The 72089-nt window shown below is 37.0% G+C and overlaps 1 protein-coding gene across 1 annotated transcript; it reads left to right on the top strand.

Annotated features, from left to right (window-relative positions):
- Nucleotides 1–33947: 33947 nt before the first annotated feature.
- LOC124369845 lies at nt 33948–54947 on the top strand. Its single transcript, XM_046827977.1, has 5 exons — nt 33948–34079; nt 49700–49807; nt 49971–50078; nt 50243–50361; nt 53729–54947. Exons 2-5 carry the CDS (start codon nt 49702–49704, stop codon nt 53729–53731), a joined length of 336 nt encoding a protein of 111 aa, XP_046683933.1. The 5' UTR covers nt 33948–34079; nt 49700–49701; the 3' UTR covers nt 53732–54947.
- Nucleotides 54948–72089: the final 17142 nt, after the last annotated feature.

Raw genomic sequence — 72089 nt, 5'->3', positions numbered from 1 at the left:
AACTGATAGAGGACAGAATTTCAGGTCGAGACTTGTGAGCGACCTTCTAAATGGACTAGGTGTGCGAACGTGCTATACTACCGCCTATCATGCTGCGTGTAATGGACTAGTGGAACATTTCAACGGAACTTTAGCACAAATGCTGTCGCATTACGTATCGACCAATCAGAAAGATTGGGATTTGTATGTGAGTCTGACATGCTTCAGGTACAATACCGCAAGACAGGAAACTGTGAAGCATTCGCCGTTCTACTTGATGTTTGGCAGGGAGGCACGACTACCTGTGGACATCAGCCTAGGCCAGGACCACGGTGGAGACGTAGAAGCGGAAGTGGTGCTGAGGCGAGTACAACAGTGTCGGCGAGATGTGGTCAAGACAATCGCTCAGAGTCAGCGGCGACAAAAGGAGCGCTACAAGACGCATCGTTTTGTGGAGTATGAGGTGAGAGACCTGGTCATGGTGTGGACTCCGACCATAAAACGGGGTAAATCAGAAAAGCTACTACACCGTTGGCATGGACCATACCAAGTAGTGGCTAAGTTATCGGAGGTTAATTATGAAGTAGAAATTAAGAGTAAAAGGAATAAATTGTATATAGACACTATTCTTGTAAAAAGGCTAAAACGTTATTATGCACGTTAGATATATGTACTATCTAAAAATGTAAATGTAATTAGGTTACCGAGGACATTAGTATTTTAATATCTTATTCTAGATTTCCTAACGTAAAAGATGAAAGGTCAAATATTATAAATAGTCTAATAATACTAGAGTAGTTCGGTTGTGTAAGACTCCCTGTGCGACTAATTTATGGACATTGACCGCAGTGACCGATGACCGCACCAGTCAGCAGAAATGCAGCGAATATTCAACTTATGTCGCAATATGGACAGTTGTTCAGCGGAAGTGTAGTCAGTGTGCGCGTGGTTGGATATCAGACTGTCACTAACAGTGCTAGGTCGTGTGCAGGTCAGAGATAAAAAAAACTATAAGGTATTTAATAGCTAATTATTTAAAAGTTAACACATTCAGCGCCATGTGTATCATAAATGATACACACCAGCACTAACGTTGTGGGCCATGTGTATCATTTATGATGCACAAAGCTGTTTAGGCAGGGGTCGAGTTAAAATTTTCATTTTTACCGTCAGGGGCCAAGTGCGATTTAAGATCAATAGTGCTTTTAGAAACACAGTACTATAATTATTTTTGAAATCAGACGAACAGTGTTGGCAGTACGTTAATTATTCATGTCTGTGCAAAAATGATACACGTGGCCCCGACTGTGACAATCAACTAAATTTTGTTGGTAGGGGCCATGTGTATCATTTTTGCACACTTGATAATTTTTGTATTACCTTCAATTACAGCCAGAGAGGATGTGAGTAGTGAAGATAGTGAATATGAAAAACTACTAAAAAATAAAAACTAGCGAAAAAGAAAGAAAGCTGTAAAAGGGGCAACTGAAAAAAAAAGAAAAATTCAAGCAAGAAGTATGAAGAAACATAAAGTTGACCACAACAATAAAAAAGAAAATTTACATGACATAAAAAAAATAATAACAGGAAAGTTACTGAGAACGAAACTGAACAAGACAAAGATGAAATAGACAAAACGGGTGACACTAGCGAGGAAGAAAATAAAGAGGATGAGAATTATTGTGAAAAAGATGAAGATAATAATGGCGATGATGATTTTGATGAAGGTGACATTGACGAAGAAGAAAATTATGAAGAGTCTCAAACAGAAGGAAAGGGAAAAAAATAAAGAGAAGAAAAGGAAGAGGACTGCAAGGGAGCATGAACATAAATTGACAGTTTTTGGAACAGAAAGGGACATCAAATTGGAAGATTGGCAAGGAAGACAAAAAACATTCGCTTTTACTGGGCGGGCAGGAATAAATCCAGAAGTTAGTGCACAATTAGCAAATAAAAATCCAGTTGATTATTTTTTGTATTTTCTTGACGATGAAATAATCAATTTGATGGTTGATCAAACGAATCTTTATGCTATGCAAACTATTGTAAATGAATGTGATGTTTTACCTCAATCAAGACTCCATGACTGGGAGCCGACAGACGCCGTAGAATTGAAGAAATTTATAGGTCTTCTTGGCTGGATGGGCTTAGTCAAATTTCAAAATTTACATTACAAAATTTCAAAAAAGACAGTGAAACAAGTTTACACGGTATGTGACACTTGCGAAGGAAATCCCTACATGTGCCGTACGTGTTTCAACAACAAACACTAGTTTTCTAATTCACGAAAACTTACAGTTTTTATTTTAGCAGCTCAACTAAATGATCTTTTATTTTATAGGTACCCATTTTATATTCATTTTATATTTTACCAGTCGTATATAGACATTTGTATAATAAAACATGTTTAGAAATAGAGTGTATGTACTTCATTAGAAACCTGTGATCTAAACAGTAATCTGACGTCCTGGGCCGGAACTGGCCGGGTTCTGTGGTAGGCCTGGGCCATGAGATTCAGTCTATTGTGTTAAAAACATTGTAGAAGAGCTCAGTTTTGATACATAAGGCTCAAACTAGAAACTGACGTATGTATCAGAAATGATACACGCGGCCCACTTGGTAACATGGAGCGTGTATCATTTTTGATACACATGGCCCTGACCGTTAATATATGGAAAAACCTAATGGCCCGTGCTAAATGGATTGTGTCATACGCCCTGGCGCTGAATGTGTTAAGTCTATTTATAATAATAGTGTATAGGAACGGCTCTTTTATTTGTTTCCAATTCGTAAGAAATATGTACCTTTGTAGGATGTTACTACGACGGGATCCAGAATTGTATCATATAAGTGTTGTGTTTATGTTAATTTTTGTGAGCACAGCAGTAAGAGGAGATGAAGTGCCGATCTCTGTAGTGTCGGGGGTATATTGGAAACCGATCCCCCACGCGTTTGTGTATGAGTCAAACGTGCCATTGTTTTATAGAAATTTTTGGCCGGCGGTTGAGTCCATATATTACAGAAAGAATTAAAGTAGAATTAGTTTTTGTAAAATGTTGAACAGTCCAGAGTGTATAATTTTTGGTTGGATAAAGCAAGCTGACAAGAGAATCGGCCTGCAGATGAGTTGGTTGAACACTAGTATCGGAGAAGATGCTTTTAGTTTGAATAGTATTTCTGTACGAAATAAACATTCTTTGCATTTTATAGGTCGCTTCATGAATTGGTGTTGTGGAGTTGCGACTACGAGGGATTTGAGACCTCTGTTTGCTAATGGTAAACAATTAAAGAATATGATTTACAGTTACAGCAGGGACTGAAAGGAGCGTTCTCGGAGATAGCGTTGGGAAATTTTAGCGATTATGGAGCTGAGATGGAGAAAATGTTTTCCAAGATTGTAAATGTAGGTGTTAAAATTTCAAGGGTGATTGACAGAATGCAAATGCAGCTTTCACGAGAGAGAGATGACGTTAAGAGTAAAGTTATGAATTTGTTACAGTTATTAGTCTAGCAGGAAACTCGCCAGCTTCAAACTGTACAACTAGTGACGAAGTTGGAGATAATTATCCAGTGTAGAGAAAATAAAATACCGACGGCCGTGGTTAAACCTAAAATATTTTTACAGGATCTGCAAGAACTAAATGCGCGAATTAATAAACAAGGGTATCAGTTAGTTGTACCTATTAAACATGTAAGTGAGTATTTAAAATTAGAAATAGCCGATTGTGTAATATCTGACGATGTAATTTTGGTAAATATTAAAGTTCCCATAGTGAGACTCCAGACAGATTGGAAGTTGTACGAGATGATAGCGGCCCCATTTGCTTGGCATAACACGACATGTGTGTTGCAGCACGAGACCACATACGTGGCGGCGAGTGATAAGCGTATCGCGAGCATCAGCGGCAGCGCGCTGCACGACTGCCAGGTGTTTGAGCGCCCGCTCTGCTTTGTGCCGCGGTATCCAGGGGACTCCCTCACCAGCTCCCTCTGTCATAGGAAACTGTTTGAAGGAGCCACGATTCAAGATTTAACTAATTATTGTGTGTATTCTTGTACTCCAGGCAGTAGACCACTTGTAAGCATGGTAGACGATCAGATACCACTTGTAATCACGCACGCTCAGGGACCTCTGAGAATACAATAAAGAACTTCTGGTGTCGATAAATATTTCAGCACACCACACGCTGCGATCCCTGGAGCATTGGAAATTAAAGTACTGTGCGATTGCAAATTGTTAATTGGAGAAAACCTTTTAATTTCAGAACTGTATCCTTGTATAAATGAAACCTATGTTACAGATATGACCCACATTATTCCAGCCTCATGGTCAAAACTAAAATCACTTAAGTTGCCACCTCTAAGGACACACGCATCAACAAACTTTGAAAACTTTACAGAATGCTTAGATTTCGATTGGCCGACCAAAGTTTCCTCAATTAAATGTTTCTTTTTCAGGTAACCGTAACGAAAGATTTTCAGAAATAAGAATTAACCCGAGTCCCGAGGGCCATTTCCCATCGTTGTCAGCTGTTTTAAATGGAATTGTTTTATTTTTAGTTATCGTAATAATTGTGAGAAATCCTTATTTATTAGGCATTGGGTGTGTAAGACCTGTGATAGCACTAAACGAAAATAGTGAGGAGTCTATTGAACCAATTTATGTATTGTGTCTAACCTGGTGTATTACTCTGTTTATGTACGTAATGTGGCGAAGCGTTGTCTGGCTGTGGCGTAGGTGGAGCAGTCGGCGGCATGTTGTTACTAAGGGGAACAAAGAACCAGGAGGCGTGGGTGAGAGACCGCTTGTGATTCCTCTAGCCACACTTCATGGCAAGGAATTGAGGATTACTATCGAGGAGAATTGTGCAGCCGATGTTACCGATACGTTTAGTACAGGTGACTAAGTAAACAATACAGGAATAACGTTACTCAGATGGGTAAGAATGAAAAGGTGGATGTAAGTTTATATTTTAGTATAATCAAGGTTATTAAATTAGTTTTGCAATTTCTGACTTGAAAAAGTAAATTCAGGTCATAATGAGAGAGTAATAATGTTGAGTGTGAAAGGTAGAGTGAATCTAAAATGAGTGGCCACTCAATCCCAGTATTAATGTGTGTGCATGTGTTAGTGCTAAGATGTAAAATAGTATGTGAAGTAGTATATCAAATGTTGGTTTGTTGCTGTGTAATGAATTACCTTGTCAAATGAACCGATAGTATATATTTGCATGCAAAGAAGGTAAATTTAATGTTACATTGTATTGTAAAGTATATGAAAATAATGAAAATTAAATGTATAGGTTATTTGGGTCTGGTTCGATTACTCCACCGATCGTTGGCCCAACGACCCAAACATTAGTTTAGTTTTAAATAAGAGGGTCGTTGGCCCAACGATCAGTGGTGTAATCGGACTGATTTGTTTCATAAAGTAAAACATAACTAAAATGGGTCGTTGGCCCAACGAACCGTATTTACAATTTAAACAGTAAATTTACAATCAAGGTTCGTTGGCCCAACGATCCAAAATAACTTACAAATACTAATAGCGTATATGGTTCGTTGGGCCAACAACCCTATTGCAGTAACAAGTTAAATTGTAGAATGCAGGTTCGATTACACCACTGTTCGTTGGGCCAACGGCCCGTTTTATAATTTATTGAGGTTCGATTGGTCCACTGGGTCGTTGGCCCAACGACCCGATCAAATAAAACATTGCATTTCAAATGAAAAGGATCGATTACTCCACTGACCGATTAGTCCACTATGGACAAGGGCAGGCGGTACGGCAGCCGCTCCTCCTGCACTGTAGTAATTTTATCTTCATTATGAGCGTGAATACATTTGATGAAAATATAAATATATATAACTATAAATATTATTATAAATTATATATTATTTAAATGCAGGTATGAGATAACTTGTACATTATTATTTTCTTGTCGGTAAAGAAAAATTTACATTGGTTAATATAAACGTAATATATTTTTAGTTCTAATTTCTTCTACATCATTGACGTGACTAAACATATATATGTTTATATAAAATTTGTATAAACGGCAAAAGCGTGATTTAATCTTTATTGAAACTACATTAGTATCGATATTTTATCATATACACATACATGTACAAGTAAAAGAACTGGCCAATTCTCTTCAAAAAGCCAATTTATAATGTTCTGAAGCATTTACACATTTTCGTGTATCTCGTACATTTCTTCAGATGGATATAAACTACATTTACAGTACATATTAAATATAATTATCAATCATTAAAGCTTAATTGAGAATATGTTGCCAACTTTAAAATAGAAGCCTCTGAATGTTGATTGTTAATGGGATGTGAGAGAAGGCATTATCTTATACCGGGTATTCTATATGAGGTAATCTATAAACGTAATGCAGCTGTTAGACTCTTAGTTATAAGTAAAATAGTGTAATTTGTGGTAATATATTAGAAGTACAATGTTATTAGTGATGTCGCAAAAAGAATTCAAATTTCGCATGCAGCTGTGAAAGTACAGTACTTCTAGAGCTTTAATTTTCCATAAGTTCAACCTCATTCTTTAGATGGGGTCTTCCTCAGTTTCTTTCCAAGTTGAAACATGCAAACTTGAATTGATGTCTCCGTGACAAACCTTGTTATAATTATTAATAGTTTTAATGTGAAGTAAACGTTTTCTTTGGCGTCTTCATTGTAGCTTTGTACGCTGTGATGGCTGATGAGAATAGTGATAACTGTCGACCGTAACATGATGTCGCAGTCATTTACATGATTTTATTCAGTTTTCATTGAGCCCGGTGGTTTACTTTTACAGTTAATTTACGTCATACGGATTAGGTCTTCTGTTTACACAGCCGGTGTCTTAACCAACAGTTTCGGCCTAACCGTGGAAAGCTACCCTCCGTCACAATATTGTTCCGGTTTAAGATCTGTTTTTTAAGATAGTTCCCTACATAAAAACCGATACATTGTAAGAATTTAATTGGGTGAGCATCGTTTCGACGGTTTCGTGGTGTAAACTGCACAACACATCAAATATTATCAAATCACATAGCTCGTGTTTTAGTATTTAAGGTTATTTAACAACTATCGAGAAGTGTTCTATGACATTTTTAAAACCTTCAAATTTGTGTACATTATTTACATTTACTCTATATCGTTGTCCAGTATGACTTAGACAGTGAAGCAGTGGACCTGTACAGAAGGAGAATCAATCGTGGCCATTAGGCAAACTAAGCAGCCACCGAGGGCGGCAGCTTTAAGGGGCGGCTAAAAGAAGAAAAATTACAAGCATGTGTATAAATTACTTTACAGAAACCGAGCCAAAAAATACATGAAACAGGCTTGTGTCACTTTAAAATTCAACCTTTATCATATTGTGACGATGGGTACCCCCCTCCCATCGTCAGGGCCACGAGAGGAGGGATGGAGTGCGGAGAACGAGTGGACAGCAGCGTCAGCGTGGAGTGTGGTGCGAGGTGCGGATGTAGACGACAGCGAGAGCCACACCAAGGGTCCTATGTGAGCCGCCTTCCCCGGTCGGGTCATTAGGTCGGGCTCGCGCTTCTTGTACGTCACAAATGTGTCGGTTAGGGTTGATCTGCGAGTTAGATAGGAGTGTGGTCGCGTCTGGAGCCAGTGAGCGGCTATATTAATTGTATTAAACATCGATTATACAGCAGTTGAAGTGTTTGTTCCTTCCACAACACCCCTCCTCCCTTCGGTCATCACCCGCCGTGTTGAGGTGGACCTCAGCACACCAGCCAAGTGAGTCAAACTTTCACCCCCCTGTGGCGGTCTACGTCACAAATTTGGTGGAGGCGCCGGGTAGTCTAGACCCACGTAAGGACCGAGGACATGGATGGTAAGAGGTGCTGTACGTATATTTGTTTTTCCTTTTCTGTAGACCAACCTTAGTTTAAATTAGTAAGATCGGATCAGTAAGGACGCCTAGGCCAGATGGAGAAGAGTTAGACTATAGTAATGAGGTAAGGAAGAGTGTATAAAAAGAAAGAAAATATTTCAACCCGACAAGACCTAAAATTAGATTAATAACAATTTTGAATTTCCATGTTTTTCTTAGTAATTTAAGTAGTTTTAGTGTGTATAAGTGAAATTTTTGAGACTATCTCTAATTAAGAAATTTTTAGTATTTATGGTATTCATGATTTATTATGCGAAGAGGGAGATATGAGTATGTAATATTTTCAGAGATATTGTTGTTAATATTTGAAAACAATTTGTTTGACAAGTTGTATGCTCGGGAAAGGAAAAGAAGAAAACGTGTAAACGGAGGTGGCGATATTTTAAAGAGAAGTTTTAGTGGTTATAGGCTAGTGCAAGGAATTTATTGGTGTAAAAAAAATTGTGTTTTATTTTTTTTCTCCTTCTTAATATCGTGGAACAACTTAAAGTTATTGAAAATAGTGGTAGAAATTGTAATGCTGGTAGTGAGAAAAGTGTACCCAGTTAAGTGAAATTGTTGAAAATTTCTGTGTTGATATTGGAAGTGTAAAGAGTGCGTGGATGTTTCCTGCTGTGAGGTTGACGGTCAAGACGAGGAGCCAAAGTAGAAACGAGGCGCGTCCTGAAGAGGAGTTTCGGAGCTTAGACACGGTAGAGGAAGAACCGCCCATCGTTGAGGAATGCTGGACAGCACAAAGTAGCCCAGAGTACGGCTGCGCGCAAAGACCAAGGACCGGTAGTGAAGCCTATACATCAATTCAGGAGGAGTCGTCGGAAGAAATATTTATTGAAGAAGCTGCTATTAGACCAGGTTCGGCTGCATCGGAGGCTCAGGCAGAAGAAGAAAGTGACGGCACCATGGGAGAAGCAAGAGGATTCACCATAACTCCAGGGAGGTTCAGAGGAGGTATTGAAGAGAACGTTGAAGAGTATCTGACACAATTTGATCGAGTTGCCAAAGCCAATGGATGGGATGAGAACAAGAAGAAGGTTATCTTGCCTTGTTACCTAGAAGCTGCTGCACTGAAATGGTATGAGAACATGGAGGGAACGATGAGAGACGGCCTAACGTGGGCACAAATCAGGGACGGCCTTAAAGAGACTTTCCAAGGAATAGCCTGGGAGGAGCAGGTAGAATATCGACTACGCATGAGAATGCAAGGTGAGATGGAGCCGGTCGAAGCCTATGTGCAAGATGTGCTAAACCTGTGCCATAAAGTAGATAGCGATATGTTGGAAAGAAGCAAGATAAAATATGTATTGCGCGGGTTGAAGCCATCCTTGCTAGAGAAAGTTATGGTGATGACAAACGACTCGTTGGCAGATTTGATGACCAACATCAGAAAAATAGAGACCGCTAGATTTATGGCCGGGCAGAGAGTGGATCATTTAATGACTGAACCGCAACGAGCCAACAGTTTAGGACCAGCCGTTACCAATATCGATGGAGAAGGGACTACAGTGAGAACTCTGGAAAACAAAATAGAGAACCTTGCATCCGAATTTGCGAAGCTAGGCATGCAGCTAATGGAGCAGCGAGGGAACCAACAGCGGTCGAGGGCGAACGAGAAGACCGGACACGTGACTAGAGGGAGAGAGCAGTCAACTGGGACAGCGCTGAGGAGAGAACCACTGGATGGATGGAACCAAGGAAGAGGTAGAGGTGGTTACCGCCAACCCGGAAGAGGAAGGACAGCCGACGGAAGAGTTATCTGCTATCAGTGTAACCGTCCAGGTCACTATGCTGTGGCTTGCCGTTCAGGGAATCAGGGAAACGAGAAAGGGAATCGCTAAACCAGGGAGCGAGTGATTCCGTCAGAAGAGGCTCCCAACCAATTAGAGGAAGGCTTAACAATCAAAACACTCTCTGTCCTTTGTCAGGAGCATGAGCGCCAAGAATGGCATGAGACATGGAAACGATATAACCGATTTTCAAGGCCTAGGTATGCTCGTGAGGCCTATGCAACAAGGCATCCTGTACCAAAATCAATTACTCAAGCTGAGACTAGCACGGTGAAAACGGTGGGAGTGTTAGAGATAAATGGAAACTAAATCAGAAGATCATGTCGATAATAATAGACACTGGTGCATGTGTAAGCTGTGTCTGACGAGAATTTGATACCTCAATTACGAGAGAAGATTAGGCCTGTCCAGGGGGTCAATGTAAAGACTGCAACAGACGAACCAGTACAAATTGTGGGCCGTGTGGAAATTCTTCTGGAAATCAGTCATTGTGTAATGGCGTTCCCTGTGTTTGTGACTAGAGGAGTAGGGGATTGCTGCATTATGGGCAACGATTTCCACCTGAAGTTTGGTACAATGATTGACTTTGCAACAAAGAAGGTATATTTCACACTAACCAACGGGAGAAGGATTTCGGCTGATTTCCGAAGTGAAGAGAGAAATGCCAAGTATTTGCGTCCCCCTCCAGACCCATCATGGCTGAATCATATCCAGTTGGGAGATGGACAAGAAAAACAAGCCAAAGTGGTATGTGAAGATTGGTAGCTGAACTGCCGCCTCGAAGTCAAAAGCTTTTGCGAATTAAGTACGAGGGGTCTCTGCCTAGTATAGGAGTGATAGAGCCGAGGTTAGAAGTTTTCAAAGAGAAGTCGGTACTGGTACCATATGGCCTAACTCATGACAGTGGCGTAGCGACAGAGGAGCGAGTGGAGCCACCGCTCCAGGGCGGGGGCGACAGGGGGGGCGGCGGGCGGGACGATAAAATGGCGGGAAGCAGCCCCTTCCACGCACATCACGGCCGTGCAGTGTCTTTGTGTCAGTCAGTCTGTCATTGACCTTGGCTGAGACAAAAGGCGTCCGTACAGACCCACCGAGTGATTGACTTACTTCAATTTAACCTTTGCGTAGTGATTGCAGATTTAGCGTTAGTGCAAAGTATTGATTATATTATTTATTTTGTTGTGATGTGATTTGTGTGGTGTTGATTTATTACCTTTGGTATATAATGTCAAAAAAACTAAGTGGTGCTGAGTATCGGAAACGAAGGTTAGAGAAAAAAAGTCACGCAGAAAATCTTGAACTTAAGAAAGTAAAGAAGTTATCTACCTACTTTTCGAGGGACCCTTCAGTAGTTGCGCAGTTTCTCAAGAACCCACTTGTAGCTCACAAGTACCTACAAGCGATGAGGACTTGGAGCAAACACCTGTAGGCTTACCTGAAGATGCAGAAGACCACGCCCTTCTTCAGGAACCTTTTAGAAAATGTAACAGCTGTTATAAGTTCTTCTGATAAGGGTAATTTTGAAAACACTCTTACAGCCGAAACAAAAACGGCAAATAATAAAATTAGGCCCTCATCAGCCTAAAGGGGCCATTTCCAAAAGAATCAGAAGGGAGAAATAAAAATAGGGGATTTGACGAGAAATGGTATTTTCAAAAGAATAAAGAAAACCACAATTGAGTATAAAACGTAATTGGTTATGCTATTCAAACATCCTCAATGTTTGCTATTGTCAGCCATGCTGGCTTTTCAATATGGCCTAAACTGATGTGGGATTTTCGAAAGGTACGTCTGATTGGGTACATTTAGGTCGAAACATAAAAGACCATGAAGAAGATTCGCAAAGTCATGCAATTGCGTGTGAAATATACTATCGCTGGCAGTTAGGCCTAACAGTTGATAGTGAGAATCTGTAGGAGATTAAAAAAAGCCACTGATTACTGGAGACAAGTTTTAAGGCGAGTGGTGGACGTCATTATTACGTTAGCTACAAACGACTTACCACTGAGAGAGCACAGATTGTGTAATGACGATGAAGATGCAACTAAATCGAAAGGAAATTTCCTTGAGATAATACATATGCTAGCAAGATATGACCAGGTCCCTGCAGATTTAATTAAGTTACCAAAACGTAGTGTTAACTACCTTAGTCCTCAGATTCAAAATGAGCTGATCAACCTGATTTCCAAAGAGATAAAAAAAGAAATCAAGGAAGAAATGAAAAAAAAGCCCCTATGTGTCTATTATCTTTGATACAACTCAAGATATAGCGAAAAAACCGACCAGCTGAGTACAGTGTTTCGTTATATAAAGATAAAAACTGACGAAGGCGACAGGCCAGTACAACTAGTCATAGAAGAAGCGTCCGGGGGATTTTTGGAAGTGGAAAGCCAGAAATCAGAATACTTATCAAATGTTGTTTTTAATATCATAGAAAAGTATTCAGATTATATCTAAAGTTCGAGGGCAAGGCTACGATGGAGCCGCTAATATGAGTGGTATATATTCAGGCCTTCAAGCAAGAATAAAACAACAAAATCCTGCAGCTAAGTATATTCACTGTTGTGCTCATGCCCTTAACTTGGTAATCAACGATTCAGTATCAAAACATTCCTGAAATCAGAACCTTTTTTGATAATGTTCAAAGTCTTTATGTATTTTTTAAAAACTATGTCAAGATGGGCACTGTTGACTAAGTCGGCTATGTTACAAAAAACCTTAAAGAAAGTGTGTCCAACAAGGTGGACTTCAAGAAATCAAGCCGTCGATGCTCTTCGATGTGGTTATTTTGACATAATGAAAGTACTGACTTTCCTAACGTTAGAAGGTAAAGACCAAGAAGAAGTACACCAAGCTAAATCACTTTTGAAATATTTTTGAGCAGTTTCCTACAGTAATATTGATAGTTATTGAAAGTGTGTTGCTTGAAACTATGGACATCATTTCTAAAAAACTTCAAAGTACCGAAGAAGACTTGGAACACGCAACAAAAATGCTCTTAAATCTCAAAACAAAAATTAACAAACTTAGGAATGAGTGGCAAACCGTTAAAGCAGATGCAACTAAGCTTTGTTTGCAATGGGAAAGTTTTACCACATTTCATTGACTCAAGAACAAAAAAGAAGACAAGAATGTTTGATGAAGTGCAACGTTGATGACCCTATTAAAGACAATGAGAAACGTTTCCGGGTTGAGGTGTTCAACCGTAGCCTTGACATAATCACAACACAGCTGACAGAGCGTTTTGAGGCTGTTACTCACATGAGTAGTTTCCAATGTCTGAAGCCTTCTTTTTTAGTTGGAGCAAGTGATGAAGAAAATCTTAGAATCAAGCAAAATTTTGATATTAAACTACCAAGATGACGTCTCTCTTAACTTAGGTCCCACAGCTTGTAAGGCTAAAAACTTGTTTTTTTAAGTCACGTGGAAAAACTCAAAAGTATAAGGATCTTGCAGATACTTTAATAGTGCTTGCTCAAATTGGTTCCAGCTTTCCAGATGTTGTGAATGCTTGTTTGATTTTTTTTACACTACCTGTTACAACTGCAAGTGCAGAGAGATCATTTTCAAAACTTAAAACTGATAAAGAACTATCTTCGCAGCACCATGTCCCAAGAACGTCTGAGTGCCTTAGCAACCATTATCTATAGAGCGCAGCAGAGCCAGGCACATCAAACTTGGACGACACAATAACACAGTTTGCTAGCATGAAGTCACGAAAGAAGATTAGTTAAGATAGTAATATGCGAGTTGGTTTTGTAACTACTTAACTACTATGTTCACGTTTTAGATAATGTACTCAAATTTAAACTAGGGTTTTCAATACATATTTATTAAGTATATTGAAATTTGTACTTTCATTCCAAACCCTATGGAATTGAATTGAGATTTAAATACATATTGCTATACACGTAAACTCTTACAATGAACAAAAACTTTATAAAGAATAGTAGACTGTAAGTTATTATAAAAAATGATGTTTGGTCAAAGACGCCTTACATTGCTGATGAAATGATGGGCAAAGAAAACGTTTGTTACGGTAGTGAGGTGAACTGTCGGCACTGATTGATCATGTAGGTAAAAAAGTCGGGGAAGGGGCGCTAGGGACTGAGTCGCTCCATGGCGCCAAAATCCTCACTACGCGACTGAACCACCTAATCAGGTGCTTGTAATGAACCTAGCGGATGACAAAAAGTGCCTACAGAAAGGAAAGATACTAGCTGAAGTATATGAAGTTTGTGAAATACGAGAAGAACCAACGATGGAAGTCAATGGGACAGAGCGAGACGAAGATGGGTTTGAAGAGCACAACATTGATATTAATCCCCAGTTATCTGAGGACAAACGAATAACCTTGCTTAAGCTGCTTAGGGAGTTTCGAGATCGTTTTGCCTGGAATAAATCTCAGTTAGGGCGGACGAATGTGTGTGAGTTAGATATTCCACTTACAGATGAGACTCCAATCCACCAACCTCCTTACAGGGTGTCACATCGTGAGAGAGAAATTATCAGAGAACAGGTGAATGAAATGCTAAACAAAGGAGTTATTCGAGAAAGTAACAGTGCCTATGCATCTCCTGTTTTTCCTTGTGAGAAAGAAAGATGATACTTGGCGTTTTTGTGTAGACTACCGCCGCTTGAATCTTCAAATAAAGGATATAGCGTACGCCTTGCCCTTGATCGGAGATTTACATACTTAAATGGATGCCAATGGTTCTGCACCTTAGACATGAATTCTGGTTACTGGCAAATCCCCATTAAGGAAGAAGACAAACACAAAACTGCTTTATAACGGCAGATGGCCTATGGGAATGGGAATGCACCCCTTTCGGACTTAAAACGAGCCCAGCAGTATTCCAAAGGTGTATGGACCAAATATTAGCCGGTTTGAAGTGGGGAAGCTGCCTAGTATATTTGGATGATGTACTAGTCATGGCACCTGAGTACGATCTCATGCTGGACCGATTGAGGAAGGTGTTCGAGAGGCTAAGGTCAGCATCCATGACTCTCAATCCAACCAAATGCTCGTTTGGATATAAAGAAGTTAAGATTCTCGGTCACACGGTGAATGCTATGGGCATTAGTCCAAATCCTGACAAGATTCAATCAGTACGGAGTTTTGAACCTCCAAGACGCCTGCGAGCTCTAAGATCGTTTTTAGGAATGTGTAACTACTACAGATCTTTTGTCCCGGACTTCTCAAAAATAGTGGGACCTTTGGTTAATCTCACCAAAAAGAATGAACGGTTTCATTGGGGACCAGAGCAGGAATGGGCTTTTAACGAGTTGAAGAAGCGATTGACGTCACCCCCAATTTTAAGGCATTTCGACCCGGCGTTACCTATTGAGTTGCATACGGACGCAAGTGATCAAGGAGTTGGTGCAGCACTTATGCAGAAGGACGGAGAAACTGTACTACCCGTAGCCTATGGTTCCAGGAGGTTATCTGAGGCTGAGAAAAAATATACCACAACAGAGAAGGAGTGTATCGCAGTAGTCTGGGCGACACAACATTTTAGGCAATTCTTGTGGGGTCAGAAGTTTACTGTTGTAGTAGACCACCATGCCTTGTGTTGGCTAGACAAGAACAGGGACTTATCAGGTAGATTGGGTCGTTGGGCTCTTAAACTGATGGAATTCGATTACAAGATTAGACATAAACAGGGAAGACTCCACGTTGTACCCGACTGTTTGTCAGGAAATCATGAGAGGAACGAAAACCCTGAGGACGAGGAGAAGACTAACGATATCCCTATGTTAGCTCTGGAATTGAAGGACCTAACTAAGCTACATAGTGAGGATGCCGAATGTAAACGGATATTAGAGGCGGTCAAGAACCCGGAAGGAGCAGCAAGTGCAGACCGACGGCTGGCAAGGAGTTTCGAAATTGAAGACGGGTTGCTGTATAAGAAGAACGTTGCCCACTTGGGGCATAAGAAGCTGCTAGTTGTTCCAGAAAGCATAAGAAAGGAAGTACTCTTCGAGTGCCACGACAGTCCGTTAGCAGGAGGACATCTAGGGTTTAGTAAGACGTTTTTCAAAAATGTCGATATTATTGGCCTAAAATGCTTAAAGAAGTAGAAAAATACGTGAAAACTTGCCCAGACTGCCAAAGTCGCAAGACTCCTAAACAAGCAACTGCGGAATTATTACAACCAATTCCAGTAGGACAACCATTGGATACCTTAGGAGTGGATTTCTTGGGACCCTTTACGAGGTCGGCCAAGGTGAATATGTATATCATAGTGGCAATGGACTATGCTACTAAGTGGGCAGAGGCGGAAGCGACAAGAACGGCTAGTGCAGAGACTACAGCAAGATTTCTTATTAACAAAATAATATGTAAGTTTGGTTGCCCAAGGAGAATTTTATCAGACAGGGGAAGAAACTTTACTTCGACTATGGTGAATGAACTACTGAAAGGATTGGGAACACGTCCAGTCTTTACGACTGCCTACCACCCAATGTGTAACGGGTTGACAGAACACTTTAATGGGACATTAGCTCAAATGTTATCAAACTATGTTAGCACTAACCAGAAGGATTGGGACTTATATGTAAACCTGACCTGCTTTAGTTACAATACTTCCATACAAGAGACAACCAGACATACACCATTTTACCTAATGTATGGGCGTGAAGAACGACTTCCTATAGATGTGTCCCTTCGTCCAGACACTAATGAAGACACAGAGGCGGAGAAGATACTGCAGAGAGTCCAAAAGTGTCGTGAGGACGTACAGAGGATAATCAGTCAGGCACAGACGAAACAGAAACAGAGGTTTGACCAGACACATCGACATGTGGAGTATGAAAAGGGAGATCTGGTTATGATCTGGACGCCTATCCGGAAGAGAGGAAGGTCAACGAAATTGTTACATCGTTGGTATGGCCCGTATCAGGTTGATGCCAAGCTGTCCGATGTTAATTACCAGATAAATGTCAACAATAAGCAGAATAAGCTACCCTACTTGGACACAGTCCATGTCAGCAGGATGAAGCGCTACTACCCAAGGACATAGTTAGATCATAGTAACCTAGAGACTAAGTACATATGGTCGTTATAAAAGAAGTTTAATACATGCATAGTGTACATATAAATTGATATCAGTGTAAAATTTAATCAAGTCTCATGTTTATATTTAAAATGTTCTAAAAATAATGTATGGGAGTGGTCAGGAACAATGGAGCACGACGTGTTGGCACGAGGCTGAGGCTAATGAACTATAAACGCTTGGTCAGCGAGTACAATGTCCGTGTTGAGCGGAGAGTGCCTATTTTGGGTATAATGAACGTTCAGTGTTGACGAGTGTCGGTGATGCGTGAACACGAGCTAGGTTAACGATAAAACATTATAGGTGTTGTATTAGCTATTAGTTGATTTTTGCCTCTTATAGCAATTTATTACTTTTATAGTTATATCCTTTGTTTGCCAGTGTTTCAAAAGAATTCTTGTGTTCATATTATTTGTGTTGTGGAGTAGAGGTGACCAGGGTTATAGTGAAAACACCCATAAAGATGGAAAACTTACCAGAGGTAACTTATCTAATGTTGTTAGTTTTAGCTGTGGCAGCAGGACTGGACGGGGGTACACGGGTTCCCAAATCCGTGACTACAGGGGTTTACTGGAAGGAGTTGGAGCAGGAAATAGTGTATGAGGCAGCGGTACCGTTGAAGTATAAAGGTAAGCTGCCAGGAGTGGACATGGCGTACCTGCCACGCCCCGAAACGAATGGTTTTTGTGGAAAACAACTGAATGACGCAAAATGCATATTGTTTTCCTGGATATTACATGTAGATAAGCAGATTGGTAGGAGGTTGGCCTGGCTTAATTCCAGTCTGGCTGCTGATACTATGATGCAGAGTGATGTACGGCGAAAGAGAAGTGTGAATTTTGTAGGTAAATTCGCTCATTGGTGCTGTGGCATAGGAACGAATCATCAATTAAAGCCACTTATCACTAATGAAATGTCTATGTCTAAGTTTGAACGGGGTCTGGATGAGCGGATTACCGAGGCGTTTTCAGAATTAAATAATTTTAGTCTTAATATGAAAAATTACAGCGAACAAGTAGAAGTGACATTTGCACAATTAGTGGACGTGGGAGTCAATATCACTCAAGTTATTAAACGTTTTCAGAAACAGGTTGCCACAGTAAACCAGAACAACGATAATAAGAGTTTTAGTCTTTTACAGCTTAGTACACATCATGCGATCCGGCAGTTGCAGATTCTTCAAATTATGTCTAGGTTGGAGATTTTGAGCCAGTGCAGAGAAAAGAAATTACCTACTTTTATTGTGATTTTGGATAAGCTAAATTCTGATTTAAGCCAGTTGTCCAGGGCCCTAGCAGAGGACGGCTACGAGTTGTCAGTTCCGGTAGAGGAGATCAGCAAATATTTAAAGTTAGAAATTGTTGAATGTATGATTTCAGGAGATGCTCTTTTAATACAATTAATGATACCCATAAGGAAGCTGGGATCCGATTGGAAATTATTTGAACTACTGTCTGATCCGTTTGCATGGGAAAATCGAGTATGCTCAATTCAAAGTGAGGCGGAATTGGTAGCTGTGGATCGCAACCAATTAATACCCATCAGAGGTGCTATGCAAAGGGACTGTAAACCATATGAAAATTCTTTGTGCTTTGTACCTAGGTATGGAGTTTGGTGCTGTGTCGGGTTCTATGTGTCCGAGTCGGGTGTTTGAAGGGGCCACCATCGATGACCTGAGTTCGGCCTGTGTTTTTAAATGTATTACCGGAGACAGACCGTTGGTTAATAAAATACATGACTATAAGTATGTACTAACGCACGTTACAGGACCGTTAGATTTAGTTTGCAGGCTCAACGCCAACCGGACTCTAAACATAGCGGAACCGAGGAGACTGGGGGCACTCGAGGTTGAGGTCCCATGTGATTGTAAACTCACCGCAGGATCTGTAGTTTTGGTCTCAGAGGCTTATCCGTGTCCGAGAGTGTCAGTTGTACCGACTTTGACTCATACCATACCAGCGGCGTGGTCTAAACTGAAGACGTTAAAAATTGCAGCCTTACAGTTGCAGGCTACGAGTTCTTTTGATGCTTTTTCAGAGTGTTTGGATGAAAATTGGCACGTGTCGGTGGAATGTGACTGTGTCAGTGCCTAAAGTGATTCAGCCGCCGATCTTGACAGTCCCAAGGGAGAAGAAAGCTGTATATACAGTCGTCTCATCGGTATTACATGTTGTGTATGTGTTTTTATTAACTGTGATAGTAATTACGTAGAAATCCCCATTTATTAGGATTTGGTATGGTAGGGCAATTTGCAAGAGCCGAAATGGAAGGTTTTGGCGAACGATACGACCGAATTACTGTGGATTTTATGCTTTGTTTGGTAATGATTTTCTGTTCTGTTTTGGGCTGGCGAGTCATTAAGAAAACCGTAGGATATATGAGGAGGAGGCGAGGCGACGCCGGTGTCGAGATGACCGCACAGCGGCAGAACACTGAGGGTGACGGGCTGCCCCGAGACCTGCCTTTACTACAAATTGGAGACAGAGAGTTGTGGATTTCTCTCGAGTGGTGGGAATTAAATGAAGGTAACACCGACAAAGTCTTAGGGTAACCTGAGCAATCCTAGGTGTGACTTTAATACGGAAACAAAAATAAAACACATTGACATTACCAAATGCACTAAAGGAAATTTTAGCTATATATTCATTCCCGTTTAATAATAGTATCTCTTAATAATGTTGGGTGATGTAACTATTAGAAACAACCTTGTATTATTGTCTAGTTTGTAAGTAATCATAGGGGAATGGCCATTCCAAGATAAGTGTAGATAATTTAATTATATTTGTATGTTTTAATTAATAAATGTTTTATTATAACCAGAGATGTATTTCATGTATGCAATTAAAGGTAATAGGACAGTGTACATGTGCGGTGACGTGAGACGGCTGGGTGTTGGTGAACTTGACCGAGTGGCGGAGCGAGCGCCAGCTGATCGGAGCGCCTGTGGAGCGCGTCCGTTGACCCCGCAGTAGCAGAGCGCTGTATGCTGAGCCGGGTCCTCACTCCCCGCTGATCTGGGTAGACTTATACTCAGCTTGTGTTGTGTAATATTATGTTCCAGGATGAATTATAGCTTCATGATTGCTGAGCCCAGCTATCCAAATGCTCACAGCTTTAACGATTTGATGTGAGGAACGAAAATAATAACCGTACTGAAAGGGATGGTAGATGCAATAGTATTGGTAAACGGTATAGATTTGTCCATTTACACAAAGAAATGAAATGAGTTTTATGTCAATTCGATACACTAGCATATTTAGGAAAAAGGCTGTATTTATCACTAAAATGGGTCGTCATTTTAAATATGTAATAATTTATTGTGTTTAATGAAGGTAGTCCTAGCGTAATATTAAACATGCTGTTGAGATATGATTCGCATTACATAAAACAAAAACCATGATTTATTATATGTAAGAGGGGATGTATTTTATTGTTAATCATAAATGTCACATGTTATAATTATAAGGGTAGACTCAACAGGTATCTAAATGTCATTAGTTTAGGATTAATGAAAAACAATTGTCATAGAGAGTTTAAGATATATTCTGTATAGAGGATTAACGTCATAGAAGTTAGATTTTGAGCATTGTGAACTTATCGAAATAATATTACGTCAGTACTGTAAATGTAACTAGTATGAGCGTAATGCCATAGTACAGTTGAGCGCAGGCACCTCGTGGCGCAGCGCACACGCTGGGAGCGGACGTGCTGAGCTGATGTCCGCACATTCTTCCACGTGTGTAGCGCGGCTGCCTGGGAACTGTGCTCAATTCCAGCTTTAAAACTTTGAACATATTGTAATGCTAATATTACAGAGCTAAATAGACGTGCAACTGGGCTGAACAATGTATCTGTAGTTACATCAAAATGTTATAATAAGGCTAATTATATAAGTCTAACCAATCATTTATGTTAATTTTTGGAAGACTCATGTTTTATTGATTAATCATCGTATTATTATTTGTCTATTACTTATATATTATATAATTATATTAAATTGCATTGGATAAGGGTTTGTAGGTTAATAGTTATCGTTTTTACATAAATAGCTTTGCACAACTTGTATTGATACAGAAAGATATCTGTGCATCTGTGTTCGGTTAGCTGTTAAGAAACCGTAATGGCGACCACACTCATTTGATAACTGTAGGGTAGATTAGGCTCTCATATTAAAAAAATTATTTGTTTTAAATTAGGCTCGTGGAAATTATCATGGTATAAATATGTATTTACTCTCACAGCCACGTGGACAATGGACATTTTGTGAGTTCGAATGATTGATTATTGTGTTAACGGTTGAGAGAGTTCTTATCCGCGAATTGGTCCCAATGCGTACAACAGCTAGGGCTAGGAAGTCCGATTGAAAGCCAGTCCGGGGGAGTGCGGTGAGAAGATGAACTACAGCGCAGTACTACTCTCCGCCGCGCTGGAACCCATTATAGACTCCAGAAGAGAATCATGGACTATGTGGAGTGGCCTGTCCCGAGGATGATACTCATTGACTTATGGATCTGTGAAACCAGTCTACCAAGGTGGAGAGCCAACCATGGACTGTAGCTCCCCAGGGCCTAACAGCCTAGTGTTTGTGATTCAGCGACCTGGCGACAGCGTTCTCTACGATTAAGGTTCCAGGTCCCCAATGCCCCTCTACCCTGTGATGCTGGAGACGAAATTAACCCTGGCTAGGAGATCTACGTGGGGGTGTGTGACGATGGGTACCCCCCTCCCATCGTCGGGGCCACGAGAGGAGTGCGGAGAACGAGTGTGGACAGCAGCGGCGGTTAATGTGAAGTAAACGTTTTCTTTGGCGTCTTCATTGTAGCTTTGTACGCTGTGATGGCTGATGAGAATAGTGATAACTGTCGACCGTAACATGATGTCGCAGTCATTTACATGATTTTATTCAGTTTTCATTGAGCCCGGTGGTTTACTTTTACAGTTAATTTACGTCATACGGATTAGGTCTTCTGTTTACACAGCCGGTGTCTTAACCAACAGTTTCGGCCTAACCGTGGAAAGCTACCCTCCGTCACAATATTGTTCCGGTTTAAGATCTGTTTTTTAAGATAGTTCCCTACATAAAAACCGATACATTGTAAGAACTTAATTGGGTGAGCATCGTTTCGACGGTTTCGAGGTGTAAACTGCACAACACATCAAATATTATCAAATCACATAGCTCGTGTTTTAGTATTTAAGGTTATTTAACAACTATCGAGAAGTGTTCTATGACATTTTTAAAACCTTCAAATTTGTGTACATTATTTACATTTACTCTATATCGTTGTCCAGTATGACTTAGACAGTGAAGCAGTGGACCTGTACAGAAGGAGAATCAATCGTGGCCATTAGGCAAACTAAGCAGCCACCGAGGGCGGCAGCTTTAAGGGGCGGCTAAAAGAAGAAAAATTACAAGAATGTGTATAAATTACTTTACAGAAACCGAGCCAAAAAATACATGAAACAGGCTTGTGTCACTTTAAAATTCAACCTTTATCATATTGTGACGATGGGTACCCCCCTCCCATCGTCAGGGCCACGAGAGGAGGGATGGAGTGCGGAGAACGAGTGGACAGCAGCGTCAGCGTGGAGTGTGGTGCGAGGTGCGGATGTAGACGACAGCGAGAGCCACACCAAGGGTCCTATGTGAGCCGCCTTCCCCGGTCGGGTCATTAGGTCGGGCTCGCGCTTCTTGTACGTCACAAATGTGTCGGTTAGGGTTGATCTGCGAGTTAGATAGGAGTGTGGTCGCGTCTGGAGCCAGTGAGCGGCTATATTAATTTGTATTAAACATCGATTATACAGCAGTTGAAGTGTTTGTTCCTTCCACAACACCCCTCCTCCCTTCGGTCATCACCCGCCGTGTTGAGGTGGACCTCAGCACACCAGCCAAGTGAGTCAAACTTTAACCCCCCTGTGGCGGTCTACGTCACAATATCAAACATTACTTACAGTGTCAGCGTTAACCTTAGGTAAATTGTATATAGTACAAGAAACCTTTGTAGTTACCCTCTATGTGAAATTGAAGACGGCAACAGAATAATAAGTGAATAATTATAATTGAAGTGTTGTGTTAGGAGTTAGGCGTGATGTGGCCTCGAAAAGCATATTGTCGCATCGCTTCTATAACCCCATTACTACTACTTGTCTAAACCTTTACTCAAGTCAGTGAATCATTCAATCGTTATGCTAATTTTGAGGGTTTTTTTTATCGACTCTGTGTAATTTTTATTAGCGGTATCTAATGTTGCTTGATTATGCGAGCATCCCGTACGTAAGAGGACACGCTAGTGGATGCTGCCTGCTCATCTGAGGCTCTATTTTTAACATGGAGCAAAAATTGAATGGAAAATAGGCACTTGACTTGTCTCAAACTTGATTTCTCAATCTTTCATTCCACAAACAGACTTTATAGTGAAACGCCTGAGGGTTTTGACCTCAGATTACAACTACAGTGAATGCATTTATATGGTCGATGTGGTATTTTGTTTTTCAGACTATAAATTGCAATGCTTATCAAATTCTTTATCTAGGTTTTTTTCATTGTTTAAACAAATTACTATACAAATTAATCTTTGAACATCTAGTTTTGCTTTAAATGGTATTTTTCATATTATATGTGAAATTTAACCTAAATAGATGTAGAGAACAACATCTATTAAGAACACCACTACTCTTGGTGTGTTTTTGATTATATTTAGGGTTGTCGGGCTCTTGAAATGTAGTAAAACGTGGAAGGGAGAGCGGAGCTGCAGGTTCAATGTAAAGTGGAAATATGTAATATAAAAAATAATATACATTTGTGGCCTTATTTTCACATAGTTCAGTGCCTAGCAACGAGGATTGGTATTATTAAGACAGTTTTTTGTCTAAATTGTAATAGTCCAAGATCCCAGGCCCCCAGACCTTAATTATTTTCTAACTCCCAAAATTATGAGAAATATGTGGGGTAATGTATGCTTAAGCACCTATGGATACCCCCTAGCTCCATTAGCCGGCCCGTTTACAAGTAACAGGTAAGAAAGGTTCATAAAAATAAAGCTTATTTTACTTAAATTCTAACAGCTGGTTTTTGGATATGTTTTACAAAATATTGTAAGAAATCATAATCCAATATCGCCAGACACCTCTTGTGGGCGGTAACTCCCGCCAGACGCTTTAAATTTGCATAAAAATTACTGCACCTTACTTATATTATAACTTCCAATTTTTATATATAATATTCATGGGGCTATTTTAATACCTTTTGTAGGAAGCCAGACCAACCCTATGGGCCAATCATCCCCCCAGACGCATTAAAACTATCCTGTAAGTGTAAGCGCGACAGTATTATCTATGCGCCAGAGTGCGAGTGAGATGTACTCTGTAGATTGCTTTCTCACTCTTAAACCTGATATAGTTTATAAAAGTTATTCATTATAGATTATTTCAAAAGAATATCCATCTTATAGAAATTATTTAAATTGAATTAATTGAATAATTCAGCTAACACCATAACGTCCTACTCAAAACCTCAGTCAACCTTAATAATTTTATGTCACAGGCAATGTAGTAATCGACAAATACTATATTTTCTTCTTTATGTATAAATCTTGTGTTATATTTTTCCATTGTGTGTCTTGTTATGCTATTTGTATTTTATAATTTTTTGACTCCAAAGATTTAAGATTGCAAATTAAAATGATTACAAAATATGTTTAAGTGAAAGTGGTTCACCTATCGAACTATAAATAACGTTCGTTTAAAATTGCATTCTTGTTAATAATATGATAATAACCTGTGTCAAATGTCGAACACCATAAAATATGTAAATAACGCTTCTAACTGTAGTTATAACTGTTTAACAATTATTAATTTTCACACCCTATTAAGGATTATGGACCTTGAGAAATCCTACAATAATAGGTTTTTAAGACGCAAAATAATTCTCGATACATTTTATTATGAAAAATAATCGGGTTTGAAATAGCTTTAAGATGTTATATGATATTACTATTATAATTATTCCTAAACTTGTAAAACAAATGCGTCTAACAACGTTTACGGGATTTCAATGCATTTTACCGACTTCTTATTAACCATGCAAAATATAACTATCAACGAAATTTAATAATATAATATTTGGTTAAATATGAAACCACTTATACTGTATATCAACCTTGTTATATAAATATTAAACAGGTAATGATAAAAACAAAATGTCATCTCGTAATAGCATTTTGCGGTTACTAATAGTAATACAATAGTACATACTCTTACTAATATGTATACAGGGTGTACATAAAGTCCTGCACGGGTATAATATTTTCTGAACGATAACAGATAAAGAAACAAGATTTGGTACATCAATACTACACCTAAAAATCTACTTTTTGAAGGAACTATCAGTTTTCTGTAATATCATGGGGACGTCCCGCAAGGAGTCAGAAGGAAATCTTAAATAGGAGCATAGGTCAATATGGACATCATTTTAAAGGGCTTATCTAGCAGAGTTTAATGCCGCAAACCGCACTCAAAAAGATTGATCCAGTACAAAATGGCGGCTGTTCAAAGATTTTACTTGGTTACATTTTATTAGTAGCCATAACCCCAGTAAAGCAAAACTGCAACCAAACGAATACTGCAGCTAACTACTACATTATGCTTGTCAGTTGTACAGAAGTGAATTATGACATTAGTTATCCTCAAGGGTTACAAATTTGGTCCTAATATATTGATAACGGGGAAAACCTGATAACAGTAACAATTAGAAATCTCAGCGAACTATGACGATCGGAAACACTTCCTGTTTTCATAAAGTGTTGAACAGTTCTCCCTACAGTTGTTCTAGAAATTGGCTGCCTCTCGTGAAAGTAGTCATTAAATAAATGGCATGCTTCCTCGTATGATCGTCTGTTATTTCCCCAACCATCATAAGAAGTGTTATACGTTCACGTTCGTCAAGCGACATAGTGTAGTTGAGAACTACAAGCAATACGACAAACTCTTTTGTACTAAAGCGCACTGATAAAATGGATGGACAGCACTACTAAAACAAGAAAACTAGAATAGCCTACTATGAATAGACTGGCTAATAGGAAAGTCCTAACTGCGACCCAAAGATAAGAGATTTCTAATTGTTACTGTTATCAGGTTTTCCCCGTTATCAATATATTAGGACCAAATCTGTAACCCTTGAGGATAACTAATGTCATAATTCACTTCTGTACAACTGACAAGCATAATGTAGTAGTTAGCTGCAGTATTCGTTTGGTTGCAGTTTTGCTTTACTGGGGTTATGGCTACTAATAAAAATGTAACCAAGTAAAATCTTTGAACAGCCGCCATTTTGTACTGGATCAATCTTTTTGAGTGCGGTTTTGCGGCATTAAACTCTGCTAGATAAGCCCTTTAAAATGATGTCCATATTGACCTATGCTCCTATTTAAGATTTCCTTCTGACTCCTTGCGGGACGTCCCCATGATATTACAGAAAACTGATAGTTCCTTCAAAAAGTAGATTTTTAGGTGTAGTATTGATGTACCAAATCTTGTTTCTTTATCTGTTATCGTTCAGAAAATATTATACCCGTGCAGGACTTTATGTACACCCGTATATTTGATTTTTAGTATTTAATATATATGTGGTTACTTTATCAGTTATGACATATTTTCTACATTAGTATCTCGAGAACAACACTAAAACTACATATTAACTGGAGTGCTAAAAAAATAAAACATTGCTTTACAAGGGGACTTATAAGGAGAAAGAGAATGAAGTAGTGGACTAATCGACCCTCTGGCCGGTGAAATGAGCTAATGTAGCGGCGGCGTGGGTCGTGGGCCAACGCCTGGTGGTGTAATCGGCCCTCTTTTGAACATAGTACGATTCATTTCATTTAGGTTCGTTGGCCCAACGACCCCCTTTAAATATTATTGCTTAATATTAATTCATGGTCCAATTACACCACTGATCGTTGGCGCAACGAACCTATACCAGCAAATAAAAAATATAAGGTTCGTTGGGCCAACGACCCTTTATTTACAATTTACAGAAATGAAACAAATAGGGTAGTTGGGCCAACGAACCAATGGAATAATCGAACCTCTATATGTTTGTAAAATGGGTCGTTGGGCCAACGACCCCCTGTCTGTACAAATTACATTTCTTTCAGGAGGGTCGTTGGGCCAACGATCAGTGGAGTAATCGAGCCGTCCCCGGTTATTTATGTAGGTACATGGTAAACTGATGACAAATTGAAATGTAACCAGATATTTATTTAACACATAAATATAAATTTAATCTGTTGAAATGTATTCTTACTTTATGTGTGACGAAAAAAATGTAATACGCTACTTGTAGACAGAACAAGTAAAGTTTACTTTTAATGATAGATGATAAAGTACATTGTGAAATAGGTAATAATATAAGATTATTAGTTTAATGTCTTTGTACAACAGTTGTAGTATTTAATGGTATTGATTTAGAATTAATAAGACTATGCGGCTAATTATGTAACTGTTTTGTAAAATATATTTTGTATTTTTGATAGAAAATAAATGTTTTATAAAGTATGTAATTATTGTGAGTTTTATGTAAACAGACTGTAGTAGAAATGTGAATCACCTATTTTAAACAATGTTTTGAATAATTATTGTTCGATGTATCCAGATATTTTTATGAGGGGAAATAAAATGTATTCATAAAGTTTCCAACAAAGACATGAGGTACTGTAGCACCAGGAGGACCGAGGCACACCAGGCCATGGGTTGGTGACCTGAGGCCAGCTGAGCAAGGCATGAGGCAGGATGTCTACTGCTGACCATTGCTGCTTTTGCCACAGCAGCTGCTCTGGTTGTGCACAGTTCCAGCTACAAAACTTTGTACCTATAATGTACTACACGTGTGCACAAAGAGAACTTATGATTATATAATTTTAACGGTTTTTAATTATTTCTGCTAACGATGAATGTGTTCCCCATTTGTAGTAGACTTAAGGAATAGGTTAGATTTAGACTTATTTGTATTTTATGTATGTATCTTGTTGATAACCAAACCTAGGAAACTGATGTTTACTATGATACGAAAATTATTGTGAATTCAAATGTTGATTTTAATCAGGTACGACTAACATCTTAGAAATGTTAATAATTTGTATGCAATGATTAAAGTCAGGATAGAGTAGGCTCCGATAGGCTTCCCCGAAGTGTTATTGCTTTATAAACTGTTTAAATTTAGGATATATTCATTTTTATCTTTTGTTGGAATTTAATCGAATGTATCAATATCTAAAGACAGTAAGTTATCTGAATGATAATTTGTGGTACTAGAGTTGCTGTGAGAGTTTAATTTGCCTATTACATCTTTCCACTTTCTATAAGGCGTAGTTACTAAAGCTCCATAGTTTTGGTATTTACCTTTTACCACTGAACTCATTGGCAAATAACACACAAAACGTCCCCCGGATCCCCCGGTTTCGGACCCAAATTTTCGGACCCCCCCTAACGAAATTTCTTGGCTACGCTACTGGCCGCTAGTATATTTTTTGTCACTAGCTGTCACACACAGTAATCCTTAAATACAGTAAAAAGTAACTGTTTTGTTTGTTTCATTTTATAGATACACATAACATAGCCTAGATTGTTTTTATTATCAATAAATTATTAATATTTTAAATTTAAAACAGCTGAATTATATTATAATTTAATTCATGTCAACATTTTTGTTTCTATAGTTTAAATAATCAAATATGATTCTATTGTTGTGGTGGCCTCTTATTATACTTAAGCCACATTTTTCAATGTATAGCCGATTACGGTGATTAAATAGTCAATTTTAATAGGCCTTCACAATTTATTTATCTAATAGGACTGGTTAAGAGCACGATTAATAAGTTTGTAAATGAAGATTGTGCTGATATAGGTTATGCTAACATAAACTTGTTTTACCTTATTAGAAATGTACTATTTGGCTTCCCGTTATCGACTTCCTTTTCACATGAGTCTTTGGGCCGCTTGTCTGCCTCCGGCCGAGACAGTTGTCTGTAACGTGAAGCGTGACGGTCCCCCACTACCACGCCACTGCCGCCATGTTTGTGTTTCGCCTAGCCGCCTCAATACTATACTGTAGTATAATCTATTTCATACTCAAAACCTTTTCATTTTTTTAAAATAATCAATTTTATGGTACCTTTTTGAAAACAAATAATAACACATTTTAAGTATAATTGTGTTTTATAAACAAATAATAAATAACATTATTTATACATTTTGGAAAGAAAGCCTGAAAAACTTGTAAAATAAAAAAACGTGTGTTCAAAAATTATGATGTACCCCTGAAAGATTAGAAATTGTTAAGGTAACATCTGTTTATCAGATTTATCATGAAATACTAGGAGCTGTTAGGACAGGTAGTACAGCCAAAGCGGAAATGAGAGACTCGGTTGAGTCAAACAACAACAAGCCAGCAGCCTGATAAGCACGGGTCACACTAGGCTGATTGTAAGCCGCTGGCTATCAGTGGCTGGCTGGCAGTAGCGCCAGAAAGCAGCGGCTGCGAACCCGGTCACATTTCGCTTTTAACTCACCTGGTTCTAGTTCTAGTCAGCATGTCGTCTGTGGGTCCAAGTAAACGAGTAATTAAGCGATTATTAAGGATGTGTGTGAAGGAGCTTTGTGAGAAAATGCTCAACCGCAAGAAGAGACGTTGGTGGAGTAGACCTTGGATTATGAGAAGAGATGAATTAGGAGCATCTGCAAGACTTCTCCAAGAGTTACAAGAAGAGGACCCAGAAACATACAGAAATGTTTTACGAATGTCAGCTCCTAAATTCCAAGAATTGCTGGAATTAGTTGAACCGTTGATTAAAAAACAAAATACCAAGTTCAGACAGGCGCTTCCGTGTAAGATCAAGTTGGAAATTACCTTACGATATCTCGCAACTGGAGATAGTTTTAGGTCTCTAGCGTTGTTGTTTAGAGTGCCGCATAATTCGATTTCGGTGTTTTTACCAACAGTACTTGCTGCTATTTTTGAAGTTCTTCAACCATTTATTAAGTTAACCAGCATTAACTTAATTGTCAATATTCCCATAACAATTTTACGTCTATTCTTAAATTGTATTGTAATTAAACCATACGCTTAATATAGCTTATAATTATTGTTTTCAATTAATAATTAAGGAGCTATTAGATCACTTTAGGTGGGACACCCGGTATATATCATTGCAAGTTGGGTATTTAATAAAGTTGTATTCCACATTTTATTAATTCATATTATTTATTGTTGTACATATATTTCACACTCTTAGCTTTCATCATCAATACATTATTATCATCAATCCATGTTCGTATTGACTTTCAAAGGACAGATGCCAACCAATGCTTTAGAGAGAACATCTAAACTAGGAGGAGGTTCTTCGTGGTCCAAGCCTCCTCCTACAGGATAGCTCCGAATACAGATGTTCAAAATCGTTGTTTGAAGTGATGTTTGAACCACTTGTGTCATCAACTTCATCATTAAAAATACTTTGTGATAGTGGTTCACTGGTATTTGCATTTAAAGATGCGAGCCTCTCCTCAGTAATGAGGTTTTGAAACTTGCTTTGAAGTATAATAAAACTTCTCAAAGGGAGCTGTCGCAACTGGGACGCAATATGTTGACCGAACTTGTCATACTGGTCTTCTGTGTCATCAGAGGTCATTCTTGCTATTGAGTGCAATTTATCTACTGCACTTTCAAATCTAGTCGGTGTGCGTCTATTAATTGGCTGCATTTTAAATACCTTTGCACGTTGTGGAGGTTCCAAGTTTGTGGATGGACGCTTTTTCGATGATGAAGGTGAAGCTTGATTAGAAGTAGATTGCATGGGACGTGATGCTACCAGCGGTTTCACTAGTTGTGATGCTCCCTGTTCAGACATGTTTTCAGTGTCACTGCTCGATTCATGATGACCTTCAGCCATTGACATCTGCGTTAGATCCTGAAAAAAATATATACCTACAATAATTTCGTCAAAAAACTAATATAAACTAATAAATATGATTACCGGTTGTTCAGAAAAAGTGTTCCAAAAATGTAATATGTAATTCTACATATAAAAATAAGCACAAAAGTTCATATAAAGATATGTCCTAATACCTCGGTTTACGTCTGTCCATCTGTATGTGATCTTCACATAATTATCTTACTAACCTCAAGGTACCAATATGAAACTTGCATCAGTTCATGACAAGCTTTTCTGTTACATGGCAGATGACGTCAATTGGTATAGAACCATATGACAACAGTGAGGGAGAAGAAAACAGTGAGTGAGTTGAAAATCAGGAAAGAGTGCCTCTAATTTTGTGGCCTTTTTTGAATTAAAAAGGTGCGTTGAAATTAGTAATAATTTACATTTACGATTTTGTTAAAGATTATGTAAAAACATGTAGGCCTATGTATTAATTACATTAAAATAATATCGCAAATACAGTATATTATTTTAATGTAGATTAACAATATTTAGCAATTTGAAAAATAATTTACCTTCTTGCAATAAACAGGTTAAAAGAACCTACGTCTCATGACACTTCATACTATGTTTACACTTATACTGCACTTACATGCAAGACGGTAAATGTAAAGAAATGATGGTACAAGGTCCTTTTGTCATCCTTTTGTATATTTAAGGTCTTGTATAAAAGTAGAATATAAGTGTAAATATATTGTGTAGTAGTGTTGTGAGACGTAGTTTATTTTATCATAATTAATTGTAACAACATGTATTATGCTACTCAAGAAATGATCTACTTACCATATTAGAAGAAGAATCTCTTCCACTGACAGCTCCATGCCAGAATACTTCCGCTGTTGGAAACCACACAAGCTTTGGCTTGTATACCTCGTTTGCACCAGCACCACTTTTTATAGATTTTTTTATCTTACTCAGTTCTTATCTGTAGGTGTCGCGTAATCTTCTTTTTCAAGAGTTCAACTGTCGCAGGCATCCAAATCAAATCAAATAAAATCAAAATCAATTTTATTTCAAAATTTGCAAACAAGCACAGTACACATAATATAAGTGAAATACGTTTTCATTACGTTTTCCAACAGTTTATTGTAGTCTGTCTCTTTGACATTCCTATTAAGGTAATCCTGTGATGAAACGTCCCACAAGCACGGATAATTTTGAAATAAATTCAAAAATTCAATGACCTGCTTCCCCGACCACTTCGACTCAGCCATTTTTACACTATAACTTAACAGTTACCTACGAAACAGCAGTAGCTAAACGAACCCAATGAACAAAACAAAGGATGTAAACACAAAACCACGTGTAGTTTACTCGCCGCTGACACGCTACTGGGGTGGTCAGATTGCGCTGCAAGCTGGCGCCAGCTTGTGCGAATGAATCACGTGACCTGCTAGTTGCCGCTACCTGCGACCAAAAGTTGAACATGTCCAACTACGTCATCCGCTGACAAATACTCGCCGACTGGTAGCACCAGCTGCGGGTTCTGTGGTCACATCAAGCTGGTAGTAGCGGCTTCCTTTAATTCGTGGCTGCAATCAGCCTAGTGTGACCCGTGCTATAGGCGCTCGCCAGCGGAAGCGAGAGAGACATAGTTAGCCGCCAACAAAATAAGCATGAATCGTACCACCGAACCTGCAGCGGCGGTGCGCCGCAGCGGAAGCGAGGAGTAGACAGTCGGCCGTCAACACAACAGGACTTGGACCCTAAGAACGAACCTGCAGTGGCGGTGCGCCGCAGCGGAAGCGAGGAAAGGACAATCAGCCGTCAACAAAATAGGCCTGACCCGTACCACCGAACCTGCAGCGGCGGTGCGCCGCAGCGGAAGCGAGTAAGACATAGTCAGCCGTCAACAAAATGCCTATGCAGGCCTCTGCAACGTGACAACGAACCTGCAGCGACAGTGCGGCGCGGGGCAGGGAGGCTCCGCGGCATTTAACTCTTGACATATAGCCTACAACTACTGGTTTGCAGACAGCAGTGACTGGCTTCCACGCTCTAACCTTCACTCCCCTCCCGCCTTGTTGTATTGCGCATCACCCCTATTCTGTTTTTGATTTATTTACAACACGTTTTGAGATTCACCTGTTGGTATACACGTCTTACAACATTGGTATGCATGTGCTGCATAAATGGGCAAAGAGAGACAAAAAAAGGAATAGTAAATATTTTAAACTCTGTTCTCATATGCCACCTTTTACAAACTAATTATTTTTACTAATGACTACCGGTAATTGTTTACTACTGTATTTCCGTTTTCCAAACGTGAAAGATTTCTTTTACTCCTTGTTATTGTGAAAAGTTACATTAGTACTAGAAATAGTCTAAAGAACTTAAGGATTCTTTACTGAATTGACTATAACATTTTCTTAGATTATTGTGACTTTGATGCCTTTTGGCCTTAAAATCAACAGGGTTCTTTCCTTTGTCGTAACATTTGTCCTTAACACATATAATACAAATATAAGTTACGTATAAATACAAACAATAACGTATTGGGTTTTCCCTTTAATAATAAATTATATAATTAATTGGTCCCGACACTGAATAACCAAATCAAATCAAATCATATTTTATCGCATTTTTACAACTGTATCTTGCACTGCAAATTTCAATAAATTATTTATATAAATAGTAATTCATTGACACATGCACCCAAAATTACACTTCCACACATTCACTCAAGCACACTCTCACTGAGCCCAGATCCTATGGCTGTCATAAATCCCAGCGGCTCATCATGAACTCATCGACAGAGTAGAACGCACTAAACACCAATAGGCGTTTTATATACAAATTTAACTAGATGTAAAAATAACCCTTACCCTAATTAATTGTGTAACTCGATTAGTTAGTTATTCTTATTATTGTTTATGCAGGTGGTATTAATGTGTAGATCGTAGTATTGCGAAATAAATAAAAGTGTGTTATAAAAAAGTGTCGTTATTGAAGTGGTAATTGTCGTGTTCCTCGTGTGTAAATTCCTAAACCACGCGAAAGAGAGCAAATAATAAAAAAAAACTAATTAAAGTTAACATAATTTATGAACTGAGTTCGGTGATAGGTCATAGGTATATGTAGACCATATACAGAAATGTAATAATGTATATTTTGCAGCAGTACTGCGTTTATTTACCACGCCGCCTCTATGTTGACTGGCGGGAAGCTTTAAATTCAAAAACAGTCCGTTGATTGGGTGAAACAAGAAGGTGGGGTTTCTCTCCTCCCTCCCCCCGCTAACGACGCTAACACCTCACCAACATCTCGCGCCATTCCACGCTGCCACGCCTGACGCCAGTAGTGTTCCAGCGCTGAAGCCACTAGGACGTATCGCTTCGTAACGGTAAGTTTTCTTCTTTTGTATCGTTTAGACATTTTAAATTAAACTGTGTTTTTATACATTTGTGGCGTTTGCCACTTTATTTTGTTGGCCGTTGGACGGGATGGCAGCAGTTTCCCTACAGCTGGTCGAGTCGTCTGTTTTTTCCAGATGGTTAACCTCGTCTTCTAGATGTTTCTGTGGTCGGAGTTTTATAATCAAAGCTGGCTGCCCGCTCCCTCGACGAACCGGCACGGTGTTTTGGTGTTAATATCGTGGGGCCCACCTTCCAATCAACGTTTCACGACCTCGTTTAATTAATTAGAGCCCAGTCTTTCCAAATTCAGTGTACAAATTTGTCGCAAATTGGTAGCAGATCGTGGTTTAAAATGGAAGGCTAGGCTTGCCGGTGGGAGCGGAAGAATTCTACTATGAGAGCTAAGTCCTAGTTTTAAGTTTTTTAAGGGGTAGACGTTTTCTAAATTTTTAGTTTTCTAAATTCTCCTTATTGTTTTTTTTACTCAAATGTAGATACTTTTTCGAAGTAGCATGTTTCTAATGTGCAAGTCTGAGCCAAGCAGTTCTTGCAACCAACTTCTACCTAAGCCTAGTTCTATAATAATTCAAAATGTTGAGTTGCAGTATTTCTTAAACTTTAGTAACTTGTTCTCACTAATTATTTAGGCATAGGTAAATGGTTGGGTAGCTATAAGATAAAAGGCCGGAGCGGCAAATCACGAATTTGACGTTATCAACGTATTCTGCTCACCCTCCTGAAAACAATATATATAGTACTAGGGGGTGCAAATGACAAATAACATGATTTTAGGGGGTATATTCATAAGTGGTTAAGTTTCTAATGTTTTAATGTTCAGTTTGTGTGCCGTGTCTGGATAATCTGTTTACTTGAATATTATCTGCGGCCGGGACTGATAGCAGCCTGATAACGTATCTGTTATCTGAGTTCTCCGGGGCAGAGTCAGTGCTTCACAAGATATCGTGTTCAGTAGGTGAATCAACCGTCCACTAGTTCGACCAACCCTAGTGAATTGTGTGTGCCGGAGTGTTTAGTAGGGCACGTAAAGAGTTTACGATTTAACCGAAACGAAATTATTTCCTTTTTAATTGAACATGGAGTGTATTTGTTCGTTGTGCAGTCGCGTGTTGTTTTTAAACCAGGAGACTTTGTTCTTTCGTTGCGATAGGAAAATTACAAAAATTAGTAAGAAAAGAAGTTTTAAAAGTTGCAATTTTTAAAAATCCACTTTTTTGTTGCTGCTGCTCAGCTATATCCGCCAACACACTAATGGTAGGCGTTCTCTGTTAATATCCAACTATATATTTATATTTAAGTTTTTCATGATTTTTTAACTTTACATAATTGCATTACGTTTCATTTGCCTTTGCATTACATTTCAATTTATATTTCTGATCAGCACCTCTAGAATTTTATATTTGACTGATAGGTACTATCTCGAGGGATGTTTTTCTTTAATTGACATTCGGTGCTGCCCCGCGCTGACGGCCGGAGGCACTCGTCTCATTTCGATAACAAGTAATTAATTTGTTGCTCGAAATTAAGAAAAACATTGTTCATTTTGATCAAAATTCTGCTCATTTCAGTATTATTTTTCATTTGCAAAGATGGCGGCGCAACCGATGACGTCATCACGAGGTTAAATCATGGTCACAAAAGGTCACGTGACGCTAGACGTGGATGTAGAACATGGAAATATTACTCAGAGCTTGAATAGTTGTTTAATTTTTTATGTTCTAGAACTTCGTTATTTCTCATTTCCACCCCATCAAACCTTATACTTTTATTGTTCTATAGGACGATTCCAATAAGTTAATAACGCAAAACTCGTATTTTGCCGCTCCGGCCGTTTATATGATAATTACCAATGGTTGATGCTTTTCAAGCTTAAAATTTTACTTTAAACCAAAGTAATAAATTTTTTCCTGGCCAAGTTTAACTCTTAACCTCTCTTTTAACACCACCTACAGTGTAGCCTCTTGCTTTAACCAGACCTTGTACTTAATTATTTGTACTTTTTAAATTTAGCTAGCACCTTTTGGTATATTAATTTTAGCTTTAGCTCAGATGGGTGCAAGTGAAGTCGAAGAGAAGGGCAGATGCAGTTGGTGGCCGCTTATCGTACTGCAGCCTATGAATAGTCTACTATTTGTTTTTAAAGTTTTGTCTTTCTGGTTACTATTTAAAAACCCCAATCAGTTTCACCAGATTATTTACTATGGGTTGACTTATAGTGAAAAGTTTTCTTGTTTTTTATATAAATTGATTCCTTTCCAATCTTTCACCTCTTCATCTGAATGATTAAAATTAACCTCTCCTCACCAACCCTTAGTTCCAAATGCAATTTTTTGATGTTATTCGTACTTGATTTATTTAATTATTTATTTATTCTTCCAACGGATTACACTACTTGGACATGTAATAAGTTAATAAGAGTATACATTTTTAATAGCCTATGATGATTTTTTTGTCTACTGAGTTGAATTTATTCAAGTCTTACAATGTATTGTTAGTTAATGTTAGTCTACACACAAGGTAAGTGAAGTGTTACTGTTAAATTTATCTGATAATTTTTCTACTTAGAACTATGTGAAACTTTTATGTAGGCCTATGCTATTTGAATGTTCAGGGCATTTCAAACTTAAAGGGTTGATTTATGCTAACCGTTTGAAATGTTTTTCTTAACCTTCTTCAAAACTTTAATGTTACTGTAAAAATAATTCTTTTATAGTCTATTATTAAAAGCCTTTGCTTCTTTTAACTAGTGCCTGTTTAATTTAAACAGTTAAACTTAATATGGAGTACACCTTTAGTTTGAACTATTAATAAAAATAACATAGGCCTATGTTTGTTTTGTAATGTTTATGAAGTTGCAGCTTGAGGTTGGATTTGACGTGCTGACATACCCATAAGTGATTTAATTACTTACAAAACTAAACCTTTCTTTCCAAAATGTAGAAACATCCTTCTTTTGCAAACTTTTAAAACTTGAGGGTTCACTGTTAGTTAAAAAAAAGGTTTAAAAAAAAACTTTATAAAATACCAAACCCTAGTGGACTCTTTGGATTGATTGATATGTCAGCTTGCTTGATTCAACTTCGGGTGTTTAACATACCTAATTTTCTGTTCAGGCTAATTTAAGACAAGTAGTTTAATTTATTTTTTTCCTCTGGTCTTTTCTTTCTAAATTTTAATTTTCACTGGATTTTTTGGAGTCATGGTCTCAAAAGAGATTTTTTTGGGGGGTGTTCTAAATTTCTACCAGTTTAAAGGGGTAGTTTACCTTATAGACTTGTGTCTTCTTCACTTGGGCCTTGATGAGTTTTCTCTAGTTACCTGTAGCGCTACTATACGCCTTGGACCACATATTTTTTTTGCACTTCTACAGTACAGTTGCTCTTGGTTTTAATTAATTTTTTGTTTACTTTGTTTCCCTCTCTTAATCTTTAAGCATTTGAAAGGTGTTTTGTTAGGTTTTTTGAATACTTTGAACTTTCACTACCTGTTTGAGAGGAAACAAATTGAGTCTACCCCCCACTGATGGCAAACGACAATTTTTGTTCTGAAACCCAAACTTGTTGATTTTATTTTCTGCCTTCACCTGTTAGTGATACTGGAATTTGGTTTCATGGTAGTAATAAAGCAATGTACTATATGCTTTTTTATTTATTGCAATAGTTTTTTACAACTTGTACTTTTGCACACACCACAGTAAAATTGCCGTTATGTTTTTCTGAATAATTTTTTACTGCTCTCTAGTTTGTGTGGAATCTCTGTCCACGCTCTCATGTGTTTTTGATTTATTTATTGTTTAACTTGCTTGTTGTGATTTGTGTTTATTTAATATTGGTTAATTAACTTTTTTACGAGATGAAGTTGTACGACTTGAATAATATTACAAAGACTGTGTCTTGGATTAAAAGGTTGAGTATTGAGGAAGCCCGCGACTTAGGGTCGTGAGTGACTTAGAGGAATCTGCGGATGAACCAAGGATACCCGTAATGGATGATTTGGTGTATGATCAAGTATGAAACAGGACGAAGTGGAAACTTGCACTGTGCTGCCCCCTGTAACGCCTGTGGATCTTAGTGGTTTAGTGAAGAGTCTGCATACCATGACCTTACATGCTATTGAAGCGACTGCTAAGACGGTAGCTCAGGAAATTGCAACCCAAAATAGGCCAAATAACAGGGACGATGTCTCATTCCCTAACATTTTGCGAGATATGCTTAGAGAGGTACCTATTACTTCTGGTACAGATTTATTCAAGTTAACGGAATTTCTCGTCAACATCCAAAAGAAGTAGAATTAAATTTAAGTTCAGATAAAACTATCTTATTAAATGCCGTGGCCCGCACTGAAGGCAGACTTCGTGATGTGTGGATGGGTCTCGTTAGTGCAGACTATACCTGGCCGAATGCTCTACAGACAATTAGGCTTACATTTTTCTCATCTAGGGCCATTAGAGACATTTAGTCTAAACTCATGTATAGACAACAGCGACCGTCGGAACCATATGCAGATTATCTTACTGACATCGTAAGCATTTTCCAAATTCTTGGATCAGAAATAAGTGATGGTGAGATTTTTTCAACTATTTTTACTGGTCTCAATCCTCATACTAGGGCAGCTTTTGCAGGGCTTCAAGCCCCTACCACAGTACAACAACTGAAAAATATGGTATCTATGATTGAGAGTTTGACAGTCAACAGGGTTCAAGCACCGTTAGGGTATGGCAAGTCTCAATCTTAGGAAGCTGCAATAGATTCTAATCAAAATGTTACTTATGACAATACTAATTTACATTACGCTGGGCAGGTTTTTCGAAATAATCGAGATAATAACAGTACATTTTACCGTAGTTCGGGTAGAACCTTCGATCGAGGCACCGCTAAGAGAACCCCCTATAGCACCTTTTATCCCAACCATTCATTTGGGGGTAACCAAAGTCAAGGAAGCTGGCCTTACAATAATAGTAGACCTTACCAAAACTTTTATTCTCAGCCCAATATCAGCCCAATACTTTATAATGCTCTAAATCAGCGGCCGAACCCCCAAATTTGTAATCCTAATTAATTGCAAGATAATATGCTGCCAGGGAACGATAGTAGGCCTAATCAGGAACGGAGGTTTTCCTATAATAGGAATAATCAAAACCATAATTATAGTTTCGCTAATTCTGCGGTTAATTTAAACTCCAAAAGGGGAATTCGCTGAAAGGGCCGGCATTCCTCAAGAAAACTAGGCCCATTAATCCTTTAGCTCCGGCTTTGCCCAAGGTCAAACCCCTTGAAATTCCAATTACTTTTTCAAACATTAAGTCATCTGCTGTGATTGATACTGGTTCTACCAGGTCTATAGTGGCTAAAAGCGTATTTGATGCTCTCTCTAAACTCAAGGGTGTCGTGAAGAAAGTTGAAGAAACTTCGTTGACGGCTACAGCTGCAAATGGTTCAGATGTCTCTTTTCAATTTTTGGCCCATATTCATTTTAAATTAGCTTGTTTCTCTTGGACTTTCCCATTTCTTGTCGCTAACAACTTACCAGTTCCTGTTTTGATTGGACTCGACTTCATTCAGGCCTCTGAAATGAGCATTAATGCGGCTCAACGCCAGGTGTCTTTTCCCTTTGACACTTCACTAGTTATAGCCGAAAATCAAGAGGACGGTCAGGCAGAGGAAGATAGTTTAGGACCAATCTTTGGAGAGAGGCTTGATAATTCCCAAGTTCAGGCATTTAAAAATATTCTGCAGTATTTTCCCGAAACTGTGACCAAACAGCTGGGTAAAACTAACCTATTGACTTACTCTATCACTGTCAAGTCAGACAAGCCGTTCAGGTGCCGTCCGTATCATTATGCTCCCCCCAAAATGGCTTTGATTCGTGAGCATATCGAAGGCCTTCTGGAGAAAGGCGTTATTAGACCTTCAACTTCCCCTTACTCAAGTCCAGCATTTTTAGTATCAAAAAAGGGAGGTTCTTCACGCCTGACGGTTGACATCCGCGCCTTAAACAATGTCTTGGAGCTCGATTCAACCCCGATGCCTACGGTAGAGTCTTCTTTCCAATTTCTAGGCAAGGCTAAGGTCTTTTCTATGTTAGACTTGGTGTCCGCTTACAACCAGATACCACTTGATGAGGCTTCCAAGAAGTACACTTCATTTGTCACAAGCACTAGCCAATGGGAATACAATTACCTCCCTTTTGGTCTAGCTAGTGGTATCATGTTACTGACACAGTTGATAAATAAAATCTATGGTGATGTGAAATTTGATGTAATTTTTTCTGAAAATCTGGAAGGTCACCAAAGACATCTCAATTTAGTCCTTGACCGACTTAGTAGGGCAGGGTTAACAGTTAACCCAGAAAAGATGGTCATTGCCTCTCATAAGATAGAATTTCTAGGCCATGTCTTCGAAGATAGGAAAGTTACCATCAACCCAAATAGAACTCGCCCTATCGACAACTACCCTCAACCCAAAAATACTAAGCAGGTTAGCAGATTTCTCGGAATGTGTGCCTTTTATTCTAAATTTATTCCCAATTTCGCGTCAATCTGTGAGCCGTTGAATAGGTTAAAGAGAAAGGATGTAAATTTCATATGGGGTGAGGAGCAACAGAATGCCTTTCACAAACTTAAATGGTCATTAGTCTCTGCTCCGGTCCTACGCTTACCAAATTTTGATGCCCCGTTTATTCTTTCAACTGATGCTTCAGGTACTGCTGTAGGTGCAGTGCTGTCCCAGGAAATTGAGGGCCAAATATACCCTATAGCTTTTGCGAGCCGTCCTTCAAATGTGCACGAGAGGAACTATTCCACTTTCCATTTAGAAGCTTTGGCAGTAGTATACGCCTTAACAAAATTTAGGCAATATTTGGAGCATCGTTCCCTCACGCTTGAGACTGACAATTCCTCACACTCGTGGTTACTTAACAATCCTCGCCAAGTAGGAAAAATAGCACTTTGGACAACTCTCATCAATGCCTTTAAATTTACTGTCAAGCATGTTAGGGGTAAAGACAATGTTGTGGCTGACTGCCTCTCGCGTTTATTTGAGCCCCAAACCGAATTACCACAGAGTTCTACTATTCAAAGTAAAACCGACAACACACAGGCTTTTATTCTTTTTTCTATACCCGAAGCTTTCAAAGACATCAAAGGCCATCAAGAGCAAGATGCTCAAATTTGCAATATTGTTAAATCTTTGAAAGGTGCTAATACCAATCAAAATTATTCTGTGATTCAAGGCATTTTAGTTCACCAGTTGCCTAATCAATCCAAACCTAGAGTAGTTGTACCTAGCAAACTCTACGACCTATTGTTTAAAGTTTACCATGAGTCACCTTTCGGAGTTCATCTGGGATTCAAGAAAACTTTGGATCGGATTAGTCAAATTTTCTTTTCTACTGACCTAAAGCAAGCTGTCCAAGAGAGGGTAAAGGGTTGTCCCTTCTGTTAGAGATGCAAGCAGGCTCAAAATACTAAGATAGGCCCTTTAGCTTCGCAATTAGCGACGAGGCCTTTCCAACGGGTATTTGTTGATTATGTGGGTCCCCTTCCTAGAACTAAAAAAGGTCACAAATGGCTTTTAACAATTGTTGACGCCTTTTCTAAATATACAGTGATTTTGCCAGCTAAAAATGCTACCGCTCCTACTACGGTGAATCTTTACACAAGGGTTTGTTCGCTTATTTTGGCTTCCCCTCACAACTCGTCACCGACCGTGGTGGTTGCTTCAAATCCAGACAGTTCGATAACATGTGTCTGGAACTTGGTATCAAACACGTTATGACCTCACCCTATTATCCTAAGCCGTCAATTGCTGAAAGAGTTAATAAAAACATCGGCGTTGCCTTAAGAATTTTCCATTCTCAAAATCATACTGACTGGGACACTAACCTCTATTTATTCCAAGTCGCTTTTAATTCGGCTAAGCATGAGTCTATTGGCACCTCTCCTGTTGAAATTTTCCTTGGCTACATAATTACTTCTCCCATGGAAAACAATTCGAATTTCAATGATCTCCTCCAATCACAAGATTCCAGAGACATGCAGAGGAGATGGTTTCAGGCCTTGGATCGGTTGGAGGTAGCACACCGAAAAGTTGCTCGGCAGTACAATCAAGGTCGTTTACCAGTTAATTTTCGTATTGGTGACTTAACGATGTTTCGACGAGTAAATTTGAGTAATGCGGCTAATCAAATTTCAGCCAAACTTCAACCTCTTTGGTCACGCCCTCTGGTAATTCATGATTTTACCTCTCCAGTCACCGTGACATTGAGGTGTCCCAAATCAGGGAAACTTATTAGGTCGGCCCATGTTTCCCACTTGAAGAAATATTTTGGGCCTATCTAAGACCAAAGCGCCGCTGCCGGGACGTTTATAGGGATAGATTAGGGCTTAGTGATGTTAGTTTAGTTTTTTTTTCTGTCTTCTTCTTCTCTTCCTTACACCACATTAACACTCTGATTGATACTTTACTCCTCCTCTTTTACAATACATGTACACGGGGGGATCGGAGTTAGCATTGGCTGTTTAGAGAATTTGTTTGCTAAGGCAATTTTTCTAGGCTGTACATTGGGAGTGAACTTTATGTTTATTTATTTTTAACATTCCCTAATGCAGTCGCGCAGCCTGCTATCCTTGATTCGGGCAACCCAATACATTTTACAACACAAGCTTCCATTTTCTTTCTCCTTTCCTTTTTGTTTTTTCTCTTGTAGAGTAGGGTCAGTCCGTTGGCAGTAGGTGGAACTCATCTTTATTATTTAGCAAAGTTAAGCAGCGATGGATATGTTTAGTTTTTGTTGTCGAAAATATTGTTGAAGATTGTAGTTTGTCTATATATTTTTGTAGTTAGTTTTTGTTGTTGTCTCTTTGTGTCTTGAAGACTTTATTATTTTGTCTCTGAAGCTGCTAGATGTTCCAGCGGCTATATTTAATTTTGCTGTTTAGTGTTTATATTGGAAGTGTGTTTTTACTGTTGTTACTGTGATCCTTTGTAGACTTTATTATTGTTACAGATTTAGAGGTTTATTGTTTGTTAAGTGAGAGTGTTGCCAACACTGCAAACAATAAAAAAACAAAAACATGTGTACTATAAAAAGTAATGTTATGGCCATTGTAAGCTAAGAGAGAGTAGACCCTAGTTTTTTGGGTTTTGGTCCTGTTAGTTTTTTGGGTCTCTTTTCCATAGGTTTCAGGGTATTTTTGCTTTTCCTGGCCAACACTTAACAAACTGTAGTTTTTTTAAAGTTCCTAATTAAACCACTTTATCACGACCAAATGATTTCCTTACTCCGTTAAGCTTTTGCCGTAGCTCTAAAAAGTTTTTCTTTCAAGCCTTTTAAGAACCTGATTTAATTTGCTCCAATTCTCTAAGTTTTGAACTAGTATGAAAAAAAGAAACTTTATTTTGTCTTTTCCCACTGGCCACCAATTTTTTTTCTCAGCCGTCCCGTAGGGGGAGCAGAGTACTGGCCCACTTTTACTAAATTTTGCCAGTACCAGGTTATTACCTAATTAGTCTTTTCAACGCAAACTTAGGTCTGTTGATATTATGATGGGTGTAATTTTCTCATATTTGTAATTTCGCTTAGAGATGGTCTCTTCATCCTTTCTGATCCCCCATCATTGAGCAAAAATACAGACTTTATGTCTGGAATAATACTCTCCTGGTGGTTCAAGGAGTTCCACCAACCGTTCGGAGTTTCCATCCGGGTGCTTAAGTGGTCCTTGGGTTCCGGGGTGGAGATAAACGGATGGTGGAGACTTAGGGAGTGCTTTGGCTAATAAGTGTACACTTACTTAATTTCCTTCCCAACCTTACTGGAACACCCTCTTTGAGCCTTTTGACCACCGAGCGTATTAGTGATTTGGAAAGAAACGAATAAACCCATCCTTGTGTCAACACTTCAGACCTTTATTTATTGGTAGCTACCACAGAAAGTACTTAAAATTGTTTGAGTTTTTTTACTACCACAAGGCTTTTCCTCAAGCCTCTTTGAATTAAAAGATTTATTCTTGACTAGTGTGGTCAGTCGGAATGGATTCTAGCCGTTACGCTTTTGGAGCGCCTCGTGAGCGTGCAGGATCCATACTAGAGCAATATCTAGCAGATTGCTAACGACATCGGTACCAGTTGTAGTCTCTAATCTTTCCGTCTTTGACTTCCTACCTTATCCTTTTGAGTTTTTTTCCTTATTACTCCCGGGGTAGAGGGGGAGGATGTGGCGTTTGCCACTTTGTTTTGTTGGCCGTTGGACGGGCCGGCAGCAGCCGGCAGCAGTTTCCCTACAGCTGGTCGAGTCGTCTGTTTTTCCAGATGGTTAACCTAGTCTTCTAGATGTTTCTGTGGAATTCTGCCTGTTTTGATTGGTTCATGTGTTCAGGCCTCTAGATATCTGGAATTAGGTTTCTTGCTCTCTTCTCTTCAGGCTTCCGTAGGGCGAGGACTTCTTAGAGTTTCAGTGGTCGGAGTTTTATAATCAAAGCTGGCTGCCCGCTCACTCGACGAACCGGCACGGTGTTTTGGTGTTAATATCGTGGGGCCTACCTTCCAATCAACGTTTCACGACCTCGTTTAATTAATTAGGGCCCAGTCTTTCCAAATTCAGTGTACAAATTTGTCGCACATTTAGAATTGAAATAAAATTTTGAAACTTTGCATTATTGCTAATTGATACGTACTCTTGCTACCGGTGTAGCTATATTTTAATATTTGTCACAAATAGTAATTAATCTGTGTGTTTTAAAATAACCTTACCAAAACCATGACATGAAAGAAGTACTCAGTGAAGTTTTTTTTATTTATTGGTCAGAGAAATTATGTAAGCGGGAAAGTTGTAGATTATGAACTGAATTTATTTTTTATCAAAAACATTTTTGACCAAAATGTATAATTTAGCCTATTATAGACCGCTCTAAAACAAGAATAGGAAGCGGGCGGCTCGGCGGCGTGTGTTATCGTTGAAGCAGTTCACACTACTTCGCCCGTGTAATACACGTTGTTTTTTTTTTTTTTTTAATGTTGTTTTTAAGACAATTTATTAATACAACAATTAAAATGACACAGAAGGCAACTGTCCCAATAATTGGTACAATATAGTTTTTGTTTTAGCATAACACATACAACTTAAATAACTGAACTATTGCTATATACTGATGTATATTCAATTACATGTTTGATTTAATTCTACTTGTTAAAACTGACAGTTAAGGGTGTATTACTATCACGTGATTTCCTTACAATATTATGAGATAAAAGCTAATAACTAAACATATCAGAAATATGAAATAACAATTTAAATTTATGTTATAATAGACCAATCTTTTTACGGTTTTTTATTATGTTATTCAACAGGATTAATAACATGTCACGAAAAACCTGTAACATGTTGTTTTTAAGGCAATTTATTAATACAACACTTAAACTGACACAGCAAATTGAGTTCCTTTTCTTTCTGAAGAGAGTTTAAATTTTCATCAAATCGCCATTCAACTTTTTCTTCGTTTTTATCGTACATTATTTTGTTGTCACCAAGGGTGTTGCGGACCAATTTTAACATGTGACAAACATCTAGGAAGAAATGAATTGGCTCCTCTGTAAATGGGATGAGGAAAAGCAGATACCATGTTGTCTGGTGTAATTTTGCATCCTATTCTGTTAGCTGCAGCAATGTTTGTTGATGTGCCATCACAAGTTAAAGATGCCACAGTTATGCCGGATTCGTGTAAAAGATGTAGGCTATACATTGCTTAACTAAACCATGCAACTGTTTTCCGTTTAGGCCTGCCATAAAGAAGTATCCTACAGTAATTTTCCATGATGAGTTGATAAACACTAAGTGAAAGACAAGTGCCTCCTGTGCCAAAGGAACAGAGTCGTCGTCTATAGGAGGCCCAACATTCACAGTTCCGTAAAACTGTTTGCCGTCCCACTCCAAATGTTTGCGGATTGCCATGGAATCAAACATCAATGAACATATCGATGGCTTCTCGGATTTCATTGAGAACTCTTTTAGTGCTCTAAATACTTCTTTTGAAAAACCTGGTTCCTCTTGTAGGCTACAGTTGCATACCGTCGGCGCAAAGTTCTGGGATGTGGCAAGGCAGTGTCAAACGTTTTTCGTACAAAACAGTACGCTTTCGGGGACAAAAAATGCAGTTTTATAGCGAAAGCTTTAAGTCTGTCATCGTACACTTTTTTCAATGACGGATTTGATGATTTTACAAGAGATCTTTTAATGAGACATTCTGACGTTTTTGAAATTGATTCAAGAAAAATGCATGACTCCTCTTGTATATTAAGATTTTCTTGCAAAGATTTATTATTAAATCTTCCAGTTTAGCTACGTTCTTCACAAGCCTCTTATTTTTCAATTTTAAGTTTTTTACCTTTTTTTTGGTAATTTTGCACATTGGAGTTCATAAGCACTATTTCAGCTTTAAGTGTTTTAGTTGGAGAAACTCCACAACTTTCACCCATAGTGAAACTATTTCCACGATTTCTTTTTAAAGAATGTCCCTCTGTTGTCTCAGCCACTATAGGAAAAATTGAAGGAATTGCTCCTTGTCTTACCCTTACACATGATAAAGACGTCCTGTCCAAGTCTTCCTCTCTGAAGTGTGATGAGGAAAGGTGACTCCATTTACTTGGTTCCCAGTCCTTTCTTTTGGTAGCGTTAGCCAATTTTCTCCGCATTTCTTCATTCTTCGGAAATCTGGGGTGAAAATAACTATTCACTTCTTGTACTAAGATATAACATAAATAGGTATTTTATGAATCTTAAAGGCAAACTTCATGCTTAAAATAATATACTTCAAAATAGCCTAATCTTTCAACGATAAGATATTTCTTATAAACGATTTAATACAAGAGACAATGCCTGAGTTTGATAAAAGATCTATTGACAAATGTCATGTTAAGAAAAGTATCGGACTTAAATTACTAGTAAATACAGAGTATCGTACTTAAATATTGTGCTTTAACTATCTTGTAAATAATAATAAAATTGACTCTACGAATTTAAAAACAAATTAAATTTTTGTACTTTTTGTAATGTACAAAAATGTGAACCTTTTGAAACAAAACTGCCATAAACGTAATTATTTTAATTTTTGAGTCCACCAGTACTTTTGAGAAGTGAAATGGGTGGTAGTCCACGAAATAGTTACCATTTTCGTAATACGTTTATTCTAGACTGTAGGCGTAATTTTACTATGCTGATAATGTATGAAAAAAACACATTTATTTTAAATCCATAAATATAATCAACAGTGTTGTTGCTCTCCACATATTAAGAAAATTATTGAATGTTGTCAAGATTTTGAAATTTTATTACATAGAATAATAATGCATTGAATTTCATCATAAGAGTTTTAATCTTTCAAATAATAAATATGATTCTACTATGTACTATTTAAATTTCTTTAGTTTTTGTGTAAAATTACTATACAGTCTTTAACTACAGTCTGTAACTTTGTCTTTTATATCTATTACTTCATATTTTCAAAAAATACAGTAAAAAGTACATTAACAATGGTGCTATTTGCGTGTTTGTTTCTTTTTATAAACCAAAAAATATTTTTAATATATTAGAACACTTAGAGCTGGAACTGGTACATTAGTTTACGTGAGGCTGGGAATGTTAAGGTATAGTACTTACCTAATCGCTGAAATCTATAAACTGCGTGAAACTAATGTTTACTCATTAGATAATTTACACACTATAAATAAAAACAAATTTAAAATAGTGGTTAAATTAACTAAACATATGGTTGTGTTGTCATAATAGCATGTTTATACAAAGCAGTTGAATACATTTGACAGAGTATTTCTATTAATATTTCACAACTTTTAGAGGCCACGGTGGGATTTTTAACTGCTTAACAAACCAGTGGGGCAGTTCGATGGATTTTCGAAATAAGAATAGGCCTATATATTCATCCCAGGGACCATAAGAATGTCCATATTAAATTTCAGTACAATCGGCTCAATAGTTTACGCGTAAAAACAAAACAAACAAAGGCACTTTCCGCCATCTTGGTCCGCCTACCCGCCAGCAGTCGGCTCGCCGCGCGTAATATACACAGGGGTCCACCACAGCCACTCTATCTTATTCTGTCCTCCCTGCATCGGCCAAGCCGATTACGCTGGCCCTCACTGCCGCCATCTTGGTGCCCTCACTCTCGCCATATTCACCGAGGGGCCTGATACCATTCCACCCATAAAAAGAACGAGTACCTGGACCTAGTTCATAACTGAATTCTAACTTAGTTCATCAACTTAGTTATAACTGTATTTTTAGGTGCGGTTATTTATAGATTTGTTTTTTTCTGCATGGGACCTGTGTAATTAAGTACACTTTGTTCATGAAAACTGGTATTTTTAGTTTTGGAATGCCAGTTAAGTAGATTCTATAGATTGTTTATATTAGTTTTTTTATAATAAATAAATTAATTTTGTTTTGTTAATTGAACTGGTTCAGGAACTAGGTTAAGGGTTGATCAAGAATTAGGTCAGTAGTTCATAAACCAGGTTAGGATTCGTTTCAGAGGATTAATTGTTCTCTATGGATGGAATCAATAGGCAGTATCAAACAGCTCCGTTGACGATAGATTCCATAGATTCCATTCCACTCATAATAAGAACGAGTACCCGGACCTAGTTCCTAACTGAATCCTAAACTAGTTCATCAACTTAGTTCTAACTTTATTTTGAGGTACGGTTACTTATAGATTTGTTTTTTTTCTACATTTGACCTTTGAAATTAAGTACACTTTGTTCATGAAAACCGGTATTTTTAGTTTTAGAATGCCAGTTAAGTAGATTCTATAGATTTTTGTATTTATTCTTCTTGTTTTGATCTAATAAAATTAATTTAGTTTTGTTAATTGAACTGGTTCAGGAACTAGGTTAGTGGTAGTTCAGGAGTCGTTCATGAACCAGCTTAGGTGTCGATTCAGAAAATTAATTCTTTCTATGGATGGAATCTATGGGCAGTTTCACACTACTCCGTTACAGAGTACTCTTTAAATGGTACAGGTACATATTCCATTTAATGTTACTGCTAAACAAGTACGAGTACTTTATACCAGGAAGGAGGTATACGTGTAAAGTATCTTTATCATTTAAAGTATTATGTTTAACCATCAATATACTCTTTAATAATATGAGTTCCTTGTATTTTTCGATACACAGTATACATTGGTTCCAAAAGTGTTAATGATTTTGGAGAGGACCTGATACAAGCTGTTGTGAATTGTTATTTGTAGCGATAATCAAGCTAAGGTTATGTATAAAATTGTACTTGATATTTTAACTGGGGATTTAACAAAATAATTAACACAAGTATTTATGTATTAAGATAGAAAAAGTTATATTGTTTTCAAAGAAAATTATTTACTTGTTTTGTATATAAGTGAAATCTCCTGATCAATCAGTCAATCTCTTTATTGGCAAACACACATATTTTGTTTAGAAAAGTATCAATATGTTAGTTAATTGGTAAATACACAGTACCAAACCACTACAAGTCATGGAAAATCCTAATTAATGTTATCAGCATAACTTGTTGTTCTAACTTATATGTTTTGTTGTGTTAGATATGGCTGAAATACCGGGACGAGGCCGAGGAGGACGGGGAGCAATAATTGCTAAGCTACTGACAATGCAAAAAAGCCCTGATCCACCCACTTCGTCTTCCACAGCAGGTAAATCTCTTTATTGGCAAACACACATATTTTGTTTAGAAAAGTATCAATATGTTAGTTAATTGGTAAATACACAGTACCAAACCACTACAAGTCATGGAAAATCCTAATTAATGTTATCAGCATAACTTGTTGTTCTAACTTATATGTTTTGTTGTGTTAGATATGGCTGAAATACCGGGACGAGGCCGAGGAGGACGGGGAGCAATAATTGCTAAGCTACTGACAATGCAAAAAAGCCCTGATCCACCCACTTCGTCTTCCACAGCAGGTAAATCTCTTTATTGGCAAACACACATATTTTGTTTAGAAAAGTATCAATATGTTAGTTAACTGGTAAATACACAGTATCAAACCACTATAAGTCATGGAAAATCCTATTTAATGTTATCAACATAACTTTTTGTTCTAACTTATATGTTTTTGTTGTGTTAGATATGGCTGAAATACCGGGACGAGGCCGAGGAGGACGGGGAGCAATAATTGCTAAGCTGCTGACATTGCAAAAACCACCCACTCCATCTTCTACAGCAGGTGGCTCACATCCAGTACAGGTAAATCAGTTTAGTATAAAGTGAGACAAAATTAAATTCCCTGTATCAACTTGGAAGTTAGATGGCAAGGTACTAAACATTACAGCAGGTTATAATGTAAAGTAACTTTGTTCAAAACAAGTCTATGTAAAGAAACCAGATTAACCATTTAAGCTAGTTTTCTTTTATAACAGGCCTTCCCCAGTGACGGGAGTATTTTGGCGATAACCAAATAATTCGTTGTTATTAAACAATGTTAAAGTTATAAACAGTCCAATTTGATAATTTTTTGTGTATTATTATAAAAAATTAAATAATATTGTTGTTGTTTCTCTTAAAAGAAAACAATGTGATCACAAACTTAATAGTAGAGCATGTGAGAAAGGAGCAACCGATCTTGAAGTTACTTTAGTAGCTAAAACTAGAAACTGGTGATTTTTGGTAAAATATTAAAAATTTGAAATGTGCATAACACAGAACAGCAGTTATCAAGTAGGAAAACATTTAAAACCCTTGAGCGTAGAAAACGCAAAAGAAACTTAGTTTATTTGGTTTTAACAAATGAGATCTCTAGGAAGACCACTTAACATGACAATAATACAAAGCTAAGACTTTTGATATTCACAACAAATTTAAAAATGATGAAGGAGCTTTTACTACTAGCTTAGGATAGCTTGATCGTTGGAAGAAACATATTGTGGCTCATCTTGCAGAATTGAGACTGGATTAAACTAAAAGGAATATTGTAATAAAACAAACATTAGGGATAAGAAAGCAATAGCAATAAATTGTGAAAATAGAGCCTTTCTTTAAACACGATACTAAATATCTGGTATTGTATCTCTATTAGTGTCACTTGTACATTAACGAAATATAATACATTTGTTTCCAGACTTAGTATTTTTGTTACACAAATGGGTTTAAATTTTTATGTTCATTGATTTTATAAGTAAATAAACTCCAAGAAAGTAGAGGACACAAAAACTTCTTCCTAAAGGTGATATCTTTTAATGGTCAGAATCGTCCAAAGCCGTGGAAATTTGATAATCTATAACTTTTTATGGGATATTCAGACATCAATAGATCCCATAAACAGTGAATTCTCAGCTTCTAGAGGTCAAGATATCCTACTGGTTCCGGAGCTCATTGAGACAGAGCTCAAGAGAACAGAAACCCTAAGGAGCTCTTAGAGTCTAGGGATTATGTAGGCTAAAAACTTTCTGATGCTAGAAGCTTCCAGAAATGTAGAACTAGAGGATGAATCTTTTTGGAATCCAGGAGCTACCAGACATCATAGATTCACAGAGACATTGCGATTTTCCAATAGCTTATATCTCTCAAAGACTGAGATTCCGAAAACCTTCTATGGTCTCCCAAGATACCAGAGCTCCCAAGATAAATGCTGAAAGACATATATTCTTTTAAATTATTATTATTCTTCTACATTCACCAAGATGCAATCTTTCACCAATTGGCCATTAATAAAAGGTTTACCAGCTTTAGCCAGAATATGTTTGACTTTGAAACTGGTTTTTACAGCAGAATTGTTTTGTAGAGATTGCTTGGTAAGAATATGTCTGATTTGGAAGTGAATTTTTCAAAGAAGCATTTGTCCTCTCGCAATTTGCCTGTTAAATTGGAATACTTGCTCTTGTGTTTTGTTTCATAATTCCTATGGACATTAAATTCTTTAAGAACAACGATAGTCTCATTGCAAATAAAACAACGCTTTATTATTGTTATCGATCATAGAATAGTCATGAGTCCACTGTTTATTAAAACTGGCACTAAAAGTCAACTTTTTTTTCTTTACAAGAAGCCACTGTTATGAGCAATAAAACAGGAATATCAAAGAAACTGTCCACGATCACTATGCACTTCGCGAAACATCAACTTACAGGTAACTAACGCTGGAAAGCGACTGACAAGATTGATGCGATGAGGTTATATGGTTCTGCCTCAGGTACATTCGGGGTAGAGTACAACAGCACCGAGCTTTCTGCTCTTACGTACAGTCCATGCTAACCACTTAGTATCTATTGCTCAATGGTTGATCGCTACTTGTTTATATCTAGTTTTACGGTTATTGAGAAAAGAGGGGCAAATGAGAGATGAATACTGGTATGAATGAGAATGAGCTAATGGTAAAAATACTTAAAAAGAAATATAATATCAATATATAAATAATTTTTCAGTATGCTAGCTTTCGGCGGGCCGGAAAAAATCTGTTCGCGGGCCGGGTGTGGCCCACAGGCCGTAAGTTGGAGATTCCTGCTCTTGGCCATGAGCACTAAAATAATATATACCTATTTATAAAATGTATGGTGTATGCCTACTTACATTTGAAAAATGTCATAGCACTTCATCATATTACATCAGGTGCTTTTCCTAAGTAGTAATAAGGACTTGAATTTTGAAAATGCGTGCAAATCCGCGTGTACCAGCTAGTAATTACAATAAATACCGTGACAGCACAAGATAGAAAGATTAGTGGAACCAAGGGAATGCATTTCTTGTTCTTGGAGTAAGATGCAAAACATTTTATATTTTTCAACTCAGCAGTACTAAATAGAGAAACTTAGAGAAAACAAAGAAAACGTTCCTATCAATATATGATATAATAAGACATTTTAAAACCCACTTGGTAATTGACAGCTCAGAGGATACACAATTTGTACAGGTATTTTGTGGTGGTGAAACAGTAGCATCAGACATATTGAGGCACAATGGTCACTAGGCTGGAAAAGGGTTAATTTAAGTGAAAGTAAATTTGTACTATCTTGGCCAACCTAAAAGCAAGTTTGACCAACTAATAACCCTGAGGTAGTCCCATCTCGTGGCCCCGATGATGGGAGGGGGGAACCCATCGTCACAATATGTTAATAAACAAAGATTAATAATCAGGGTAACTACTACTAAAAAGTGAAATAGCCAGAATCAGGAATAATATGAGAAGCCATGTATTACAGACCAAAAACAAGTCTTGCAAGGAATAATTATATTTTGGCATACAAAAATATTATGATATATTTATTGTGAGTTTCATAATGAACACTAGTGAAAAGTAGTGATGATTTGACAAAAACTATGTAAGATACTGAGTTTATACTATACTTCTGTTTTTGGAATAGCTATCAAAAAAGTCCCATTTTTATATCATTCACCTTTCACAGATGAATAAACTATTGAATGAAACAGGAGAGTAGGGTATTATGAGTGTAAGATATCATTGCTATGTATTTGTTCTGACTTCTTCCATTCTTTTCATATGCATGTTTCATTTATACTATTCTGTATTGAAATGTGTTGTTTGACTTATTTAGTTTACAAAAGTATTTATTAAAAACATTACGGAATTTCCAATGACAAGCTTTGTCTCTTGTTTCAGTAAGCGCATAAGTTGGATCATCTGGTGGGCTCCAGAACTCACAAGGATCCAGCGCAAATTATTTCTGATACGCCCTTCTTCTTGTAAAATGCTACAGCATTTTCCCTTACCAATGGTTAATTCACTATTAATTAATTACAACATTATTTATGATGTTTGACACAATTTTTTATAAGCTAACTTATTTTTACTTGACTCTAGCGATCTGTCTTAGAAAAGAAATGACCAGCTTCCTTTATGTAGAAAGAAATTTCATTCAGATTTAGTAATGCAAGCTGAAGGATATCTTTTTTGTAATTACTAAAGTAACTTAATTAAAAGTTTCTCCAGTAGGTAGGTTACACTCTTGAATGAAAATCTTATTCAGCAATAATCGAAAAAGTAAATGAATCCCTGCCACTTTTTTTTTACCATTATGACAAATAATGAACTGTATAAAAAGAAATATGCACTATTATGCTGTGATTCCACGTATTGTTCATGAATGTCACTCGTATTTCATTTCTGAGTTCAGTAGCCAGGTCTGTTTTTACAATATAATATAGCTCGCAAATGGTTCTTCAAACTTTTCCAAATCCATCTTTGTGCAATGAAACACTTTTAAAGATGAATTACTTGGCAAACTCTGTGCCTTTATCAAATTGAACATCTTCTTGACACAAAAAAATAATAAATATATTTTAGTTCAACTTTTTATTTAGATTGGTTTATCTTGAGAAACACCACGTGCCAATAGGAAAAACATCTTCCTCTAATAAAGTGAAATTATATTTTCGTAAAATAATCAAAATCAAGAACAAAATCTCATTTTTTCCAAAAAAACAAAACCATTGGCTTTTAGGCTTTGTTTATATTTCATATGTGTATATAACAAAAAAATTCTGTTAATTCTGTGTAAATTTGAGCGTAATGGAAAGATCCATTTTTTATCTTGAAAACATTGTAAATTGCACAATATAAATATAAATAAAGTGCTTACTTAGCCCAAACAAAATTATTGCAATTTATTATAAAATCAAATGTTTCACTTAATTTAGCTTCCATCGTCATAGTTGAAATACATCTTTGTAAGATGAGTTGGTCATAATGTGTTTTTGTAAGTACTGTTTTAGCCATTATTTTTCAAAGCAGGTATTAAAAAATACAGTTTTTCATTATATTTTAATACTGTTTATTTATGCCTCTGTTCATCATATTTGTTATTGATATTGTTGAAAAAATTTTCCGTAAATACAAATATTAAAAAAATGTTTGTTTTGTTTTAATAAAAACTTCCTGTTTCATAAAATATATATGGTTTTTCAATTATATTTTATTATATTTGATTAAAGTTAAATTCTTGTTACAAAAGAACAATTCAGTTATATATACAAAAGAGCAATTTTACAGTGTGAAATATATAGTTATATGATTTTGAAGTACCTTAAACTTTTCCATATTCGACTCTTTGGTATCAAAAATCTCCTGTAATTATTTTTATGGTTGTTTTCCGTGGTAAATATTGTGTGAATTAAAAGTTAAGCTGAATTAGTATTCTACTAGTAGTCTGCATTATGCTTTTGAGTGTTGTAGTAGAGTAGTAGAGTGTGAGTTAATCACTGCTCATGCCAGTGTTAGTCCTGCCACCTTACTATATATCATTATCTGTCTCAGTCTCAGTCTAGTTTAGAACATTATGAGTGTTGTAGTAGAGTAGTAGAGTGTGAGTTAATGACTGCTCATGACAGTGATAGTCCTGCCACCTTACTATATATCATTATCTGTCTCAGTCTCAGTCTAGTTTAGAACATTATGAGTGTTGTAGTAGAGTAGTAGAGTGTGAGTTAATCACTGCTCATGACAGTGATAGTCCTGCCACCTTACTATATATCATTATCTGTCTCAGTCTCAGTCTAGTTTAGAACATTATGAGTGTTGTAGTAGAGTAGTAGAGTGTGAGTTAATGACTGCTCATGACAGTGATAGTCCTGCCACCTTACTATATATCATTATCTGTCTCAGTCTCAGGCTAGTTTAGAACATTATGAGTGTTGTAGTAGAGTGTGAGTTAATGACTGCTCATGCCAGTGTTAGTCCTGCCACCTTACTATATATCATTATCTGTCTCGGTCTCTGGCTAGTTTAGAACATTATGAGTGTCAGGTTGATACAGATTGTACTGGTACTACTTTACCTTTCTGAGAATACTGTTATTATTGTAGCAGCTTTAGTGTACTTGTTAGTTCGTATCTGTCTCAGGCTAGTTTAGAGCATTATGAGTGTCAGGTTGATACAGATTGTACTGGTACTACTTTACCTTTCTTAGAATACTGTTATTATTGTAGCAGCTTTAGTGTACTTGTTAGTTCGTATCTGTCTCAGGCTAGTTTAGAACATTATGAGTGTCAGGTTGATACAGATTGTACTGGTACTACTTTACCTTTCTGAGAATACTGTTATTATTGTAGCAGCTTTAGTGTACTTGTTAGTTCGTATCTGTCTCAGGCTAGTTTAGAGCATTATGAGTGTCAGGTTGATACAGATTGTACTGGTACTACTTTACCTTTCTGAGAATACTGTTATTATTGTAGCAGCTTTAGTGTACTTGTTAGTTCGTATCTGTTTCAGGCTAGTTTAGAGCATTATGAGTGTCAGGTTGATACAGATTGTACTGGTATTACTTTACCTTTCTGAGAATACTGTTATTATTGTAGCAGCTTTAGTGTACTTGTTAGCTCGTATCTGTCTCAGGCTAGTTTAGAACATTATGAGTGTCAGGTTGATACAGATTGTACTGGTACTACTTTACCATTTTGAGAATACTGTTGTTATTGTAGCAGCTTTAGTGTACTTGTTAGTTCGTATCACCTAAGGCAGTGCCTATTTGCTATTAAATTGATTTATTTGTCAGTAATATATTTATTTGTTTGAAAAATGGCTGATAAAACATAAGAATTTTGTGAAAATGGAAGGGAAGCTTAGTGTAATGTAGTGGCTAAATAGGAGAGACTTGGAGCAACAAAGTTTTGAAACAATAGAATTAATTTAAAATAACCAAAGGAGTCTATTAATAAATAAATGGCTTTGCTGTAAAGTTTTGTTAAAATGTATATTATTACAGTACAACCTTGTTTATGCGGATTAATTGGGACCAGAAATTAAGTAAAACATAACAGATTGCATATAATATAGATTTAATTTATTAAAAATTGTTCATTAAAATAGAGCAATTTATTCTTTTTTACAAAAAATATTATTTATAGAGATAATAAATTTTGAAGAGAATCGTTGTTAATTGTATAGTAAAAACTTTGTTACTCTCATCAGTGTAACTTGAGTAAATGTTTCTCTTACGTAATGTAGCCCTCCAATTTGAATGCGTGTACGAGGCATGTGGCAGCCATTGCTGGAACGCTTCTCCATCACCGTCTACGACATCAATAAAAAGCATTGGTTATTTCAACAGTATCAGTCCAACCCATCAATATATCTCTTCATGCTGCTTGACAATTTTACTGTAAAACATAATCATAAACGTGATGATGATGTTTAAAACGTAAAGTGTTCTTTGTTTTGTAAAGTTGTGTTAAACACTATACTATTTATATTCCTTAGTTTTAAGGTTCTTTATAAATAAATAGTTTTATTGCTGGAATAAACTTTTCTATTAACACTTGATACTTAGTAGTTAGCAATCAGTAAACACAATTTCAGACCAAACGTTTTGACAATGTAAGCATACATCATAAAAAGTAGTTAAATAAATAAAATATAATAAAATAGAGAACTTTTTATGTTTATTTATAATAAAGTGAGAAATGGTAATTTAAAGTACAGTATTTGCTGGAATAATACATTATTCAAGTTAAAAATTCCAACTTGATATTTTGAGAAGTTTGAGTTCTATTTCATTTGTAACTTAAAAAACTGTAGAGCATGTTTATTGTAAAGCTTTTTTAGTATGGGAAGCCTAAGGTCACTCATAACATGCTATTTTACGACACTGTTTAATTAGCACTTGTACTTGGAGGCGGTTGAGCCACTTCATCGTCTGATATTAATTTCTTTCTCACTGTCATCTGACACTTCACTGTCACGGCAGTCCTTCCTCCGAACTCAGTGACAAAGTTGTTGATGACATCTTCCGCACTTTACCCAGTAATGCTGCTCCAGCTTCAAGGTGTGATTTTTGAAGCCACCCCAGTCTCGAGGGTCATCCAGAAAATAAGGTCCGTTTTGCAGTAACTATTCAAGTGGCAAGTGAATAGCGCAATACGCATGTGTGTCGACTCCCAGCATGTCTTGTGTATGAAATGACACAATTTGCAGCGAAGTTATTATAGAGTGCTGTTTACTGTGCGAATTTGAGATGTTCAAAATAATCTATCAACTCGCTGCTGCAAAATACGATCAGTTATACGGTTTTTGACAGCAAGGAACGTTTAAGCAGTGTATATTCTTAGACGGATAAGTGATTTATGGCCCTAATGCAATGAGTTACAGCAAAGTGCAGAAGTGGGTAAGAGCTTTCAAAGATAGATGGGAAAATTTCCAAGATGAACCGCAATCTGGTTGACCATCAGTGATCACGGATTTGGTAAATTTCGTTGATGAACTGATTCGTGAAGAACAGTGATTACCATTTCATTATAAGCATTGGAATTTCCGATAATAAGTAAAACAACATAGTACAAAATAGTCTCTGAACTTTTGACATTTCCCAAAATTATGCTCACATTGGGTTCCCAGGGTGCTTACTGAGGAACAAAAATAAGAAGAATGAGTTGTGACCTTGAGTATTTTGTCTGATATCATGAGGAAGGGAATACACTTTTAGAAAATATTGTCACTGGTGGTGAGATATGGATTTCTTACATAACCCTAGAAACGCTAGTCGATGACATCCCATCACAAGATGCTAAGGTCAAGGCCAAATAAACAGACTCAACATGCAAGGTTATGGCGACCGTGTTTTGGGATAGACATGGAATATTTTTGGTAGTTTCTGCAACGAGGGAGAACAATAAATACAGATGCTTTATAACAATACTCTGACTAAACTTCGACGTGCAATACAGAATAAGCGACTTGGCCTATTGACATCTGAAGTTCTTTTGCTGCAAGACAACAGCAGACCCCAATCTGCCATCCAAACCCAAAATCTCATCAGATCATTTGGTTGAGAGCAGATTGACCACCTACCATACAGCCTAGACTTGGCACCAACAACTTTCACATGTTTCGCTACCTAAAGGAGTTTCACGGCGGTAAGTACTTTAACACTGATGACTATGTGAAAGAAGTAGGCTAGTTAAGATTGATTATCCTCACAGGTGGCAGACTTCTACGACATCGGCATTGTAAAGCTCATAGAATGTTATGACAAATGTTCGAACAAAAAGATTAAATAAAACAAGTTTTAAAAAAATCTGTAGTGCATTTTTTATAAGAAATCGGTCCTTACTTTCCGGATTACCCTCGTATTTTGTAATTAGAATTTAGCATTTTTCGTGTTGCTTCTTCTAGTTTTGTTAGTCCCCTCGTATGTTAGTCACCACTCTCTTAACTTTAGCCCAGGCCAGCACAATTGGATTTAGTTGGTATCGGAGGAGCACCACAGGTTGGTATCGGAGGACTGCATGGCCTCTCCATACCAATGTCACATCAATTCAATACAATGTTTTATTGCATAAAAACAATACAAACTGCATCGCATTTGTCATAACATTTAAAAGCTAAAATTTTGCATTCGGACTTACAGTTTTTCATTCACCCAAATTCTCATTCATTACATAATTTTCCCACTCTAATCACATGGCCAGCCAATTAGGTGGTCCCCCAATTGTTTGCCATAAACTCGTCTGTACTATAAAAAGCTTTAGAGATCAGCGCGGTTTTCAGACGAGTTTTAAACGCCTTAGGCATTGTGGCATTTTTGATCGAATTTGGTAATTTGTTGACGAACTGAACTCCTGCCTGCGAAGGCAATCGTTCATAAGTCACCGTCCTCTGTCTTCCAGTACGGTTGTTATTCCTGCCTCTAGTGTCATAAAAGTGTACGTCACTACCTCTTATGACTTCGCATTTTGATTTGAAAAAAAGAGATATGTTTCCAGAATATAGAGGCAGGGAAGCGTCAACAGTTTGAGATTTTTGAATACTGGTCTGCATGACTCTCTCTGTTGAAGTTTTGCAAGTATTCTAACTGCTTTTTTTCTGCAGAGTGAACATTCTTTAAAAATGTATGTTTGCACAACCTCCCCACAAGATCACTCCATACGAGAGATGTGGGTAAATTATTCCATAATACGCAGTCATCAGTACCTGAATTGGGCAGTACTTGGAGAGCTGCCTCAGAACATAAATACCTGAAGACAGCTTTGAACAGACACTGTCGACGTGAGAATTCCATGTCAGCCCTCTATCTAGGTACATACAAAGGAATTTAGTCAAGAGAACGTGTTCGACTTCAGTTTCGTCCAACATGACTGTTGGATTCCAATTTGAGTCTGTATTTCGCAAACAAAATTTGATGAAAGTTGACTTTGATGGGTTCGTTTTGAGATTAAGCTCGTTGAAGTGCTGGATTGTATTGTTGAGCTCTGTGAATGTCAAAATTTCCAGTTCAGGGATTGATTTTGAGCTGAAATAGAGAGTCGTGTCATCTGCGTACTGGAAAATTTGCCCTTTATTAAGCGATGAGCCAACGTCTTTGACATACAATAAGAAGAGAAGCGGACCGAGTATGGAACCTTGAGGGACTCTACAGCTCAGGCACTCCTCCCCCGATTGCACGTTTGAAATTTTGACGAATTGTTTTCTATCACTAACATACGATTTGAGCCAATCGATAGGCACTCCCCGTATCCCGTAATATTCCAATTTGTTAGTCAAGGTCTAATGATCAACGCAGTCAAAAGCTTTCGATAAGTCTAGAAACACACTAAGTGTGTCTCTTTGACCTTCAAGTCCATCTACTATCAAGTCAACAACACGCACGACTGCGTCTAATGTTGTCTTCCTACTTCGGAATCCGAACTGATTTATTGATAGCAGTTTGCGACTCTCCAAAAAATTCACGATCCGAATTAAGAAGGCCTTTTCAAAAACTTTGCTGAAAGATGGCAAGATCGAAATCGGGTGGTAATTTTGAACGGAATATGGGTCGCCTTTTTGGAAAACTGGGGTGACTTTGGCCGTTTTGAGAGAGGAGGGAAAGTTCCAGAGCGAAAAGAGAGATTAATAGTTGTTCGAGTGGCTTCAACAAATGATTTGAGCACTGTTTTAGAAGCCACGTTGACACGTAATTCGAATCTATAGACTTTTTGGATAGAAAATCTCTTATTATTGTGGCAATTTTCTCCTCTGTGACCGGAGACAAAACCATAGAGGCTGGTGGGTTCCGTACTAATGGGGGGAACGACTGGGTTTGACGCGGACTGAGTCCTTGGTCACCTCCAACCGAAGCAAAATATTTGTTGAACTCATCAGCGACCCTAGTGGAATCATTGACTCGTTCATTTACAATATGTATTTCAATTCGGTTGTCGGAATGTGCATTTTTATTGTTAATTATGGCCCAAGTGGTTTTTGAAACATTTTTGGACGTGAGCAATGCTTTGGTGGTATCATATGTTTTAGCAGCTCTGATCACCTTTCTGTAAATTCGTTTGTAGTTTTGAAAAAAAAAATTTAATTCTAGGTTTTACTGAGTGCTTGGACATTTCTGAGAGGAACAATAATTTCTCTCGCGAAATTAATATACCTTTGGTAATCCATAAGCACTTTCGTGTTCTCGGCTTTGTTGTTTTATTTTTAAGGGACAGCTCACATTCAGGTTAAATTTAAACGTTTCTTCGAAAGATTCAAATTGCTGTTTTACGGGATCATAAAAATGTAGAAACTTCCAACTATCTCGCGAAAGCAGAGAGTTTAGAAGCGCGATGTTTGTGGTCCTCGTGTTTCTGATTGTCTTTTTGTTGATTGGATCCCGTGTTAACTCGTGACCTTTGACTATGGCCTGTTGGCCGTAATGGTCCGAGATGGCTGTGTTGATCACTAACACCTTAAGTCAGTTATGTTGGTGACGATGTTATCAATAGCTGTCGTCGAAGTGGCGGTTACTCTTGTCGGTTCCTCTAATTGACCAGACGAGACCGAAATACCTCAGCAAGTCAGCGTAGCGTTTTGTCATAGGGGCTTCCACATCTAAAATTTCGATATTGAAGTCGCCCATGACAATCAAATTTTGTTCTTTCCTTGTCAGGATATCTTCAAATTTAGAAAAAAATTTTCTTCGATTCCGCTTGGGGCCTGTACACTCCAATTATGAGCAATGGAGTGTTGTTTGTTTGTACGTTTACCCCAGTAATTTCTAAGTGTTTGTCTGTTGTCTCGTGAAAGTTGTAAGAGGTAAACGAAAAGTTATTCCGCACAAAAACTGCAACCCCTCCTCCTTTGGCTGAGGTTCGGCAGTAAAAATTTGCCAATTCATAATTTTGAATTTTGAAAATGGGAATATTGCTAGTGTTAAAACCATGTTCGGTAATAACTAGCATGTCAGGATTGAGTTCCTTGCACATGAGAGTTAGTTCATCCACTTTATTTGTAGCCATTTGTGCATTCTAATGAAATAATGTCACTTGATTCTCGAATGTGTAATTCAATTTTGATTTTTTAATTCTTACGCTTTTGTCAGTCAATTTTGATTTGTGGTTGAGAGTGGGTTCCCTAAAAAAATTGGTTTATTATCAGTGTTTGTAGAGTTCGTTAGTTGTGCAGGTGAGTTCGGCTGCTTTCCAGAGTCCTTTACAGCGTCGGCGTAGCTTTCATGAGGCAGTGTTTTGGGGTGTATCGGGATCGCTGGGTTTGAGGCAGGAGGCATCGTGGTGTCTTCCGATGATCTGGTCACTTCGACAGGCCTGCGAGATTGAGTTGGACGTAGTGGAAAACTCATCAAGCCTTTGACAATTTGACATGAAAGCCGTCCCTTTCCGCTGTCAGTTAATTGAAGGCCATGGGGTGTGAAGTGGTGTCGGTGAATGTCGCTGATGTCAATCATGCTCGTTCCCTCGTGCCGGTCGCTGAGTTCTTGGATAAATTTATTAACCAAGGCGACGGTGCCGTGAATGAGGCAGCTGGAGGGCAGGTCATGCCTGGGAAGAAGTGTTGAGATCAGCATCTTGGGGTGTTTGCTGCAGTTTTCAAGGATAGTTTCCATGTGCTTGAAGATGATATGCTGACTCCCAGTTGCCAAGAAATTTGTCCCCGCGAGAAGAACGTAGCAATGCCAAGAAGGAGGGACCGAGGTGGGCGCGACTTCTAGAAGACCAGCACCAGGTTTACACAACCCCGTGACATTAGTCTTGAAGGAGATGGCTTTCTGCACATATGCTGCGAGTCCACGGGCATGACTATCACCTATTACAGTAGTATTCTTGAACAGGAGAACGATGCTAGGCTGATCAGGTTTCCTCTTAGGTATTTTCTTGTTCTGATTGAATTTATTCGAACAATTTTTATTTTTAGTTTACATGATCTTTTTCGCTTTTTATGTAGTATGGTCTTATAGTCGCCATAGTAATTTTCAGGATCCGAAAGAGGTTCAAAGCGGTTGTTCAGTAGAAGCGTCGACACCATTTGTTGGGTGGATTTTATTTCGGAGTTACTGCTTTTGAGAGATTTAATATCTTCTTCTAAACAATGAATTGATAAAACCATTTTTTGTGTTTCTTCTGTCAACAATTTACAATTATTACAGGTACTTATAAGTGAGTGTGTGATTTTTAATTCATTTAATTTATCGTCACGTTCTGGTTTAGAGGTTTGTAGGCTATACTTTTAGATGATGTTTCAATCATGGTTTGAGTTCCTTGATGGGTGAGGATTTTATCCGGGTTATTCGCTGGTTTAATGTGATTTGTAGGAAACATTTCGGTTGTATATTTAAGTAGACGCTGATCAGACTCTATGGAATGGTCTAGAATGATTTTTAACCGTTCTTGCAGTGACTTTATTTCTTCTTTTAATACTGATATTAGATGATATTAGATCTGGACGGTGTTGTAGGAAGCGATGGTGTAGGTGTCATAGGTGAGGGTGTCGGTGTCGAGTGAGGCCGAAGCGCAGTGTGAAGGTACGGTATCGGGGAAGGTGCGCCTGAATTAGCACCCCCTGGACATAGCACCCCCTCGCTACTGACGTCATTTTGACGTCACGAAAGGGGGTGCTAAATCAGCGCACTGGCCGTGTCCAGGCCCTGAATAAGCACCCCCTTCGAATAGGGGGGTCCTAATTCAGCGCCTTGACCGTGTTCATGTACAACTCCCTTGGATCTGGGGGCTGCTAAATCAGCGGCTATACCTTATTGATGAGATGAATAAGCACCGCAACGGAATAACAATAAACAATAAACGTTTAACCATATTGCGATTTATTAATTATATTATATTATATAAATTTACTGCATTGCTTTGGTTTACTTGATATTTCAAAAACAAACAGTTCATTACCAATTGTAAAAATACTATTAATCAAATATAGTAAGAAACTAGGTTCTAGGCATTCAAATACAACTTTATTTTAAAGTCAAAGTATTTTAATTTGAAACCAAGGTACGAACAACGCAGATGAACTGATATTTCTTAAATCCGGCATGTGTAATAAATATACATGGTCAGAGATAATATCAACCTATTAACCACTTTAAAAACAATTATTTATTTATTTTAATTTTTCGAATACCAATCAAACGCGGGAAAATTTTGAACCGTGAAATTGTAATTTTGCGACGGCTAAGGGCCAATTATTTTTAAGGACGCATCATAAACTGAATTATACTATTTAAACTGAACGCTAAAAACAATGTTAAAACATTTTACAAATTTTCAAAAGCGTTATTGCTTAGGTCAAAACACACATTTATATACTGAGTATTATGGATCTACATTGCTTAGTTTCCCCTCTGTCGGTTAGTGTGCGTTTTTGTTGTTGTTAAAAATGGAATCTCTTAAAACCTAATAAATTGAATCCTACAAAGTCTTGTTCAAAATTTTATGGCGGCTAAAAATATATTATGATGTTATCTTTAATAATTTCAAAATAGTGGCTATTAAAATATTTTACCTTTTAACTTCTTAAAATCTGCAATTTTTCTAAAATATTGCAAGAATTTGAGAGGGTTCTATCACAAATCGAATGACCAAATATATAAAATATATGCACAGATTTACTGTAACAAAACACTGTCGACATTGATGTTCTCAGAGAGTAGTTCACAATACAAAAATCGAATAAACGGCAGCTCCAGAATATCTTATGGCAATTGTGCTCACATCTTAGTCCTTTCATTTAAAACACAGGAAATACATTAATATCTGTTGCTTAACAACTTTTTTTGTCTAATAAATTAAAAACTACTAGAGATATTGCAAATTTATCAACAATGAACGCCTTTATGAACAAGGAAGGACAAAAACAAACGTCTTAATTAACAATAATAAACTGTTTTATTCATCGTAAAGCTTAAATTTATTCACAATAAATGTTAAAAAACTAAATAAAAGTGACTAGGTTATCTGTTGTCTATTAGGAATAATAAACAACAAGTAAAATCGTACAGTAATACTCAGACAATAATGCTTTTATAGATGGCAAAATCAAAGATAAGCGGTTTTATTGGAAATACATCTGATTGTCGCTTGTCTACATTTTCGTAAATAAATATGTCCTACAACAACAGATATTTTAATAAATTCATTAAACATCAAATATATGATTCTATTCCATCATTACATAGGCGTGAAACATGTATTTCAAGTGTTTTGCATAATAAATGACAAAAATAAAAAAAATCGGGATAAGATACTCTGAAGCTGCTGTTAATTTATTTTCACGAACCGTGTTTTTTCACAGTAAATATGCTCTAAATGAGTTATTTATTATTATTTGTTAATAATATTAAGTAATTAGATTTGTGATAAAATCCACGATCAGATTTATTGTTGTACACCTGCTGGATTTTAAGACATTCAAAGTTAATCAGATTTAATTGCCGCCATTTCGAAAGTATTAATGAATATTTTTTGTGACTGGCCTTGTTACCACAAATATTTTATCAAAATTAGGTAGGATTTGTTTATTCGTTTAAGATATTAAATATTTATAAAAAACACATACAGACTGACAGATACGAAACTAAACACCGAAGATCTATTTCCATATTCTGAAATGCGTTTGCCATGACCTGAGCAGTACCGGTATATATAATTGTCCTAAGAATTACAGGACACTCTGTATATAAAATTATTATACAGAGTGTCCCACAACCTCTAACAATATTTTCGGACATTATTCACGGACCAAAGGCAAAAACAATCGTATTCACCTTTCTAAAACTCAATAATTATTCAAATAGCCACAATTTTGTTTTGTTTTTGTCTTCTTTTACTTAACCATTTACATTTGATGAATTGTTTAGGAATGTTGTATGTACCTTTATAACCTTAAGGCCTAATTACATCAAAAATTTAAATTTCTTACAAGCTTTATTTTCAAAATAGTGATTTAAAAAAAATCTTTAAGCGTAAATATCTTAAAAGCGATATATGGTAAAAAAGGTCTCAATTATTACACAATTTAATTAAAAATCCAACGATACCAAGTTTTAAAAAATTGGTTGTGAAATAAGGGAGATAATTTGTTTTTTAAAACCAATTACCAAACATTAACCGCATTTATTATATGACAGCACTGAATGTGGGCTGCAACAATAAGCTGTTCTGATTTTAGCTGCTCTAATCAGGTGATTTTAACATTACATTGCTGAACTGTGGTCATAATATCCTTACTAAAATTATTTCAGAATATAGGTTTCTTTTGATTAAGACGTCAGAAAAAACACTCTAATACATGTTGATTACCTGGACCAAAAATTAAAACAGTAGTTATTGTAGCTCTTTAATGTTGATAGCTCAATATTTCTATTTAATATTTTGTTTTTTAAATGGAAGACCTCAGACTTACTTCTGACCCTTAGCTTGTAAATTTATACGGAGTTTTTAGATATGCTATTGATTACGGTGGTAAACGTAGATGCTTAAATATACCAGTAAAGATTGCTATTTGTTGCAGTTGTTAAGTTTGTTCTAACCGAGATTTGAAGATGTTGTTCTACCAGGAAAATAAAACATTAAAAAACATAAAAGTTTACTGTATACAAAATGAAATATTATGTATTTTTGTATAGCATTTTTTTTATTATTAATGAAGTAATATTTATGCTTCTATACATCTGTTAACTACCTAATTTACAAATCAGTTATAACAATTACAACGAATTGAAAATTAGAGTGTAACAACATTTATTACACTTACCGATATTAATAGCCTTAAAATAAAAGTACAACTAAGCTGAAGTGTAATTTTAAATTTTACCTTTTTTTTAGACGCTTTATTAAAGACTTCACTGAAATTTCCCTCTTCTTTTTACAATATTGTAAGGATGTTCATCCTTAAGTTTGACACTTCCAGATACATGGGGTTAAAAGTGCACGTGTGATTAATGTAACACACAATAGTCAAAATATTCGTTAACTGCATACAAAAAGGCGATGATTTTCAGTTTTTGTCCATACATCACTACCGTGTTCTAGTTTATCTTTTCTATTTACTCGTGTAAAAGTATCCGTTACCTAGAGAGTATAATATGCCACACCTTGGGCCTGTAGACTCAAACATTATTTGATTTCTTCTTATATTTTTTAAGAAATTTCATCAAACAAATTCACTATACATAATAAGTTATGTATTAATATAGGAATTAAAACTGAGAATAACATCGATATTATTACTCGACCACTCGATGCGGCCAGATCAGTTTTGGACAGTAGGGTCGGTAGTGCACGGACGGGTTTCGTCAGCTTCGTTAAAATTATGTGTGGACCTACAGTCCTACAATCGATATTTGCAGGTTGATTTTACTCTGTATATTTCATATTTCGGAGACGGCCGATATATAACGAGCAACGATGTTAAGGCAAAAATAAGGAGTTTCAAGTTTTTATATGTTTACTAGCTGATACCCGCGCCTTCGTACGGAATTTTTGTAGAATAACTGGTACGTCATAGACATCTTCTTCACGTCTTTAAAAGTGGCATACTACTGATAAAATAAATTATGGTCATTGGAAGATATTCCAATTTTAATTTCAATGCAACATTCCATGGATTTTTGAACTGATGTTGTAATGTAATTACAAATCACGATCTCTCCTTTCCTATAGTAGCCCTACTGTAGGTAATAAAAGACTTATGATACACATTTGAAAATAGGGTTACTCGTTATAAAAAGAGCAACAAAACATAGGCTACATGTGAGAATATTTTACATGTAATAGTTGATAACATTTAATATGAAAGTCCCAATATGAATTCTATTATTCATTTTCGTAATATGACACTAATTATCATCGATGCCGTTATAAAAAGTAATATAACCGAGAGTATAATTCTTTACCAGAGGGATATATCTGCTAGAGGTAAGATGGACAGAAGTCGACCAAACATTTTTTTTACATTCACTAGTTAGGAAGAAACCTTTGCGAATTAATATACTTCATCCTTAGCTACCAATGCCTCATCCATAAGTCATCACAGTGTTAAGTTCATAAACTAATAATGCATCTTCAAGTTGTAGCCTCATATGAAATATACCTTTCATCCGATTCAGCCGGAAGGGATATTTTGTATATGAAGTTTCTATATATTCATTTCCTTATGAAGAATAGTTAGGCATGATTCTATAGAGGTCATTTTACATGTAAGCAATAGTAATACTTATGGGCGTAACCTTGAGATATTTTTGTGAGAACCATTCTACGGATGTTTGTGTAGTGTTGAGTCTATAGACCTGTTCCATTGTGCAGACGATTCACGGTACGCGTAATAGTGCATAAAATAAAAAATTATAATTGAGTTTTTACTGCAGATGGTTACAAGTAATTATTTAAGGGCAGGTGCTGAAAAATTATTTCTGTAATAAATGAAAAGTCAAAAACTGCAATTTTCATGCTTCATATGTTTAGTTCCATAAAAACTAATATTGAAATGTAATTAATATTAAATATGAAACAAAAATGCCACAAAAAAGTTCTATACTGTGACATTGAACTATTTTGTCTAAAATACGAGCCTAAATTGTTTCAACATTATATTCGTTTTTTAAATTTGAGTTATTTAAACTAAAAAAACATCACACCATTTTCGTGAAGCTATTAAATGAAATAAATAGTTTAATTATGGATTCATATACAAATAACATAGTTTTAATTATACCTAGAAACATGTTTCATTGAGTTTTCACGATTGGATTAAGCTTGAACTGTTGTTGCTCAGTGAATACCCTTAACTAGACTATTAGTAGATTTTCCATTGGTATGGACGCCCAGTACGCAATGACTGTACAATACAAATGACACAGCATAGATACTAGACTAATTAAATTACATGAAAAAAACATAAAACCAATATTTAAAACTTTTATTGTTTTGTGAGGCCTTTCGATAGCGAGGCTATCATCTTCAGACACATCACAAAACAATATCTTTTTGTGATGTGTCTGAAGATGATAGCCTCGCTATCGAAAGGCCTCACAAAACAATAATAGTGTTAAATATTGGTTTTATGTTTTTTCATGTAATTTAACAGTGACCAATATAAGCTCCATCTACAGCATTTCAACTAGACTAATTGTGTATAAAAACCATAATTACATTTTACCTTCCGTAATATTCCAGAAAACGACTCAAAAATAGTTTTTACTTTCATAAAATTGTACAACTGTAGATACATCAGTAACTATCTTATATTTAAGAGGAAAACAAATTATGGTATTTTTATAGTATTCTTATAGTTAATACGAAATAACTTAATATACAATAATACAAATCTCATACCTCAAAAGAATGAATCCATACATCTAAATTAAGACATCTAATTAAAATTAAAAACAAAAGCAGCATTTATCATTAGTTTTAATTTGTCTTTAATTACTGATACCCGTAATTAAAAAACGTAAAGAGAAAAGAGCATACATGGGCTTTAAAGATCTGTGCGTAGAGAATTTTATTTTTTTAAATACCGGTATATATTTAGCAGTGCGTTAATTAATTGTATAAACGTATTAACTGAAAGAATCAACTGAAATATAATAACGGAAGGATACGATTTAATTAATTATTTTAATAGGTGATATTTAAAAAACATGAAGAACGCAAAGTCATGAGTAAAAATATGACAATGCGTGTGAGAGGAAGGAGTGCTAAGGTCTATTAGCCTTGTTGGTCGGAGCGTTATTATGTAATATTAAGTCTATGGTCATTTTGAAGAGAAAGTAGGCATATTTGATTATTATATTATTTAATCGTTTATCGGAAATTGTAAAACAATCGTAGATAGTAGCTTATAAGTGGCAGCGTCACAAAAATCCAGATAACAACTATTATATTTATGATTAAATTGAATACGTACGCCGATCGCAGCGTATTTGTAGTCATAGGGCTAGAGTAGTGGGTTATATGTTTGTGGTCGTGTTTCTCTTTGAAAATAACTAATATATTGCTGTCTGTTCTGAGCAAACTATTGCAATCTTTTGCGCAACACCGCCAGGATATATCTCCTTTGGCGAGAGTTCTGTATTCTCGAAATTTATACGATTTTATTCTAAGATATTGTTTTCCTGCGTTTTTTATTAATTCAAAATAACTTAGTGTGCTTTTATTGTTAATATAAAAATAAATAATTATTTAAAATTTAATAAGGGATGTAATTTTATTTCTGTCAGATATTATAATGATAAAACAAATTTACACAAATTAAATTCCCAAGCAAGTAGTATTGTGCGTGGGTTGGGATTGACCCCATGATCTGGTGACAGTAATTCTTCCACTATGTCTCTGCGCCACATAGCTTTGATCGATATCGTGGCCGGCTGATAGATAAGCCTCGTCAAGATAAAGCAAGCACGAGTGGCCGTGCTCTACAAGAATTATTTTGTAGGTTAATTGGCCAGTTCAGTTAGTGAATGTCGTTGTGTTCTTACCACGTTAATGATCCAGACCCTTATAGTTAATTTAAAGCCTTGAGTACTTATAACTCATCTTTATCATATCTTTATCAATGCGGTAGGCTACACCTTTTCTTTAGGTTTTCGCTTGTCCATCAGCTAGTACAAATTAAACTTTTTCATTTATGCTGCACATTGTATGTTATACTGCAACCAATCTTTCATTTGATTTTTCACAGCATACTTTGGTTCCTTATTTTCTTGAATAATAATAATAGTAGACTATAGTGGCATTGTCATAATAGTATAGTGTCCATTACACACCACACCAGGTACTTCAATATTATTCCAGCAATTCCAAAATTTTGAAATTGTTGGATATCCCTCAAATAACGAGCACGCCAATTAACTAGGTCCAGCCACTCTGTAAGAATTTTTCTTAGTTTGTTACACAATTTCGATTCATAGAGTCGAAAGTCTTCCATCAAAATCATCTATATGAAATTTCTTCCCCTCTGATCAGGGCCTTTTCTTACCAAGCATATTTAAAGGTGTCTCACCAGTTGCAGATTTTTCCTTTCTAATGCTAGAAATTTCCTCTCTCTGCTTCTTGCCACACTTTTATCATTCTTCTTATCACTTCTATTGCTTCATTATTCACAGTGCGTTCTCTTTTACACACCATCACCATTGTCACAATTAATTAGTAGCTACTAAACCTGCAACAGTGCTATTGCAGTGACTCCAAGGTGCTATATAAAAACAGCATGAATAGTACGTGCGGTTGCTAAGCAATGACTATATTTTGGTCCAATTACGGGGCAAAACCTTAACATTTTGTGTTCCCTACACACAAAGAAGTCAGATGTCTACAGTATAATTACTCATACACATTTTAAGGCGCGAATTTCGGCTGATGAAGTATAAGACTTCGTTCAAAGTATATCAGCATGTCTAGCTGCACTTTGGCATCAGAATGAGTTATCATTATCATTAATCAAATGAAGGCAGTGTTTCGCGGTCGGTATAGCTTCTGGAACGAGAGACCTGGGTGTAGTCTCGCAGTTTCTTTGTGGACAGGGGTTTATTTTAGAGGCAGTGGTTTGTGATCCTTATAGCTTCTAGAACGAGAGGCCTGAGTGAAGTCTCGCATTAACGTTGTGGACAGAGGATGATTGTAGAGGCAGTGTTTTGCGGTCCGTATAGCTTCTTGAACGAGAGGCCTGGGTGTAGTCTCGCAGTTTCGTTGCGGAAACTGTAGTTATTGAATTGTTACTGAATGTGGACTAGAATTATTACTTGACTTGATCATGGACTTCA

The sequence above is a fragment of the Homalodisca vitripennis genome, chromosome X (assembly GCF_021130785.1).
Source record: "Homalodisca vitripennis isolate AUS2020 chromosome X, UT_GWSS_2.1, whole genome shotgun sequence".
Classification (NCBI taxonomy): domain Eukaryota; kingdom Metazoa; phylum Arthropoda; class Insecta; order Hemiptera; family Cicadellidae; genus Homalodisca; species Homalodisca vitripennis.
Note: the sequence above shows the minus strand (reverse complement) of the source record. Positions and strands in the feature narration are given on the sequence as shown.

Excerpts from the sequence above, each read along its gene's own strand:
- LOC124369845 (XM_046827977.1), top strand. The coding sequence starts at position 49,702 with ATGGCTGAAATACCGGGACGAGGCCGAGGAGGACGGGGAGCAATAATT. Across the intron at positions 49,808-49,970 it reads CACTTCGTCTTCCACAGCAG|ATATGGCTGAAATACCGGGA; the intron begins GTAAATCTCTTT and ends TTGTTGTGTTAG. Across the intron at positions 50,079-50,242 it reads CACTTCGTCTTCCACAGCAG|ATATGGCTGAAATACCGGGA; the intron begins GTAAATCTCTTT and ends TTGTTGTGTTAG.